This window comes from Epinephelus fuscoguttatus, linkage group LG18, assembly GCF_011397635.1.
Source record: "Epinephelus fuscoguttatus linkage group LG18, E.fuscoguttatus.final_Chr_v1".
Taxonomy (NCBI): domain Eukaryota; kingdom Metazoa; phylum Chordata; class Actinopteri; order Perciformes; family Serranidae; genus Epinephelus; species Epinephelus fuscoguttatus.
In genome coordinates, this window is record NC_064769.1 from 37,462,798 (window position 1) to 37,534,886 (window position 72,089).

The 72,089-nt window shown below is 40.7% G+C and overlaps 2 protein-coding genes across 3 annotated transcripts; one reads left to right on the forward strand and one right to left on the reverse strand.

Annotated features, from left to right (window-relative positions):
- The first annotated feature begins 243 nt into the window (after positions 1–243).
- clip1b (CAP-GLY domain containing linker protein 1b) lies at positions 244–52,737 on the forward strand. 2 transcript variants are annotated; one of them, XM_049604453.1, is made up of 23 exons: positions 244–371; positions 8,181–8,390; positions 9,627–10,007; positions 10,089–10,213; positions 10,982–11,106; positions 11,211–11,412; positions 11,633–11,830; positions 13,431–13,534; positions 15,212–15,272; positions 16,116–16,220; positions 20,224–20,385; positions 20,616–20,711; positions 22,521–22,578; positions 22,692–22,777; positions 25,671–25,745; positions 34,359–34,465; positions 43,312–43,357; positions 43,581–43,624; positions 46,344–46,449; positions 46,545–46,710; positions 46,795–46,847; positions 46,937–47,049; positions 47,162–52,737. In XM_049604453.1, exons 2-23 carry the CDS (start codon positions 8,282–8,284, stop codon positions 47,394–47,396), a joined length of 2,757 nt encoding a protein of 918 aa, XP_049460410.1. In that variant the 5' UTR covers positions 244–371; positions 8,181–8,281; the 3' UTR covers positions 47,397–52,737. The 2 variants fall into 2 exon arrangements, with proteins under 2 accessions (XP_049460410.1, XP_049460411.1); XM_049604454.1 differs by lacking the exon at positions 16,116–16,220.
- A 2,937-nt stretch (positions 52,738–55,674) lies between these two features.
- Positions 55,675–71,324, reverse strand: bcl7a (BAF chromatin remodeling complex subunit BCL7A). Its single transcript, XM_049604499.1, has 6 exons — positions 71,174–71,324; positions 67,216–67,297; positions 66,944–67,040; positions 65,452–65,601; positions 62,616–62,719; positions 55,675–59,503 (listed from the first exon to the last, which is right to left on the reverse strand). The coding sequence occupies exons 1-6, from the start codon at positions 71,263–71,265 to the stop codon at positions 59,429–59,431; spliced, it is 600 nt and encodes a 199-aa protein (XP_049460456.1). The 5' UTR covers positions 71,266–71,324; the 3' UTR covers positions 55,675–59,428.
- Positions 71,325–72,089: the final 765 nt, after the last annotated feature.

Here is a 72,089-nt window from a genome sequence, read left to right on the forward strand (position 1 = left end):
CTCAGTTATTACTGTTCAATATAGTTTAAGATAAAGAAAGGAAAAAGAGCATACTACAATCAAACTGCATGAGTGTGTATTTAGATACAGTAATTGCTCATATATGTGGTTATATGTCGACGTACTCAAATAAGACACATTTGACATACATTCTCCACTAACAGCCAAAGAGAACATGGGTTGAAAAAAGGAGTTCGGATGTCCGAGCTTAGGAGCAGTCCATGAAAGCATCAATAGTTGCCACGATGACGTCATGCTGGGGCTGGGCTGAGAAAAGATGAGCGGCTGGAAAAACATGTAACGGTGCAAAGACACGGCTGCACCCACCCACACCATCCTTTACTGAGCCTCAGTTCACCAGCGGAGACCAAGTAAGCTTCCACGACAACTTTCTACACACCTGTCTGCCTTTATTTATATTTAAACACCTTCTCCGTAGGGCGTTGTTTGATGCTAACGTGAAGCTAGCTAGCTTTGGCAGTTGGAGCGCATTCCAACAGGGACCAAAGCTCCAGACACCAGATATGACACCAAGAGATAAGTTTAAGCACTCTGTTAAATAACGTGTGTGATCAAAATAACCTGACACTTCGATATTTAACACGTAGGGTGTTTAATAAGAAGTGTTACTAAGTTAGTGGCTCCAGAGATGCAGCAAGTAGAGCCCAGCCCAGACACAAACAACACGGCGTCTCATCATCTGTTGGTCGGCCAACAAAGCATCAGCAGTGATTTATTTAGCATGTAACGGGTCATGTGTGATGGTGTAAGGCTGGAGATACAGGAGGCTGAGGTGTTAGCAGATACAGGGGGACACAGGAGGGGTTTGACAGCTGTAGGTGTGCTTGTTGTTTTGGTCCTGCAGCACCGGCTGGGCGGGGGGAGCAGCACTGTTGAGGTAATGTTACAGCAGGTTGCTCAGGTTATCTGCTCACTGGATGGACTGAAACACACCTGTTTTCCTCCTGTGCTTTAAGTGCAAAAATATGCTACAAAACAGATATAAATTTAAAATAAAACAAGCTTTTATTGAATGGATATCTGTGGAAAATGTCAGCTACATATTTCACCTGCAACACAGTCAGTTGTAGAAGAAGTATTCCTGTACTTAAGCAAAAGTACTTATACCACACTGTGGAAATACTCCACCACAGGTAAAGTCCTGCAATCAATAGGAAAAGTACTACTACCACTAATAAATATAATAATACATTGGATTTATTTAGCTCTTTTTCTGGATACCCAAAGATGCTTTACAAAGAAGAACAGCACCAGAACAAAGATGAAATAATCCATAAGATGGGAGACATTGCTAGAGAGGAAGAAGAAGAACGCAGTTTTGAAGAGGTGTTTTAAGGGATTTCTTGAAGCTGGAGCGTGAGGGGGAGATTCTGATGACTTTAGTGAGTGAGCTCCAGAGGGAGGGAGCAGCAGTGGAGAAGGCCCTGTCCCCTCCAGGTGCTGTGTTTAGTCCTGGTGAGGAGGGAGCAGGACATTGGAGGAGCTCAGACAGGTGGGAGGAGCCAGGTTGTTGAGGTGATGATGAGGAGTTTGAAGTGGATACGCTGGGGGAGAGGGAGCCAGTGGAGGTTAAGAAGGACGGGTGATACAGTCAGAGGTTTGGATGATGAACCGTAGAGGAGACTGTTGCAGTCGTCCAGTCTGGAAGTGATGAATGTGTGAATGAGTCTCTGCGGCTGAAGAGGAGAGGGATGGACGGACGCAGGTGATATTTCGGAGATGGAAGAAGGCTGTTTGAAGTCATGCAATCAAAACCTTACTTCCGTAAGAGTTTGCTTCTTCAAAACATACTTAAAGTAAAAGTATTCATTGTGCAGTACGCTGTTCCCTGTTGGTGTTTTCTGAATCAATATTCCTGCTGCATTAATGTGTACATGGCATTTTCCTGCTGTAGATGTTTAAGGTTGTGCTCATTTTAACTCCTTTATACACTGTTGGGTAGTTTAATGCGAAGCAACGCATCGTATTCTTGAAGATCATCATGTTTGTAGCGTGGCTGTCCTGTGAGTGGAGTTGCAGCGGTACACGATATACCGTGCCATAGGCTAAATATTGACGGTACATCTGTTTATCTACGTTATTGAAAAAGAACACTATTGGACAGAGTATCTCACCTTTGTTAATTTTCAAAAGAGAGATTTTTTATCCATATGTGTATGAAAAAAAAAAAAGTTATTAGTTTCAGTTATTATAAAATGTTTGTTCAACCAAAAAAACATTCCTTTAAAAGTCATTGTTACTGATAATAATAATAGTTTTATTCCATATATCGTGGAATATAGAGGCTCATGCACACCTTCAGAAACTTGTGGTGGAAAATGTCCATAGGTGGAGAAAAAGGGAATTCCTTTATTTGATAAACCACGGTTCAGTCACCAGGCCTTCACCAGGTGAAGTACCCTATTGTGTACAGTATTTGTGACAAAGCATTTTCCAGCTCATAAAAGAGGTTTTTTTTTTTAAAGGGTTAATTTTGCTTAAGAGGGAGGAGAATTTCCTCAGCACATGAGGGAACTCTTCATCCTTCAGTTTATCACAAACATTTAACAAAAATCTGGAGATACATCACCGGACAGGAAGGGGATGAAAGCTGTCAGACAGATGTAGTGGAGTAAAAAGTGCAATATTAGTCTAACCTCTGAGATGTGGTGGAGTAGAAGTATAAAGTTGCATTAAATGGAAATGCTCAAGTAAAGTACTACTGCGTCAAACATGTACTTAAATACAGTACTTGAGTGAGTGTAATCTCTGGTTCTGCTGATTTTATAATTCTTATAATTTTATAAACGGTCCCAGTGTGAGTCCAACAGTGTTACTGGCTGCTGAATCAGTGGAGTGCTCTTAAATGTAGCGTGTGATATGTAAAAACACAGCCTCTACTGTACTGTATGAAACATATTATCTGTGTTGACCTAGTTGCACTCGGAGTGAATCATCTGCTTTATGAATAAAATGGCCGCGTGGTCACGCTGCTGCTCGACACCTACGGTACAAGACCTGCGGAGAAATGAAGGTTTTACAGTGGATATAAAAAGGCTTCACATGCTTATGAAATTGCAGGGTTTGACAGAAAGATCAACAACATAAGTGTCAGACTTGTTCCATCTTTAATGTGAGCTTACAACAAACACAAAGAGACAGAGACAAATATTTTTTTACTAGGAATATTTAAAGGTCCAGTGTGCAGGATTTAGGGGGGTATATTAGAAAAAATTATATAATCACTGTGTTTTCTTTAGTGTATAATCACCTGAAAATAATAATTGTTGTGTTTTCGTTACCTTAGAATTCGCCTTTTATGTCTACATAGGGAGAAGGTCCTCGTCTACGGGGATCACCATGTTGCATCTCCATGTTTCTACAGTAGCCCAGATGGGCCAAACCAAACACTGGCTCTAGACAAGGCCATTTACATTTTTGCTTTTTCGCATCGGCTACTGAATTATCAGATTTTTTAACATGAAACTGCTTTATTCAGTGTTTTTAGTGGCTCAAGTCATAGGGTTTGTTTATTTCGGAGAGGAAGAGACCTCTGTGGATAATTCAGCTCCTGGTAAAAACCTCAGGAACACTGAAAACTGAAGGAATTCTAACCAGGAGAAGTTTAGGCTGGATGCAATCTGTGATCTTCACTGACAGATGCCACTAAATTCCCCGAAATCGTACACACTGGACCTTAAATTAAAGAAAACTAAAACACCCTGATCATAAGTCTGCACATCTTTTATAACAGGGGCTCTAGCTGTGTTCAAAGTTAACCCAATCACATTCAAAATCATGCTTGTAGGTACGTAGGGTACACCTGCCATCAATGAAAATGATCCTGATTAAAACCAGTGAAGTCAGCTGTCGCTGTAGGATTTGCTGGAGTGTTTGGGGTTGCATCCTACTGCTAGAGCCATGTTCCTCAAAGAGTTAACAATGACACTGCCAGATCTAATTGTTCAGGACAGGGATGTAAAAGAATATAGAAGGCATTAGATGTACCATGGAGTGCTGTCAAAACCATCATCACAACCCTCCAGAGTTGATGAGAGGATGAGGTGAAAGCTAACCAGGGAGGCTATAAGGAGACCAACAGCAGTATTAAAGGAACTACAGGAATGTCTGGCAGGTGCTGGTATAGGTGCGCCTGTGATCTCCACATCTGTGGGGAAGGGTGGCAAGACGGAAACCCTTTCTTCCAAGAGGGAACCTCCAAGCTTGTCTAAATTATGCCAAAAGACCTAATCAGTCAATGCAAACCATGTTGTGTGATAGTCTGATGAGACAAAGGTTGAACTTTTAAGCTTTAATTCTTAAAGATATGGTTGGCATAAAAGGGCTTCTTGATATACCACTATTGAGGAAAATGGTATTATTTAAAAGTAGAATGTTGATATCATGTTAATAATACACACATGATAATGTTATGTAAATAATGCAGCATCTCTTAGTGGTTCCCAACTGGTGGGTCACGGTCCAAAAGTGGGTCACGGGGCCATTCTGAATGGACCGCAAGTGTCTGGCAAAGGTGTCAAGTTTGTAAAGAATGCACTTTATTTTGAAGTACAGTGAATTTCTGGTACAGAGCTTTTATTCTGATGTGCCGTTTCTTGCTGTAGGGTGAATGACTAATGGACAACTACTTGACAGAAGCCCCTTTTACACTGCCAGATTTTTGGCGAATGTTGGGCCGTTTTGCCGGCCAGCTGCGAGCGTTTAGACACACAGAGCCAGATTGGCGAGTTGATCCGAAGTGCCCAATTTTCTGCCTCGTAGGGTAGACATATTGGCAGTTTAAACAGACCGAGGCGCCCTTCCGCAACGGGAGGGGCTGTTGATGACTTGTGGGAGGAGCTGTTGATGACGCCGCACGTGCGAGCCACTGGCGGTGGATAAACAGGAAACAGCTGATAGCAGGAATTAGCGAGCAGCTAGTAGCAAGAGGGAAACACAAACCTGACAGACACTGTAAAGATGAGCAACTGGGGAGACAAGGAATTGCGCGCCCTCCTTGTCCTCGCAAACGAAGAGGCCATTAACCGTCAGATGACGGGGACGGTGAAGGACGGGCCGACTTATGAGAGAATCACTGAAGGACTGACCAGCCGCGGTTTCCCTCCCACGTCACTGTTTACGTCACACGCTGAGCTACACGTTTTGTTACTTGCTCACGCCCCCCATTGCCCCGAAAAAGGAGCATTCTGTATAAACAAAAGTAGGTAGGCGGCATTTTGCTGCACTCCCTGATTTTGTTTTTATACTGCCAATGCTGAAAAAACAGTGACTGGGCTTTCCTGCAAATCTGCACAACTCCTATCTAAAAAGGGCTAGAGACAGCAAACTAGCTCGATGACATGGCCAAACACAAGTATGACGCTGTATGTATTGAACTGTGTGGACCTTGAACTGATGACTAAGGAGAAATCTGGACCCTGTGGCTGGACCAGTTGGGAAACACTGTCTTAAATCATTTACATTTCTTTCTGTTGTCACTTTGTCTCCCTCCCCCAGTGCCATCTGGCTGACTTTCACTAACCATTAACTGTAATTGCTCTTTTGTACAGTTATGGTTGTAAACTCTCCACCAGCCTACACTTGTATTTTGAGTGTAATTCATTCACCACAGAAAGAGACAAAACTCACAATAAGATGATTTGGACTGGTGGCAGTTCCCCCCTCTACTATCTGTATATACCGGGATAATATTGTTATCATGAACACTTTTCGCCACAGTAATCTTGTATTTAAAATCTAATATTGTGCCAGCTCTCACTCAAAGCCAATACAGAGGAATACCCTACCCACTGTGAAGCATGCATTCATCATGCTTTGAGGCCAGCTTCTCTTTGGCTCGACCAGGGGCTCTTTTCAAGATAGACGGGATAATGATATCTCCAAATATCAAGATATTGTAGTGCAAAACTTGCCGGCCTCTGTCAGAAAGCTGAAGATGAAGCAGAGTTTCACATTCCAACATGACAAAGACCCAAAGCACACGTCCAAGTTGACCGCGGCATGGCTTCAAAAAATGAAAATCATGGTCCAGTCAGAGCTGAGACCTCAGTCCCATCCGAAATGTGTAATGACCTAAAGAGAGCTGTGCACAGGAGATCCCCTGGCAATCTGAAGGAATTTTAATCTGCAAACAAGGGTGGGGCAACATTCTTAAGTCTAGACGTGTAAACTTAACGGAGACTCAACACTAACAAATGCAAAAAGATGCTTCCACAAAATATTAACGGGGCAGGGTGCATGCACTCAGGGTGTTGTAGTTTTTTTAATTTAAAATGTTCCTAATAACTATTTTTCTGTCTGGATTTCCTAAATGGATTCTTGTCTTTACATTTAAAGAACATGCAGTTTCATAAGGGTGTGTAGACTTTTTATATCCACTGACTTTGCTTCAGTGTCTGAGGTGGAAAATCAGCTTCACTACATTTCATTAGTTCCATAAATTCTAAGGTATTTGTTTTTTTATGGCTGTTATAGTAGAAACATTACAGAGTACACTGTACACAACGTGACATGAGGTCAGCTGGGCTTCACATTTATTACATGGGTGATGATAAATAGCTTGCTAATACACAGTGGGTTGTGACTAACAGTAGGAGGTGTTCAGAGAGTGTCATTATAACAGGGCAGGGTTTGATATGTGGAGCAGCTCTCACAGATACTGATGTAGTTATGGGTGGAGTACAGTGGCTATAAAAAGTATTTCCCTCTCTTTTACTGACTCAGTGGATTTTTATTATTGGTTAGTTGGTCAACAGAAGAATGATCTCAGTTTTTTACGTAGTTTAGTAAAAGTGCCTCAAATTCACTGGAAATAGCTTCTCAGAATCAGTTTTACTGCTATTTTTTATTTTCACATTCAAGGAATTATTATCCTTGGTATCTTGTTGTGTAACAATAAACATTAGAGAAAAGAGAGAGTATTAAAAAAGTCAAAAATCTTAATTATGAAATAGAAACTGTCACAGTAAATTTGTTTTTTTTTTTTTTTTTAAAAAAAAGGTTTAAAATGAAAACAGGTGTACAGTCGTTAAAACAATAGATACAAAATTGTGATCTGTATCGTTGATTTTATGTGATTATGAATGTAATGTTTCTGAGTTTTGGACAGCATTTGGACAAAACACAGAAATTGTGATAGCAATGGGCAAATTTTCAGTATTTTTTAAAATTTTACCGGCCAAACAATTAATGAATTAATCATGGAAATAACCAGCAGATTTTATCGACAATAAAAAATAGCATTAGTTGAAGCCCTGATGAAGATCAACTTGACAACTTGAACCATCACATTTGAGACTGAGAGTGAACTTTGTAATGACAGGAACAGCCACATCCATGTTTGCTTATAGAAAGTTTAATTAATTGAGTTTCTGCTTATATTACCAAGCATGATGAAGGTATCTGTGACAAAGTTAGCTGAGAAAATATGGACTGTAATGAGGTTTAAGTCTCTGAAAGTGGTCGGCAGCAATATATGACTTACAGTTAACAGAATATAACATGAAATGGACCTTTTTTGTTTGTCAAACCATCTCCGTTAACTGATATTTAATAACAGTAATAATAATCTCACATAACATCCTTCTAGAGAGACTAGCTACCACTGGTATCACTGGTACCGCTCTCGACTGGGTTAAATCATATCTTTCTGGCCGTACTCACTTTGTTCAAATTAGAAATTTCAGATCCAACTCTTTTCCAGTTCCTAGTGGTGTTCCTCAGGGCTCTGTCTTAGGTCCCCTTGTATTTATTATCTGTCTTGTACCTCTTGGCCATATCTTCAGAAAATTGGGCATTCAATTCAATTGCTATGTTGATGACGCTGGTCGGGGATTATTATTATTATTACAATTATAAAAATGAGGTATAAAATCATCATCACTGAGTCATCATCCGTGCAAGTCTCCATGTGTGTCACCGTTAAATCAGACCGAATATGTTGGCTTGAGAAGGTGTTTTCAGACAGGATACAGAACGGCTGATGGTAGTCAAGCGGGCAGATGGTGATGTGAGCTGGATTGCAAAACAAGATCTAAGAGTCGGGGAGGGTGTGTAGATCTGAAGGAGGTCAGAAAGATACAGAGGCGCTTTTGTGTGACATTCCACAAAAATGTTGTTTTCTGTTTCAGCTGATTGATGGAACTTTTTCTGTTTTCCAGTTCCTTTCACATCACATTGGGACTTTGTGGGGTGGTGGGGAAGGCCTAGTCCCCCACCTTGATCAGGCCCGGACACCCCACAGATCCCCCCGACACTATCCATGGAAAAACAAGGAGCCATGAGTACACCAGGCAAAGTCAGCGGGCTCAAACCCCCGAGCAAAATAGTCCGACCGTCTGGGGTGCCATCAAAGACGTCTCCATCTTCTGGTATGAAATTATTCAAATACTTTTTTACTTAATATCTGAGGAAATATTAGTGGATGATGCGATGAGTGTGCGTACATACAACACAACAGGGAGAGACAAGAGAATGTGTTTGAAATACTTCGTAAACAAAGGGAATATCAGGCGGCTTTGAAGACGATGTGAGATGTTGTGTTGTTTGTTCTGATGAACCATTTATCAGGGTTCATACGGGTACTGGAAATCCTTGAAAACACTTGAAGCCTTTTACCGACCGACACCCCCCCATTGGATATCAGATATTGATTTGACAGCACAGTGCTGCAACTTCAGCTGATTTGACTGATCTGATAAATCCCAGCATCACTGGTGTATCATAGCACAGTGAAGACAGAGAACACAAAATAGTTTTCTTAACAGAAATTAGTGAAATGCTGAGATACAGGGCTACTGATTATTTTTAAGGACAGTTTTCGTACATCCCATAAAATCAAGAAGGTTTCAGGACTCCTGTGAAGTTTTAGGGAGTTCTAGTATGGGTTGGGAAGCAGTGATGTATATAGTATGTACTGTATATAAATATGCAATTTACCACAGCTGTAAGGTGATGGAAAAGCTTGGAAATGCACCTTGAAAATGCTTGAAAAGTGCTTAGATTTGACTTAAGAATAAGTGTAAGAACCCTGATTTAAGGCCCGATCAGACAGAGCACTTTTTGCAGGTTGCAACAGATAAGGCATACCGCACTGCAGCCACCCAATCACCTGTCTTCTCATTTTATAAAATTAGACAATGAAATAACCCCCACAAATGATGTTGGGTGCTTCTCTGCTCTGACTTAAAGTCATCACAACTTGTTTTGATGAGGGCGCTCCTGCAAAAACACGAGGTGCATAGAGTGGAAAAACAGGAGGCGCACAGGAATGCAGAGTCAGAGAGCAAAAAGCTTCACTCTCATTGAAAACAAGGACGACAATCCGTCTGCTTGCCTGCTAAAAAGCACACTGTCTGATCGGGGCCTTAGGCCGCTCTAAACCACAGCAGGGTGTCAATCAGATTACAAAGTCCATCCTGTAATCAGCCAGCAACTGTTGGAGAGTACACCAAAGAGATGTGGACGTGATCCTCTGACCTCCATGTGATGGGAGAGAAAACAGTGCTTATCTTTTAAGTGATTAAGCACCCTATAAACTTATTCACACTGAACAAAAATGTGAACGCAGCACTTGTTTTTGCTGTCTACTGCACTTCTGACTGCAGGTGCTTCAAAGCCAGTTCCTCCAGAGAAGTCCCCTGGCACTGTGACCTCCCCAACCCAGGATGGAGCGGCAGACTTCCAGGTCGGGGACAGGGTCTGGGTCAACGGCAACAAGCCCGGCTACGTGCAGTTCATCGGCGGCACGCAGTTTGCTCCCGGGCAGTGGGCTGGGATTGTGCTGGACGAGGCCATCGGGAAGAACGACGGGTCTGTGGCAGGGGTCCGGTACTTCCAGTGTGAGGACGGGAGGGGGATATTCACACGGCCGTCAAAGCTATCCAAGACTGCACTGCCAGAGAAAGAGGCCAACGGGAGGCAGGCCAGTCCGGCGCCAGCAGCCTCTGCACCGAGCGAGCCTGCACCTGCTGGCAATACCTCGACTGGTAACATCCTAATACGTCAGTGAAACCAGGAGTATGAACTGTGTGTTTATCAGAGGAGTGAAGGTGTTTTTCTTTGTTCAGCTCAAGGGACCGGCATAAAGACTGCACTTAACCGAATGCTCACGTCCAGCGAGTCAGTGTCTAACATCTCAGACACAGAGTCAATGAAGAAGAGGAGGGAGCTGAGGCTCGGAGACCGTGTGCTGGTAAGAAGCACGATGAGAAATCACCTAATGTACTCTGAATGAATGATTATGTTAAAGTCATTTTTGGGGCCTGTGTTCCATGTCACATTTTATAAGACTAAATATCATCAACAAAATAAGTCATAGTGACAGGCCTAATTCCAAACTGCCCCAAGTGTTCGTGGAGGTCAACAAGAATTTATTTTACTGGTACACTTAGTTACAATATCATTCCATATACATTCCATGTGGTATTATTGTTGGCGCCGCTGTTGCAAAGACAACCACATCACTTTTTTTTTCTCAGAGCCTGGCAACCCCCAACGACACAGAGTGCACTTTGTCCTCCACAATTACTTTGGTTGTTCCACTGTCTGCCATTTCTGCTACTGGGGACAGTAACTGCAAAGAACTTACTGTGATGCTCTTTGGTAGCTGGGGACAACTACCGTCAGCTACCGGGGAGAAAAACAAAGGCGCTATTCTCTTTGCAATGGTTAATGCACTTCCTTTGTGCTGGATATTAAGTGTTTAATTTCCCAGGAGATTTTACCAGGTGGCAGAGAGAGTTGCATAGTGAAAATGAGGCTTACAGGGAACCAATCTAAACACAGATGGGGTCTTTATTCTATAGCCATTACGTTGTGTAGTCAGCATTTACTTAATTATGATAAGTTAAAGCAAAAAACTGTTGGAGTGGAGCGTGAGACACCGTATCCACAGAGTGACGACTTTAACGTTAAATAGAGGACTGAAGAACATGATTAATCATTTGGTTTTTGTGTGTAGGTTGGTGGTAACAAGGCAGGAGTGGTGCGGTTTCTGGGAGAGACAGACTTTGCCAAGGGGGAGTGGTGTGGAGTGGAGCTGGATGAACCGCTTGGCAAGAATGATGGAGCTGTCGCAGGCACCAGGTAAAGACCACTGACAGAGGACACATGTTTAACATTTGTTTTAACACAATCATGCAATAACCTGCGAAGAAAATGTTCCTAAAGCTCCAGTTTCTTCCTCTCAGATACTTTCAGTGCATGCCCAGGTATGGTCTGTTTGCTCCAACGCACAAGGTGACACGTATCGGCTTTCCCTGCACCACGCCGACCAAGTCAAAGAGCTCACGGAGGAAGTCCACGCTCAAGAGGAGCCCGAGCGCTTCCTCTGTCAGCACACTTAGCTCTGCCACCTCCTCCATCAGCGGCAAACCCAGCCGGGCAGGACTGGTGAGACTCACACTGCTGTTATCCAACTCTTTTTGACTTTTTCTCTTGACTTGAAAGAAGTCATTGCAGTTAGTAAATTCTCCATGGTGGGACTGAGTATCGAAAATTTCAAGGAGCCTCCGACGCAGTTTAAACACCAGGTTGCACTTTGGTCTGGAAGACAGTGTCAGATAACATGTAAATGTTTAAATCCGTCACTGTATCCTTCTCCTCCTTCCAGCTGACGGAGACATCTGCTCGGTACGCTCGTAAGATCTCTGGCACCACAGCGCTGCAGGAGGCTCTGAAGGAGAAGCAGCAGCACATCGAGCAGCTGCTCGCGGAGAGAGACCTGGAGAGATGTGAGGTGGCGAAGGCAACCAGCCACGCAGGGGAGGTGCAGCAGGAGATGGTTCTGCTGAGGAAAGGACGGGATCAGGTCAGATACATGCACATGTAAAATGAGACAACAGATAAATGAATATGAAGTAATTTCGCATTTTCATCCAGGCCTTTTTATGTTTGTCTAACACAACTCAATCAGGAGTGACGTATATTTTTTGCCCTCTCTTTTAAGTTTCATGTTTCTCTAGAGAATTTGAAAAAAAGAAAAACCCTAGTAGTGGAGATGAATGTGACAGTCACCTAGCTGTTGTTTCAGAACCATGGACAGCACTGTTATTTGTGTGTGGGTGTGGTGCTGTCCACAACACTGAAACCGAGCAGAGGAAAGACAGATAAGCCCTGTTTCCACCAAACACTTTCAGTACAGTACCTTCAGACATGGTACCTAGACCCTCGGTGTGTTCAGACAGTCCTCTTAAATGTGGGCGGGGTTGTTGTCACTCTCGCTGTATTTCCTCATCAGCGGTGACACAGATGGAAGTCTGCACCTGGTTTATCGTCCACAGAACGAGGCTGCACGCCCACATTTTCACAACAAAATAGAACAGGCTGCAGTGAGAGTCTCTCTCCATGGGATATTTAAAAATAGCAGCTTTGTGCATTTAGTCCTTCTCAGGCAAGCTCAGGGGTTTAGTGTTGCTGTAGCCCACAGGAAGTGAGGATTAGAATATATGACCTTCACATAATCCGCTCCAAATGAATCTATATTTTTAAAGTCATTACTAAAAGTGTGTGTCATATAAAAACTAAAGTGATGGTCAAAGTTGTCACAGTGAAATTTAAGGTGTGCTGATGGATTCACGTCATCAACTCATGCATTGAGCAACATTACAAGTTAACGTTCCACCTTAAAAGTTGCCGGCAGTCGGCCCAGTGAATGAAATTATTTTTTTCTCTTTGATTTTATAGTTGTAGTTTACTGATGTATGAACAGAGGTTACATAAAACCAGAGTGAGCGTCCTCTACTGACCAATCAGACTGCAGGGTTCACAGCTCCACCTTTTAGTACCAGATCTGTGTGCTAGGTACCCCAACAGAGGGGGGACCAAACATGGGGATGCTAAGGAACGCTTCTGTTGGTACCATCCACAACTTTTCACTGTGGAGACAGAAAAAAATGTACCGAACAGAACTGTACCATACTGCTTGGTGGAAACGGGGCTATAGACAGACAGAACATATCACTTTGTTCAGTTTCTTAGCCTGCTTGTTTTTTGTTGTTCGAAATACAACTTTCGTCCCTTGTTCCATTTACCCCCCTCAGTTATAGCAATCCACAGAGAGTAAGCTGCAAGCAGCTGTTTCTATGCGCCTCCCCCTGCTGATTTTGATTCTGAGAATTGTTAGTAAATTCAGAATATATTTAATGCTCTACTAGACTGCTCTGATTAATAAATGTATTTGAAACAGTAGTCGTGTGCTGCTGTTATTCAGCCTTGCTGAGGCTATAGCCTGGTGAAATCAATGAGTTTTATGTTCTGAAAATAATTACCCCCTCACAAGTTTTAACAGCCCCCTCAGTCACCTCACACTGGTGCCTGGTCTAAATCAGGAGAACTGCTTAAACCAATTTGTTTGTGTGCAGTCACTGAGTCAGCTCATGCTGAGTGTTCTTCATTCTGTGTGTTTATAGTATGCAATGGAAATGGAGGCAAAGTTGGACCAGCTGCGTTCACTGGTGGAAGCAGCAGATCGAGAGAAAGTGGAGCTGCTCAACCAGCTGGAGGAGGAGAAGAGGTAAGTCTGACTCCACCTATAAACTGGACAGGGCAGCAGACAACAGGTATTTGCACACCAAGTCCATATTTCTATGTATGCGTGATTTTAATCCATCAACTGACCTTGCACGCTGAGTACTAAGTATTTTGTTATTCTATCTGTTGTGAATATTTGCAACACTAGACAAATGGAAAGACACATTTCTTATTTTGCTTCTCCACTGGAGGTTCCTCCCTGGCTGTCACCACTCTCTGCCAGCACTTTACATTTGGCACTGCAGCTAATTGAAAAGGCTGAGCTGTCCTCTTGCGCTGTCTCGATGAGGGTTGCAAATTGTCAGCACTTTCCTTAACTGATTATAGGTAACAATAAACTATCAGTAATGTGATTTTTTTGTGATTTAAAAAGAACATTAAAACTTTGCTCAGACCAAACAATAACAAACAAGTTCTGTTTTCTCAATCAAAGCTCACAGAGACATATTGAATATTCTCTGACAGCATTGCAGCTATGAAACATAAAAAGACATACAGGCCAAGACATGTGAAACACTTTGAACATAACTGAAAAATGCTTCGCCTCGCCTGCGTCATTTTCTGGTGTTGCCGCCACACTTTTCTTTGAGACCCTGAAATGGCCGCCTTGTCATATCATAGTTACACTGTGCCCTTTGTTTGCTAATGCTAGTCATTGAAACACGCTTTCAAAATGCACAATTCTACTGATATGTAGAATTAAATCGGAGACTTAACATTGTTTATATTTCGCATTTGTTCAATTGAGATTCACATGTCCGATCAAATTCTTAACGACCAGTTGACCCTTTGTAAGGTCCCTACCTTCGAACGCAGACCAGCCAATCATAGCATAGCATCGAATAGCTCAGACAAGAGTCCGACAGCAACACAGCTGTGCTCCATTGACTCTAATGCAGTCGTTTCAGATTTCCTTCATTTTCAGGCTGGTTCTGTGGATTTGGAGCTAAATGTTGTGCCTGGGGCACGTCGTGTATTAATGATACTCGTTACCTGGAGAGGTTGGAAAAAGATATACGTTTCTTCCCTGTTCCAAAACCAAAATCAAACCCTGAAAAGTGTAGGGTTAGCTAGCTAGCTACTGAAGATATAGCCTACTGAATGTATACACATGCTGCTTTTGCTTTGTAATGATTATAACAGTGAAACAAAGACCGACCCTGCTGTACAGGAACCAGTGAAGGGAAGCAGGGAAACTGATATTGAACTGATACATCACAGTGTGTGCAGATGAATGTTGTTAAGGGGCGTGGCTTAGTGAAAGGTCAATCGATCATGGATTTATCGTTAGCATCCCTCGTCTCGACACTGCTGTCCTCTCTCAGTCTGTCTCTGTCTGTGTACGGTCTTCATCCTTTATTACATCCTCCTCCTTGTCATCATCATCCACCTGTATATCACGGTCTGAGCCGTTGAAATCAGAGTTATGAAATGATTCTGCGCACCCTGTTCCCCTCTTTTGTTGCGATATTTGTGTCCTGCAGGTTGCACCACGTTTTTGTTAACAACTCTTTATTAGAGTCTTATAAAGGCTCTTTACGGGTGTGAAGAGACACAGAAAATCAAACCTGTTCCCTGTGCAACAGTTTTAGACAAAAAGTACGCAAAGGTCTTCATGTGTCTAGTTGGAGAATATTTTATATTTGTCCTTGTTTGACAGAAAAGTGGAAGATCTGCAGTTCAGTGTGGAGGAGGCCTGCATCACCAGAGGAGACCTGGAGGTAACTTTTGGTTATATAATCTGCTTCTTAATTAAACATTTCTCTCACTCACTCCACATATCTTCAGTATCTTTCACTTGTCAGACTGAATTTATTTTTCTCAAATTCATGTGTGAATTATTGACAAACTTGGTGTATAGTTGATTAACTTATTTCACATTCTCACTCTCACTCAGTTCTTTATTCTGTTAAGTGACTTTAAAGTGTGAAACTACTGCTTTGCATTTTCCTCCAAAGAATAAATACGAGCTGATGATTCAGTCAGTCATCCTGTCTCAGGTTTTTCCTTTTCCTTCGCTCTTTGAATCATTCATTTGCTTCCTTGTTCCGACGCGTCTTTCTTCCCGCTCCTTTTATTTATTCATTCGCGCTTAATTCACTCAACCTTTTCTCTCAGATTTTTTCACCCCTCCGCAGCACTTACACGGCCATCCTCTCCTCATCGTTTCATCCACATGCCTGTTCTTGAAAGCTGTTTTTGTCCTCGCCTTCAGTGCTTTCATCTTCCTCTCTTGTCTGCATCTTCTTTACCCGTCAGAGAAAATTAGAGTTCAAGTGCTGGAATACGAGCAAACAAGTGTGACGAGAAGAGAAATAAAAGTGAGGAATCTGAGAGTCAGAATGAGATGATTGAAATAATTAACTCCTGATATTCAGAGCAGAAAGAGTGAATAACAATATCTACTTTTGTTTGCAACCAACTGATGTGACTGATCAGTGCTTTTCTTTCTGACTGGCCTTCTCTTTAAAGTCTTGTCTTCTCTCTGTTCGTGGCCTACAAAGCCGGCATGTCAGTGCATTGGTGTTTGTTCTCCTCTTCTTCCTGCTCTCTCTTACTAACAGACGCAGACCAGACTGGAGCATGCCCACATAAAGGAGCTTGAGCAGAGCCTGCTCTTTGAAAAGACCAAAGCTGAAAAACTCCAGAGGGATTTAGAGGACACTAGGGTAATGCTGGCAGTCCCAGTCCTCCAGCAGGACTGAGTGATGTGCTTTTCCCTCCACTGGGTTTAATAATGATGCACAGACACAGAATATACTGAAGGAAGCACAGCGTGCAAACATTGTGCAAATCACCAGATTTATCACAAGTTGCTTCCCTCATGGCCTCGGTCACGGTTAGCCCTGACACAGGGACATTAACATCTCATCGGCCTTGAGCTTTTCTAATAACCAGGTCTATCATACTCAAAGTTATGCATGTGTGCATGGACGTTTTTTTAAATGATAGAGTGCCTGTGCTTTTGACGATGCCGGCCATCATTTTTCTTTTTCAGCACATCCCATGAAAAGACCAAAACGAACAATGTGTTTGTGTTTTTTACTCTTTCAAACTTCTCTTCTCTGTCGCACCCATACACAAACACACTGGTTTACTAGGGCTGGTCGGGACCTGATAACTTAAGGTATTGAGTGAAACAACCCAGTACCAAATAGTAGTGTAATTACAGTTGTCAAAGCTCCAGAAAAATTTACAACCTGAACTGGACCGACCTGTTTGAGTTTAAAGCCCAGACCTGGCCTGTCAGACATCATCACATAAAATACTAGGACCAAGCCCGACCCCACCCCTAGTTGGCTCCTCAGCCGGCTGTGTGACGACACAAGACACACATGTCTCCAACAGAAAATGGACCTGATCACCGACTCTCCACACTGTCCTGCCAGAGAAGCTTCCTGCTCCAGCCAGGAGGAAGGACAGAGAGCCTGGCGTGGAGCTTTTTTTAAATATATATTTTTTCCACAGCTCGAGCCGTACCTGACCCGGCCAATCAGTGCACATTTTTGGCCCAACCTTGTTCAAACCTGTCATGCTTTCTGGGGCCCGTCGAGCCTGGGTTGAGATTGAGAGCTCAGTCAAATCAGAGCTGTATTTCCTTACTCGAAGTGTGTTTCATTTTCCTGCAACACTTAGATCCCTCGTCCGTTCGGATATTTTTCAAAAAATCCTGAGTAAAAACTTCAAATCTTTCATATGATTATTTGACATGTACACGTACTATAACGTCTCTTGTTTACGTTAAACACAGTTTAAACACAAGTAGGGCTGCCACGATTAGTCGACTAATCGATGACTACTCGACTATTAAAATAATCGGTGACTATTTTAGTAGTTGACTAATTGGTTTGAGTCATTTTTCATAGAAAAGTACTATAAAAGTGCCCCAGATACTCTTACTGCAGCTTTTTATGTTCAGATATTGGCAGCTTTACACACTCTACCGAGACGGTGAACTAAAACCCTTTGGCGTGAGTATGAAACAAGACATTAGATGACGTAATTTTGGGGTTTGGGTGAGACAGACCGACATTTTTCAACATTTTAACACATTTTTCGATGAAATGATTAGTCGACTAATCGAAGAAATAATCGACAGATTAGTCGACAATGAAAATAATCGTTAGTGGCAGCCCTAAACACAAGTGATCACCTCACGGTTGTTAAAAAAGGGGCCGTGGCTTTACTGCAGTCCACTTTAGAAGATGTGGAACACTGTGATTGGCTTATTGACATCCCATTAAATAAGTCTGTGTACCTGGGTGCAGTCTGATGACAGTAATCATAGATCTGGTGGTCCGTGCTTGGTTTTTGGGGAAAATAATATCTTTAATAACAGAATAATAAAAATTCATGATCTGTCAGTTTGCTACTACCGTTTACTTCCGTTGTGCATTGTGCAACACCTTCTGTTGATGACACATCCTTGATTACATCCTGATGGAAATAGGGACTCGATCACGAGACCAAAGTTCCAAGAGGCATGAATGAAACCGGTTTAAGAGCCAGAGTGGAAAAGAGAAACCACTGCAACAGTGTGGCTCACTGATAAGATTTCAACAGCTTTTTGACAACGATGGAGCTCGATGACACAGAGGAACAAGATATGTCAGGCCGTAGACACACACACAATACATTTATTGTTGGTTTTGGTCTCTTCATGGGATTTTTGTTGACAGTAAGAAAAATGCAGAACACTGCTTTCCTTTATCCTTTAACCAGAAGGTTCAAACTTTGACCAGTCTTTCTCTTGGAGCAAGACTGAATTTCGATTCTCTGTCGGTGGTTAAAACTTTCCTCAGGTCGTCCTGTGGAGAGGATTTTTCTCTCTGATGAATTAATTATTTTCAATCTGAATGAATGTGGTTTATTTTAGCCTGTTTTTGTATTAGATCAATGACACAAGGTTTAAAGACTGAAATTCTTGTTTTAGAAAATCTTCTTGCATAGTGATGGGAATTGATACCAGTGCCATTATCAGTTCTGCTTATCGGTCCGATTCTTTACCAATTCTCTTATTTATTCCTGATCAATTTACAGTGTGGGGAAAAAAGACTATGCCTACACAGATTTTCAGCGTCAGCGCGACCGCTTTATGACCTCCGAGTCTGAACACAGTGTGGAAACAGAGTAAAGAAAAGGCGTGTGTGTGACTCAGGTGTGCAGAAGCTTCGCTGTCAAACCACCACCAAGAAAAAATCTGCAAAACCTCCCTGTGTGGTGCTAATATTGTTACAACAAGATATTTCCCCTCTGTAACAGACGTGCTGCCTGGTTGGGAAGCGGTGACACTCATGTGTAGAGTGACAAATTCATGGTATTCCTGGAATTTACACCCACGTTGAGTAGAAACCCTTGAAATGATCATTTTAGAGACATTACATGCAGCACTGCTGTCATCTTTCTCAGTGAAATGAAGCCACATTTGGACCGTTTCTTCCTCTCCACCATGACTCCTTGTTGTTGCAAGTTTCCAGCAGCGTAGACGCATGAGTTTGACATTACTGTTTGTGCAACTGTTAAAAAAACATGCCTGCATGGATAAGAGGAATTGATAAGCTTGGAGGTATGTGATTCCCATGGATCGGACAACTCTTTTTCAACTGGAGCTGGTTCTCACTTCCCATCCCTATTCTTGCAGGTGTTTACAGTCCACAAGAAATATTTGAATATCAAAGTTTTGAAAATATACCCTCTCAGACTGGGGTCCCTCCACAGGTATCAATAAAATGTTTGGTAAGAAACGATGTTACTGAAGGTTTATTCAGCAGAACTCTGTTTTTGACATCAGTCTTTCCAAATGAGACTAAACTATCTAGATACAGCTGTGTCCCTTAGTTTGCTGCTTTTTTAATACACTGAAATGTTCAGGAGTCACAAATAAATAGGTTTATTCTGTGCTCAAAGTAGGAAACTTTATTTACCTCATTGGGTTTACATAAAGATCCAAACTTAACCAGTGATTTCCAATTATTTGACAAGTAAAAACACAAATTCTTTGTTAGGTTATGAAGGGTTTTAATGTCTTATTAAACTGGAACTGTGTAATTCTGACTATGACAGGTAATGAAAGTAAATAATTGAAGGTATTTGCATAAATACTTCAGTAAGGTAAGATAATATAAAAGAGATATGAGGCAATGAGATTAGTAAATTTAGAGCTGAAACTATTTGTCGATTCACTGATTTTGAAAATGAACTACTCGTTAAGGTATTTAACTGATATTTTTGTGAAGTTAAATTGCCAAAAAATCTGGTTCCAGCTTTATTCATTCATTTATTTATTGTAAATTAAATATCTTTTGGTTTTGGATCAAAACCAAAAATGTGAAGATGTCATTTTGGACTCTTTCACTTCCATTTTTCACTATTTTTCGATGTTATAGACAAATCTAATACCAAAAAATAATAAAAAGTGAAAATAATTATTGGTTGCAGCCCGATGATAATCACGGTGAATCAAAATACGTCACTGTGGCTGAAAACTTTACCAATTCAAAGTTATTTTGACACCGCTGAATCGCACATCTTAAATAGAATAGTGTTAAAGCTCATATTTGTTTTACACTGATCAGCCCAAGTCTACTGTTTCCACCACTGCTCTGCTCTGTCACCTCTCCTGTCTCCTTGTTCTCTGTCTTCATGTCTCCTTTCCTACACCCTCCGCTGCAGGTGGCCACAGTGTCTGAGCGCTCCAGGATCATGGAGCTGGAGAGGGAGGTTGCCGACCTCCAGCTGCGGCTGCGGGCGTCCCAGCAGAAGGAGGACGCTGCGTCTCTGTCCCAGCAGCAGATCAGCAGCCTCAAGGCCCAGGCGCAGGCTCAGGAGAAGAAGGTTTGTGGAGTCTGAGCAGCAGCTATGTGATACTCCCCACCTGTAAAATGTATTATTCATCATTATCATCATCATATAATTTACAACCTGTCCTTTAGTCCCAAATGTAAATAGTCACATGTTCCTTTTTATGTGCAGTTTGTTTGAGCTGCTGTGACGATGCATAATTTATGGCTCTGCTCAGACGTACATGTGTAGACTTTATGGTCTATACTGTGTGTCCCCAACAGATCAGCGAGCTGAGTGTCGACGTGGAGAGCAAACAGAAGGAGCTTCAGTCTGTGCAGCAAGATAAGAGCTCTCTGGAACAGGAACTGACCAGCCTGGTGAGAGAGGAGGAAACTCACACAAATCACAAATAAACAGAGGAAAGATCATGTTGAGACTCCAACTCATGATGAGAATCAAGTCAGTGGAATCTCACATGTAGAGTTAGAAACACAAAACTGCCCAAAAAACATGACTTTTTTGCTAATAAAACCGCTTGAATCATAAAGTAATTACAAATATATTAATTAAAATAGTTGAATTTTTTTATGTTGATCAGCAAATCAATGAATCCAGTAATTGTTTCAGCTCTAGAAGTGTGACAGAAATGCTACAAGGTCTGACTTTTACAGAAAAGTGACTCTGGTTTAGAGCTCTGCCCAAAAAATCAGGCCTGACCCAACATGAACCTGCGCAGTTTCTGTCCAAGCTTGACCTGAGCCCCGGACCACGGGAGCAGTTTTGGGCCTGAGCTGGGGCCTGCTGTAAAATATAAAACAATTATATCTTAGCCCACATATTTCCATCCATCCATCCATCTTCGTCCGCTCATCCGAGGCCGGGTCGCAGAGGCAGCAGGCAGAGCAAAGCACCCCAGACGTCCCTCTCCCCCGCAACGCTTCCCAGCTCCTCCTGGAGGACCCCAAGGTGTTCCCAGACCAAATGAGATATATAATCCCTCCAGTGTGTTCTGGGTCTGCCCCGGGGCCTCCTACCTCCTACTCCGAGCTCCTCCCCCTATCTCTAAGGCTGAGCCCAGACACCCCACAAAGGAAACTCATTTCGTCAGCTTGTATCTGTGATCTCATTCTTTCAGTCACTAGTAAATCGAAAGCTTTGCCTTCTGGCTCAGCTCCCTCTTCACCACAACAGACCGGTGCAGCGCCCGCATCACTGCAGAAGCTGCACCAAACCACCGATCCATCTCACACTCCATTCTACCCTCACTCATGAACAAGACCACGAGATACTTGGACTCCTTCACTCGAGGCAGTAACTCTTCCCCCAACCTGGAGGGGGCAATACATCACTTTGCCGCAGACAACCACATATTATATTTTTTTAAATTTAAAACATTTATTACAGTTTCGTCGCACCATTTCTTCCTCATTTCAATTGTCTGTCGTCTAGCGCACAATACGTTAGGCAGAGCAGATTACACCCCTCAGGTTGCACGACAGTCTATGGTGATGCAGCGCCCAGATGATGATCACCTCTCTTTGCTGTATGTTCCACACATCTCTTCTGCTGCTGGGGAGGCAGAGGCAAACACTGCCAACCAAATCGCCTTGGAGCCCCCGTCTCTTCCTCTTTCTCTTGTTTTATGTTCCTTTCTCATGCACACTCTCTCTCTCTCTCTCTCTCTCTCTCTCTCCTCTTGCTTCATCACTTTCCCTCTCAGTTGCAGTCCCTCCCTTTCTCTCACTTCCCCTCTTGATTCAGTCCATTAAAACTCCATCTATGCACGAGAACTTCCGGTTTCATTAAAAAAAAAAAATCAATTTAACATCTGGAACCTGACCTGATTTGAGCCCAGGGAACTAATGAAAAATTACAGCCCTGCAGGTCGGGTCAGGCCCATGTGGGCTCGGGCAAAGAATCAGAGCTCTCCTCTGGTTGTTTATTCAAACACGTTTTGGTTGATAAGTTCACATCTGTGAGGGTGTGATTTGTAACTGAGTTTTTACCTTATTTGTCTTATTTTCCCCTGTGAGGTGTTTTGCTCGTGGGCATTGTGAAAGTGGCCTCATTAACAGAGGCATTTTATCCACAAACCTTGCATGCTTTCTGGACCCAGTCATCCTTAGCTCAAGGTACAGGAATGTTACTATGTGAGTGATTAGCTCGCTGATGTTTCTCCATTTCAGAGACAAACGCTCGAGACAGCTGAGGAGGAGAACAGGAGGACAGCGAAGACCATGCAAGGTAAACACAGCACGTGTGTCCCAGCTGACTTTGTTAAGACAGTGTGTGATGTTTTATTTTGTCTGCATGAAGACGACTGTTCGAGTTGATGTCGTCTTTCTGTGTTCTGACAGAGTTGGAGCAGATTGTGGAGCAGTCAAAGAAAGAGGTCCAAACCCTGAAAGAGGAGAATCAGTGCAGAGAGAGAGAGCTGACAGAGGTAGGTTCACACATGCAGTCACTGCTGGGATGTAACTGAGTACATTTACTCAACAGCTGCACCTAACTACAGATTTTAGGTGCTGGAATACTCCCTGATATGCTGGTATAACAACACATTTGAAAACATCAGTGTCACATTAAATCTCAACCTCATGTCACTGCACACAGAGCGTCTCTGCTGTCTCTGAGCAGAGCTGAACGGCTCTGACTGCAGCGAACAGTCGGATAACGCCGCATGTGGACGATGAATCAGCGTGTTGGCATTTACTGATTCTCACCAGGACAGCTCAGTCTGCTTCTGGCTGTCACCAGATTTCAGCTAATTATTTCTGGTATTCTTGGTTGTGCTGAAAATGTCACAACTAAAAAAAAAAAAGTTTGGGGACTTTGAAGTAGCCTTTCCTTTAATAATCCCTCCTAAAATAATCTCCCAGCGTGCTTTCATTCAGACTTAGTGAGGCTCTCCCACTCTAAAGCTGACTGCGGCCTCGGGCTAATGTGATGTTGTTAAAACATTACTAACACACACATGCACATGTTACTCTCATTCCCATTTGGGTTTGATAAGTCGACGCAGCGGTCTCCTTTTTTTATTCAAGCGTCACAGTTTTGTGAAGTCTATCAGCTGTGGCTGCTTGTCATCGTGATGCGTTCAAATGCCCAAAACACTGCCTGAAAAGGAGTTTGTAGAATTATTAATTAGAGTAATGTAAAGGACGTATGAGGATGAAATTATGTGGAAAAAGTGATGGTGGAAGAAGGACTCAGATCTTTTACTTAAATGTGTACTATGCAAGAATTTAGTTTTTTTAGCCGATGTTTTAGCAAGATAACTAAGCTAACCACCAGCACCGACCTGTCCAACAGAAAACAGGCCATCTTTGTGTCACTCTTCATCCCATCCTCTCCTTCAGGGCTCAACCCAGATTCACTCTTGTTTCAGAACGAGCTTCCTCCACTTCGTGTTTCGCTTTGCTATATTTGCATTTCGTCTGTGTTGTGTCCATGTTTGTTGTAGCTGCCTCTTGGATGTGTGCAGCTGCTTCTGTACCCAGAAGCATCCCGAACACAGCAAAATAAGAAGAAAATAATGCACCACCACACACTTCATGTGGGTCGTAAATGATGATTGAGTTGGATTACTTTGTTATGAGTCTATACTTTTTTTAGGGAAATCCTGCTCTGTAGACATTTAAAAGTAAGTAAGTAGGAATACTAAAGTATGATGGAGGATGAGGGCCATGTAAAAGAAAAACAAGCATAGAGTTTGAGAATAAAGTCGTAAATTTAGGAGAATAAAAGTCATAATATTACGTGAATAAAGTAATAAATGTACAAGATGAAAAGCCATCATTTTACAAGAATTAAGTCGTAAATCTGCAAGAATAATGTCATAAATCTACGAGATGAAAAGCCATCATTTTACAAGAATTAAGTCATAAATCTGCAAGAATAATGTCATAAATCTACGAGATGAAAAGCCATCATTTTTACGAGAATAAAGTCGTAAATCTATGAGAATAAAGTCAGAAATCCATAAGACTAAAGTCGTAAATATATGACAATAAAGTCGTAAATTTATGAGAATAAAGTCCTAAATCTACAAGATGAAAAGCCATAATTTTACGAGAATAAAATTGTAAATCTATGAGAATAAAGTCGGAAATGTACAAGAAAAAAAAAGTCATAATATTACGAGATTAAAGTCGGAAGTCTTTGAGACGAAAGTCGAAATATTACAAGATTAAACTTTTAATTTTAGGAGAAAAAAGTCACAGATTAAGACTGTGTTACCGCCGAAAATTGTTTTGTTTAAATTTTTCATTCATTTGGGCCGGCAGTAGCTCAGTCCATAGGGACTTGGGTTGGGAACCGCAGGGTCGCCTGTTCAAGTCCCTGTCCAGACCAAATATGGAGCGTGGACTGGTGGCTGGAGAGGTGCCAGTTCACCTCCTGGGCACCTGAGCAAGGCACAGAACCCCCCAACCGCTCGGGGCGCCTGACCAAGGCTGACCACTCTGACATCTCTCCACTTTGTGCATGTATAGGTCCTGTTTGTGCATGTGTGTGTCTTTCGGACCTGTGTGTTAATGACAAAAATTGAATTTCCCCTCAGGGGGATCAATAAAGTATAGAAAATTAAAATAAATAAATAAATAAAATTTTACACTGATCCACACCGCTCCACTTCCGCCAGTGCCCCATCACCTTGAAATCAAATTTTTTTTCTTAAATGTGGCTCTAATCTTCATTCTGAATGTTTTTTTTAACAAAATATATATTGATGTTAAGACTGAAACACTTACAACATAAATACTCATCATACATAAAATTAACTTTGATTTTCATTTTAAGGTGCGTTGAATGAATGAAGTTCCATTTACATTGTGTGATTTTGGGTTATCCCAGAATACAAACACGTGCAACATCAGCACTAACATGAACAGAATGTTAAAACAGAGTCCACTCTTTCTGCTGCTCTAATATTTCTTAATCAAAAACCTCAGCAGACAAAACATTTTAACATTTTGCAGCAGCTACAAGAGAGTATTTTGTTCTCTCTCCCCAAAGTCAGAGCTTTCTGCTCTCGCTTCACGGGACTCATTACAAATGGATGTAAAAGTGAAGCAGCTGAACAAGCTGGAGGCTCTCTTTCCTTTTTTAGCCAACATTTTTAATGACCTCTGAGCACTCCGCTCTATTTATGGGAATGCTGTATTTTAAGTGCTGAAGTTGTTTGGGTGGTGTGTAATATAATGTCGGGATGAGGGAGTAATAAAACTGTTTTCTCTCAGTCACAAAACAAATATCTTGTGTTCTCAGGAAAACAAGCTTTTCCTGCACGGTCTGTTACCATACCATGTGGAGCTGAATATATTATTGTTTTCCAGGCGACTGAAAAGTCAGAGAGGACGGAGCGGTCGCTTGAGCAACTGACCAATGAGAATAAGACACTGGAGACACAGGTGAGCAGACACATAAAATATGTGTGGCAATATTCAGCTCCAGCAGAAGACTGTAAATACCTACTGTCACTGAAGTCACCATGCTGTCAAGTCGTATTTTAATTCCTTGGTCATCTTCTCTTTTACACTCTCAACTCATATTCAGTTACAGCAATAAAAGTGTCAGATTTACCACATGAAATTAAAAATAATCTTTGACAGAATTTAAGATGGACGTAAACAAAAGCAGCTTCTCGTTTCCAGCCATGACAGCTCTCGCTAGCAGATTTTATCACACGTGGCTATCCAACAAATAAAGCTAACGTTAGCTCCAAGAGTCTCAGTCTGACTTTTTAATGTTTGACTCATTTTAAAACAGGAAACTTGTTCAAAAGAGTCTTAAATATGCACTTGAGGGCTACATACATTTTGTAGTGCTAAAAGACCAAAGCTAAAGCTAACAGGTCCCAGGCAATTATCTTACATACATTACCCACTTTCCTGTCTCTCTCCAGCAGCACTATAATAAAGTCAAAAAGCCCCCCCCCCCAAAAAATCTTTTAAAAAAGTATATAGCTCCACAAAATACTGTTGTTGGCTCATGACATTCTTCTTGGCCTCTGAACGTTTGTAGCTTAGCATACAAACACACTGTTAAAGTAGTTCCTTGCACTCCTGCTCCTTTTTTTTTTTTTTGGTTTTGGAAAGGTTAAAAACTCATAAATATGTCTCTGACTGCAGCCTCGTGCACACCGCTCCAGCATTACTTTAATATGTCCACAGCCCCGTGACAGGAGGGATTCACACATGCACATACATAAGTTTAGCATTTATAGCCTGCAGGGTTTTATTACGTATTCACATCAGGATTTTCACACTGACCGCATGTGACTGGAAGTCCCGGTCATCGCATTCAATCAGCCACGCATGAAATACTGTGAACCATCTCTCTGTGTCTCATTCACTCTTCCCGTCTCGTCCCTCTCACCTCCATCTGTAACTTGATATTTTTATCATCTCATACTGGATCCAAGCTGCTCGTCTCACTGTGCTCCACCTGCAGCCGTTCACTCAGTCTGCAGCTCTCTGGTGCCCTCTTTCTCTCCCACTGTCACTCTGACTCCAGCTGTTGTTCAGCTCCAGATGTTCGGTCTCATGACAGCAAGGGAAGCGGGAGATTAGAGGCTGAACATAAACATGCTTTCTGTTGGGTCGTATCTGTTTTAATCATCCCATGACATAAACCTTTTCATGCACTACATTTCAGCGCTGCGACATGACACACAGTCCTCTGCCTGCTGTTCTTTTGATTCAAGGATTTGAGGGGATGATTCAAGGTGGAATAGATAATATAAGATGAACCTTTACTGATCCCAGCAGAACAAGGAAAGAAATGAGTACAGATAAATAGAGAATGATACAAAATAATGTATAGAAAATAATGAAAAATTATACAAGAGCAATTAATCTCAACATTACCCACAACAGGTTTTGTATTGTGTCTCATACATTTGCCTGCCTGATGTCATGGCCGCTTTTGTAAAATATTTTGATGCATGTTGTGATGTTTTACGGGCGTAGGTTTAAGGCAAGTGGAAATTGGAAAAAAATAGTTGTGATGCTGTCTTGAATTTAGAGCCTATTATTTTGGATTTCAGTGTTTTCTGTAGAATTGTGATTAGTTGGACACAGCTCTGAAAGGCGGTCTCTCTGAGTTGCTCTTCTTCTACTAACACAGCAGCAGGAGCCAACATTCACTGAGCTCCCAACATTCTCACACCAAGACCAAAACCGGTCAACTCTGTTGTTAAACCCGTTAATAACCGTTGGGTAACATTAACTTGTGATGCTAACAGTTAGCCCTGTCACTGTGTGTAACTAAGCAAGTGAAATTTATTTATACAGCGCTTTTCGCAGACATAGGTCACAAAGTGCTTCACAAGAGCAATATACAATGACCACGTGAGCCACGTCGTGAAAAGTGCACTACTAACAAAACTATTTGCACACACATAAGAAAAAAAAGAATTCACACTACACATCAACAATACACAAAATTTGAAAAAGGCCAGCTTTGGTACATAGAAGTTACCCAAACACCTGTCTAAACAGGTGCATCTTTAGCTGGCTTTAAAATAAAACCACAGAGTTAGCAGATCGTAACGGAGCAGGCCGAGCATTCCAAAATTTAAGTGCTACAGCTGCATATGCTCAATCACCACATGTCTTAAGGCGAGTGCGAGGGACAGACAAAAAAATGTAGCGTATTTGATAGAAGAGTGCGATCTGAAGAATACGGGTGAATACGGGTGTTTGACTCTGACCAAGGTACAGAGCTCGCAATCCTGAGACAGGCAACGAGGGGCTGAGCGAATCAGTACGCTGCACGTAGCTGTTCTTTGCGTTGCTGTGCGCCTCACGTGCTCTGAAATCCTCAAGTTGAAAAAACTTCAGCTCAGAGCCAAAAAGGGCCTTTTTCCCATCGTCCAATGGGATGATTTGAGAGGCGGGGCTTCTGCTGTCGTCACGACAACAAGTTTACAGTTGGTAAACAATGGAGGAGAAACTGGTGGTAGTGGTTGCTGGATACCCAGAGCTATACGGCCTGATGATTGTCAAACTGGCCCTGAGTTGTCCTAAAATATGCCTGTAAACATCCATGATGGAGGAGAAGCTCCTGGACCAACTGGTGGTACTCCCCATGATCCAGCCTCTTTTTTAGGGTCTCACGTACCCACACAGATCTCCGCCCACTTTGACTACAGCTATGGATACAGATGATGATGTACTCGGCCATCCCTACTAATGATACTGTCTGTAGATGATAAATAAGGGGGTTAAAATAAACTGTTACCTGATAGGGTGTTTATTTATTTATTTATTTATTTATTTAACAGTAGTCATTTTGCAGCCCATAGTTGTAGCTCTGAGCACAAACATAAAGAACAGAGTTGAAACAAACAACAGACTGTTCAGCGTACTTTAAATACACATGCTTTAAGGAAACTGAAGGGATCAGCATGATGTCATCAAAAATTAAAAATATTTTTGCAGCTACAGTAAAGAGAGAGTGGCGTCTCTATGGAGGAAAACAAACACACACACACACACACACACACACACACACACACACACACACACACGTAATTTATTCAGCAGGGATGCTCTTACATCTGCTTCTTCTGTCCACTCAGCCGTGTTGCTGTAAGTTGTGATGTAATAGTGCACATGTCAGAGTGTGTGTGTGTGTGTGTGTGTGAGATGCCTGGCTGGACACACAGCATTGCTTTAGTTAATGCTCGGTTGACTTGAGACTGCCCTTTTGTGTTGTGCTGTTATAAATCTGTTGGATCTACAGCTGAAACGATATGTTGGTTAACTGATCCAAGTCAGCCCGCAACAATTCTGATAACCAGTTAATTGTTTAAGTGTTAATATTATTATTATTATTATTATTGTTATTGTTATTATCGTGTAATTTTTAAGACTTTTTTTAGACAGTGCCAGTAAAGAGATGACAAGGAAAATGTCCTGGTTGCAGCTTCTCGGTTGATCTTCTGTAGGATTTAAAAGTCAGAATATAAACATGCTTTTTGTTTTGCAGTATTAATATTTAACATTACACAACATTTTTGTTTGGCTTCGTTGGCTTGATAGCTGTCAGTTGTGGTTAGGGTTGGGCAATATGAAGATATTATATTGTTATCGAAATACGAGACTATATATCGTCTTGGATTTTGGATATCGTTGTATCATGATGTGGCAAAAATTGCGTTTTTCCCTGGTTTTAAAGGCTGCACTACAGACAAGTGATTTAAATTCATGAACTTATCAGACCTATCTATTGTTTTAATGCTTGTCTTAAACCCATTTAGTCATTATATCCACATCATTGATGATTATTGATCAAAACCCCCATTGTGATAACATTTTCTGATAGTCATCCCTACAACTTTTTGGCATCAGAGAGGGTGTTTCAGGATCAGAAATACTTTATCGATCCCCGAGGGGAAATTACGATTCATTACAGTTGCTCTAATGTACAGAACAGAGAATTATAAGATGTAAGAATAAGAGTATGAAATAACAGTGTGTAAATATAAAGCAATGAATAAGATAAAGTAGAAATGAAATGTGTATTATGCTACAGTGTTTAACGCTAGTACTTAAAATATAAAATTAAAATATTAAAATAAAAAAAAAAATATATATATATATATATATATATATATATATATCGTCACTGTGCTGAGGCTGTAAGTGTGAAAATTTAACTATAATATATACATCAGAAGAATAAAACAACAATAGACTGAGAGTAAACATAAGAAATATAAGAAGTCTGAGCATTAATGAAGTCCTTATAAAATCAATATACATATCGTGTATCGAGATGTAGCTGAAAAATATCGTCCAGCCCTAATTGTGGTTATTTGCTGGTTTTCTGATTTATTCAGATTTATTTTTATGATAAATAGAATGCTATTGGGTTTTGGAGTAATGGTCAGCCAAAGTAGGCTGATTAAATATGTCGAAAACAACATGGTTAAGGCAGCACAGTGGTGCAGTGGTTAGCATTGTCACCTCACAGCAAGAGGGTTCCTGGTTTGAACCCAGGGTGGGGGAGCCCTTCAGTGTGGAGTTGACATGTACTCCCTGTGTCAGCGTGGGTTTCCTCCAGGTGCTCCAGCTTCCTCCCACAGTCCAAAGACATGCAGGTTAACTGGTGACTCTAAATTGTCCGTAGGTGTGAATGTGAGTGTGAATGGTTGTCTGTCTCTATGTGTCAGCCCTGTGATAGTCTGGTGACCTGTCCAGGGTGTACCCTGCCTCTCACCCAGTGTCAGCTGGGATTGGCGACCAACATTGGTTGTGCATATAAAGCTGTGTGTCCTTATCTTGTTCATGTCTGATGAAGTGTTGTCGCCTCAAACGTCACACGTGGTGATCGGATTGAAATTTCCAAAAGGAGCAGTTTCTGGTGTGCGGACCTGTTTTTGTATTGTTGTTTGTTCTTCTGTCCAGCACCCAGTATTTATCAAGTCGTGGTATTAATATTTGTCATTCCACAAACCTTTTTCGGTTGTGGCTATTTGCTGGTTTCTCAGTCTGCACTGATAGTTAAACTGTGTATCAGTGGGTTTTTGAGCACAGATGCTTCTGTATGAGGGACAGTGTGAATGGCTCGTTGTTTCTATCAGACCTCCGACTGTAAAACAAAACGGTTGCAGGCACCAGCTGAATCTTGTATTTGCTGTGATTCATGTTACACACTGTGAATGAAAGGTGAATCTTTTAGAGGAGTGCACATATGGTGTTGGAGAGCAAAGGAACAAGACTGTGAGCATCAGAGAGCTGGGGGGGTGTGTGTGAGTCTGGGAGGAGCTTATCCTGTCGCGCTTACATAATGGAAGTGCTCGGCGTCTTTAATGCAACTGAGAGAGAGAGAGAGAGAGAGAAAAAAGCGAGGCTGCTGAAGCGACACGCTCTCCATTTCCCTCTCGCAGCCGTGCATGGCGGGGGACGAGAGCTGATGGTTTATTGATGCCCAGCTTGTTTCAGTGCGTGCATGTGATGCTGTAGAGAGAGGCTGACATAGCAACAACGCTGCTGTCGTTTAGCAGGTGATCAGAGGTTGAATTCCGGCAGTGGAGAGCTGTGCAGGTATGGACATAGCTGCTCTGCATCAGGGTTACTCCAGTAACATCTACTCGCCTCGCTACCAGGTAGGTTTTGCTTTTTAGCTGGGGATTCAAACCTGATCAGTGCAGCAGATACAAGTGCATTTTGCTGTCAGTGTAATGAGGAGGAGATGGTGTTAATTTGGCTCTAATTAGATCTCATGAATGATCCTTTTTCACGGTGTAAATGCAAGATTTCATGATGTATGTTAATGTGAGATCTCGTGATGTAGCCTGCGCTTGTGACCCAGCAGATAACGTGTATATTCTGCATGTTTGTGTATGTGTATGTTTACACGCTCTGCAGACGAGATCTCACTTTGGAGGTGTAGATAAATACTGAGGTGTTTAAGAAGTCAGATACTCTCATTGAAAGGCGTCCAAAACACGGCTGATGTGCAAACAGAAACATGCTGCAGACAGTGTGCATCATGACACATGGTGTTTTACTTTATCTGAAGCCAGCTGCAGCAGAAGCATTGATCTTAAAGTCATACTTGTTAATTAAATATTGATTATTGCTATTTTAAGGCTGCGGTGCCGCACGTGTCTGAAAAACAGTTTGATGATTTATGAGATGTGGGTTTTTTTGGATTGTCAGACTTGAATGAGAGCTAAAAAGTTTGCATGAGGTGAAGTTGAAAGCACTGACGTCTCTGGGGATTTTATTTTTAGTTTCACGTGGATTGAACCCATTCTGCTCGCTGCTGACTCATCGCAGATACATCAAGGCTTTGTGTATTTTAAGAATTAACTGCAGTTTCACTCTTAATGACCCAGAAGTCCTCTTGTCTGGCGGCAGCTTTTCCTCTGATGCAGAAACTCTTAAATTGGAATATGATGTTGAATATATGTTTGTGGCATATAGTGAAGCTGAAAGAAAGATTGAATCAGCAGGTTTTTAGAAAGTATTTTGGGGAAGGGGATTGGGGGGCATTGGAGAGATGACAGGAAGGGTTTCTGACAAGTAGAGCTAGAGCTGCCACTAACTTTTAATTTCATTTTTTCCCCCAGTTTATTGTCGTTTACTTATATTAATGACAAACGATTGAAGAAACACGTAACAACAATACAACAGTTTGAAACTAAAATACCATACAATACACAGATAAACACATCATACACTCTCACACTCAAATTATTTCCTTACATTTTTTTTTTACAGTTTCTGATCAGGTAATGTCTGTATTTATTAATTTCATTAATTAATTGAGGAGTTGTTTGGTCAATAAAATATCAGAAAATGGTGGGAAAAAATTTGATCAGTGTTTTCCAAAGACAAAGACGACGTATTAGTATTTCTTGTTTTGTCCACAACACAAAGGTGTTCAGTCTATTCACACAGAGGATTAAATAAACTAGAAAATATTCACTTTTAAGAAGCTGAAATAACAGAATATTTACCTTTTCCTCAAAAAAATTACTCAAGAGTTGGAGATTAATTTAATTTTTTACAACTAATAGCTTAATCACACCACTAATCAGACTCCAACCAGGGACCTCCTGGTTCATGGTGGCCATCATAAGCTTCCATGATGTCCTACTCAGCTACTGCATCAATAATTGCTCAGTTGTTTGAGTAATTTTTCAAGCAACAATTTCAAACATTTGCTAGAGCTTGCAAAAACATTTCTGGCTTAACTTCATTTCAATTTTTTAAGGTATACTCTGCAGGATTGTCAGTTACTGTTTGTTAACGGTTCACTAGTGAAAGTAAAGCCAACCCGTTTCACACTCTTCCCCCCAAATCTGTTTATTGAGATTTTCCAAATAAAGCAGACAGAGAGCACAAAAATATTTGGTCAATCCAATAATGACACAACAAAAGAGTAAGTAGTAAGTAAAACAAGAACGATACGAAGCCAAGACAGGACTGAGACAAGACAAATACTACAAACTAAATCAGCACCCAGAACAAGACAAAGAACAAAACAACATAGTAGTAAAATTAAAATATAAAAATGTGTGAAAATATGTGCATGGTGATAAAAATCACACGAAATACTAAAACATAATATAGTGGTTGTTGGTCGGACAACTGCCTGTCACATCACATTTAATGTCTGTAAAATAGATGATCAATCATTCAGGAATGTAAAGTCTAGCTCTTCTACATACTCGAAAAAGGGATCCCACATCATGCAGAGTTTCCTCAGGGAGCCGTTCATTATGCAGTTAAGTTAAGGACTTCACTTACCCATAGAGTGTGTGGAGGAGGTGTTGGGGACTTCCACTTGGCTAATAAGGTAACAAAGGCTGTAAAGGTTTCCCAGATTCACTCTCGTTAAATGTTTCACCTCGCTGTATTTGTGTTTTTCGGCGCTGTTTCTCTTGGTTGCCTCATATTACAGTCTGGCACGTGGTCACTTCCTTTTTGTAAAGCCCTGACCTCACCTGAGCACTGTGGGAGTACACGCCCATAAACATCCTATCACTGAAAATACAGAAAAATCTCTGCAGAAAGATACGCCAACACACACTGAGGGTGGGTCATAAGTGATGATTGAGAGGGATTACTGCTGTGTGAGTATATGCATTGTTCTTTAGGAGTGTCCTGCGTAGTATGCCTTTAACACTGACCTCATTTAGAGATAAATAAAGTAGGAGGACAAGCAGCTCCTCATGTGGAAACATACTCACAAGATCCTCGTTAAAACACGAGGCCGTCGCTCTGGACGGGATTCAACAGTCAGTAATTGCAGCTGTTCTTATTATTGGAGTGAGGAGGAGAAATTAAACCACATCCACGCTCCAGATGGGATTAAAATCACTGAGCAGCACAGGTGATGTTAAAATCACCCCACCACCCCTGGAGAAATAAAGCCAGTCCAACCTATCAGCTGTAAATGTATAATTAAGATGGGAAACAAAGACACATTATACCTCCCGTGATGTCTTTTTATTGTTGTAAAGTGGAGTGCATTTATTCTTCTCTGTGTCTGTTCCTCTTCAGCTCGAGGCTTTAAAACAGCAGAACTCCAAATACCAGGAGGAGCTCAGTCTGTCGAAGGAGCGCAGCAGCTCGGAAACGCAGCGCATCGGAGTCCTCTGCAAGGAAATGTGAGTACTCGTGATAACTGATGTGTTTGTTCCTGCCGTGTGTGTCCTGTAAAGGTGACCCCCCAGCCAGCCAGTTCATTAGACTGGTGTGGTTAATGTGTCCTGAGGGTCTGAACAAATGATTAAAAATCCACTCTGCATTTCTCTGAGCTCTTGATTCAGCACAAAGAAGCGCTGTGAAAATGTGGCTCGATTTAATTGCATTTAGACGTTTAGATAAACATGTGAAAACTGTCTCAAGGCTGCAAATGTCAAATGTGGTATTAACGAGGCTCCATCTGCAGCTCTCCACAGAGATGCCTCCACTTGTAAATACGCCATAAATTGTTGTGTAAAGCCCATAATTAAGCCAGAGGGTGCTATTATGTGATTATGGATATGATGGCAGAGTGGAGTACAATGCACAACACTCATTATCACGGCAAAAAAAGAAAAACCTCTTGAGTGTTATGGCTTCCACATAAAAATATTTAAACCATGAGTCCTCAGTGTCGTCGTAAAAATGTTGTTGAAGATCCTTAACTACAGATCACATATACATTTTACATTACACTTAATACATTATTTAATGTACGTTATATAAGTACATTTCTGGTAACTTGTAGTTTGCATTCGATTTCTGAATGGATTCAAAATCAAGTAGCAGATGCTTGGAGTCTCCATCGGTTTCTGTCACACGTGTGTTTTTATTTAAGATTTGTTTTACTCCAAGATGCTCAATTTGCAGTGCAGTAGTAATATGTAAGGTTTATAAACATTTACATTCCTTCGTGAGAAAACAGATGTAAAAGAAAGGAAAAAGAAAAAATACTTCTGTGTGCACAGAAATGTTTTTGCAGAACAAAAGCTTATCTTTAAACTTAACAAAGATCGGTGTCCGGCAAGTTACTCAAAAACTGTGATCACTCATTCCACATGACTCATGGGAAAAGTTATGACATTACTTTATTAATTACTCAGCAGTAAAAGTGCTTTCCTTAGAGTGTGCGTCCACCTAGTGTTTTGTTTTTTTTAGCAGCAAAGTGGTGGCAGGGCGCTGAGGAGCACTACATGCCCGTGCTTTTATTAATGACAAGCTGCGTGTGGGTTTTGCTTCTATGACACTAATATCTTGACACTAGCATTAGCCTGGTAGCTAACATAACGCTACATTAACAGAGGGTTGACACAGGTAGCTTCAAGCAAGTGATAAAATCACAACACTCACCAGCAACAATCAGTGTCTGCCGGCCGATCTGCTCCTAAAAAAATTTTCTGAGACTTTTCTATCTTTGTTGGGACAGCGGTGGCTGTGACGTCACTGGTGCCTTTTTGAAAAGTTCGGAGATATTCAACTTAAAGTGCTCAGAGCAGCCGCACAAAAAAGCCATAGCGCTCTGAAAAAAGATGCTGAACATGGCGCTCTATGCAGCTGCGTATGCCCGCTCTTCATTGAGGACAACTGAAAAAAAGATGCTGGCGCTGAGATTAAAAAACTCCATGTGGACACGGGCTCTTACTTAGCTTAGCATAGATCTCATTGGTTATGAATGAATGAATGAAAGCAAATGGATCCACAGAGACAGAACGTCACAATCTGAAAACCATGCTTACTGGAGGGGAAAACAGTTGGAGTAACAATGTGCAACCTCGGGCTGAAAAGCTAACAAAACATTTGGAGTTAGCTAAAAACATTAGCTCTCAGCATGTTAGAGGATTATTTTAGCACCTTCCATCTACCAGAGAGGAAAAGGTACCTTTACAAACTCAGTGTTGTCCGTCTGTCTCAGTCTCCTCTTCTCCTCACCTGCCTTATCTTTGAGAAATAATTCCACTGAATGGCCAGAAGTGACATACCTTAATATTTACAACTATTTAAAGGGATAGTGCACCCAAAAATGAAAATTCAGCCATTATCTACTCACCCATATGCCGAGGGAGGCTCAGGTGAAGTTTTAGAGTCCTCACATCACTTGCAGAGATCCAAGGGGAGAGGAGGTAGCAACACAACTCCACCTAATGGAGGCTGACGGCGCCCCAGATTCAAACGTCCAAAAACACATAACTGAAACCACAAAATATCTCCATACTGCTCGTCCGTAGTGATCCAAGTGTCCTGAAGCCCCGACATAAAAAGTTGTTTGGAAAAATGTCATTTGAACTCTGTTTTTAGCCTCATTGTAGCCTGTAGCTCTGACTGCCTCTCTGTGCTCTCTTTAATGGAATCACCAGATAAGATAAGATCATTATTTAACCTAACAAAGATCAAAATCAGTCATTACATAACTTAGTTAGCTTCAACCTTTGTATAACAGTTTGTTTGGCCAAATTCACGCCTGTAACTTTTTTATATAGCTTCAGCTTCATGACAGTTAGCCACATCCTGAATATAATATCCACTTTTCTCCTTCTGAAGGCTCAGTTTTCTGTTTGGCAGCTTATAAAACTTAGGAGTTTTTACCATGTTGGTAGTGCATTGCATTAGACAGCAGCTTTAAGACACTTTTCTGTTGTTTGCTAGCAGACGTAAGTAACAAGGAGGCAACTTCATGCAATGCAAAGTCAGTGGAGAGCGATGAATTGTTTCCCCTCCTGTGTGGACGGGACCTAAATTGCGCACTGTCTCGTGGCGTGATTAGAAAATGCATTCAGACTTGTGAAACAGCACCATGTCTTTGCGAAATATACTAAATGAAAACATGAAAAAGCATTATTTTGGTCCTTTAAAACCTCTGAGGACAGAAGAGCAAAACATGACACAGCAAAATTTATTATCGACGACTCTGATGCTTCTGTGTTTTTGATACAGAGTAAAAATACTCCAGCGCTTAACGATGTGTTTTTATTTAACTTTGTTGTGTTTGTGCTGGATCTCCAGGCTGATGTTGATGTCTGTTTATAGACCGTGTGTGTGTGTGTGTGTGTGTGTGTGTGTGTGTTGAAGTATGTGGTGTTTATGAGTCTTTACATCATCCTGCCACACCTCCCCTGAGTCATCAGAGGCCCCGAGCTGTGATGTCAGAGCTCCAGATGGATCTAACTGGCTGAATTATAGTCATCAATATGTAGCGTCCTGTAGGAGGAGCAGCAGATGGAGATGTCAACAAATATCTTTAGATACAGTGAAACAAACGCAGCTTCATCCTCTTTACGGAGCGTCTGCTTCACTATATGAGCCTAATTAATGTTAAAACTCAAAGAGGCCTCATGTTTGACACGTCTGTGGCTCTGTCACAGTTTCCTTCCCTCCACCTCCGTCCTGTCTCATCTCAACAATGTGTTCCTCCATCCTTCCTCAGTCTGCTGCTGTTATGTAATCCCTCCGTCTCTCCTCCTAGGACCGCCTGGCTCCAACATGGCCGCTACTCTCACTGTGACATCAGTGTGTGTGTGTGTGTGTGTGTCACGTTGTGTGTGTGCTGGTGTGGAATCAATGTGGCTTTTGTGGCATCTGAGAGAGCAGCTGTAAGCACCACAGCTCAGATTTTTTATTGTTCTGTTTCGGTGCTACTGTAGGTCAAACTGTGATCGGTTTGTCTGTTAAATACAACAGTTAATATCAAAAATGTGTTGTTGCCGTGTAAATACAGGCTTTATTTCACCGTGAGAAAGAGTCGTCGTTTACAAATCATGATTAAATAAGACTAACGCTGCGTCCAAAATCACGTGTGCACTACATGTCCAATATGTCATCATACTTTTGTGTAAATAAACAATAATATGCATCGTTTCGGATGTACTGAGCTGTAATTACCACGTTACTTCCTGAGAGCCTCCTTGCTGGTTGGAGACGTGCAACCATGGTAACTCTTGCCAACCTCAGCTCTTATGGCAATTTAGAAATAATTTAAAAACTAGATTATGTCTAGTAAAGTGAAACTTAGAGTGTCATATTTTAAGTGCACAAGTACGTTCACACTGCATAGTACGGGAAAATGTAGTGTATTACTGCCGCACTCAAAATGGTCCAAAAGTTGAGTAAGGAATGACGGACACTTCTCACCCTCAATGGTCGCCATCTTTGTGATGTAGTGGAAGCTACTGTTAGCTTGGTAGCTAACTTGCTCCGAGCTATCGCGGTACATTTTAATCAGCATTGACGTTGTGGCGTAAGTTTGGTTTATGTGTGGGTGGAGATAGCGGTCAAATGTTGGCGATGTTGCTCCACCGTCTGTTTTGTTAATTCGCCGTTTAAAATGTATGGAGCTACATTAGGGTCAAATGTTTTGTACTTGAAAAAGTAAAATTTGGAACTGAAAATTCATGTGTTGATCTTGAATTTTGAAACACAAAAACGACCCCTTAATATTTGTCATGATTTCCTAAAACTTAGTTAACATTTCTCACCTGTGTGCTGGATGTATGGGCTCCAGCTGATTGATCCGACCGACTGGACGCCGTCATCGCAAATGAAGTGGACACTACGCTGCGTTCATAGTGCTATGTGGAAATCGGACATATCAGCACTTAAAATGTGGCTGTTGATCTGTAAAATCTGGCATAATTTATCGCTCTTATACAGCAGTTGGTGCTCAGTACTGTCTAAAACAGATTTCTAAATGGAAGTTTGTCACTGGCATCAATTTTTACATTGCCAGTCACATGAATATGGTGTATGTAAGTGTTGAATCAGAATTTTTTTAGTTCTTACGTTCCCTGAAGGCACTGTCACTCATGATTCCACACCCCTCTCAGTTGATGCCACGCCCCCCACGCCACATCAGTGTCAAAAGTCTGAAACTCAAAAAACAGATTTGAAACTGTAAAAAATAAGATCTGAATCTGAAAAGATAAAACATGCAACTGAAAAAAACAAGACCTCAAATGTTAAAATATATATGGAAGTGAAAAGTGAAAATAAATTATTTATTCAAAAGAATTACCAAAGTGAATCAAAATTATATTTAACCTGAAAAAACGTTTCATACACTTATTTTTATTTTGAATACATTGTTATATTTTTCAAAATTCAAGATCAACACATGAATTTTCAGTTTCAAATTTTATTTTTTCAAGTACAAAACATTTGACCCTAATGTAGCTCCATAAAGACGTAGTTTTTTAAAAAAAAAAATAAAAAGCTGTTGTCAGCTGTTGTTTGGGACGCTACCCTGCTGAAATTAGTGCGCCACGCAAGAAGTACATGGTGTAGATGCAGGATTTGAAATTGTGGTTGAGACCTTGACTGCGTTTTATTTCACATAAACTCTCAGTAACATCTCTGCTGCTGGCATCACATCCTCAACAAAATCCTCAACCCTGCAGGGCAAGAGAAAGTGAACTTTTTTAAAGAAATAAATCTCCTACTCAAACAGTAATTAACATTAAAAAAAATGCATCAAATAAAAATAAACAAAACTGTCAAGTTAAACTAAATATGACTGAGTCAATCTGAAAGGAATAAATGACCAACATAACGCAGGACGCTGACACAATGCTCACCTCACAGGACAAGGGAAAGTAAACTTTGAAAAACATGGCGTCCTAAGCAGAGCAAATGTGAAAGCTAAGGTGTCCTGCCAGGGACAAACAGTGTGAGCTGCCATGTTTGTTGCGAAATAGACAGCACAACAGCACCTCCTAGTGGCTAAAACAGGTAGCTGCCCTACATTTACACAGTAGACTACTTTGAAGTGTGCTTATGGAAATATGCAGTTTAAGACACACTCTAACACTTCTCACATATTTACGCTTAAAGTGAAGCGTTATTGACGTTACAGAGTCTTGTCCTGCTCGCTGGTCATTATGAACGTTTTCCTCGACAGCGTTGCACTGTGACATATTTATGTCGCTGCAGTGTCCAGTGTTTGCGTGCTGTAATATTTCATGGGAAATAGTTTGCATAAGGTTACGGATATGCTAAAAAATTCACACACTGTTTAAGGGCACTGAATAGCATGTTAGCATGGAATGTCGGACACAGCTTTAGAGTCTACAGCCAATGCTAGCAGCTCTGTGAGCCTGCATATTCACACGACGGTGCTTTGAGCTACATGCTAACAGCAACATGCTAACATGCTCACAGTGACAATAGTGACATCGTGATGTTTTGCAGGAATGTCCACCATCTTAATTTAGCCTGTTAGCATGCTAACATTCGCTAATCAGTGCTAAACACAAAGCACAGTTTAGGATGATGGGATTAGGATCAGTTTTGCAGGTTTTTCGTCAAAACTAAGTGTTGAAAAAATAGTATTTTGTCTTCATGTTAAGCTAAGGAATTAAATAAAGCTGTTTAAGGGCATGAATGTTAAAGCCGAATTTCAAGGCTATTTATCTGATAGTTTTTGAGATATATCTCTAAAACACAAATATTAACCTCTTGGTGGCGCTAGAGGAAATATCGGGATCAGACAGTCATCAGGATTCATCTTCTTGAGAACAAGAATGTCTGCACATAACTTAATTGCAATCCATCCAAAAACTGATATTTTGTTCTGGACTTAAGTGTTCAAACACACAGAAACTTATTAATGCAGCTTTACGATTTCATGTAGTTTTCTTCCATGTGTTTTGGTAGAAATTTTATTTATCTGTTTTTCCTTTTCAGTTCTCTTTGGTGAAACATGAAGCATAAAACTACAGTAGTAAACTATTAAATCATTGATGACGCAGGAAACAATTTCCCCAAGTTAGATTGCAGAAGCTGAGCCTCAGCTGCTTCACTCTCTGTCAAATCTGTTTCTGTTTACACCCTGATGGAGAAAACAAGTGACAGAGACAGCAGTGATGTTTTATTTACAAAGTCTGTGTAATAAACCATATTTATTTTAAAGTGTAGTTTCCCTTCAACTCCTCCCTTGGCCGATGTGATTATACAGCAGGCAGCTAAACATTTCCCCAGCTGGTGCTCGGACCGAGCCATTCGTCACACATAGCTTCTTCCTTTGACACAAATCCTAAGAATGACCCACATGGAGCTAATTTCAATTTCTTCAGCAAATCGTTCGGCTCCAGCATCGACAAATATCCAGACTGATCAATTCCCAGGCAGCACAGTCTGTGCAGCTGTCTCTGGGTCTAAATCTGATCTCATGCTCAGATTACAGCATCACTTTTATAATATTCTGATGGTATTTCTCCATCGTGCATGTATGCATACTGTATCACTGCTGAATCTCAGCACTGCAGAGCGTATAAACCACTGAAACTGTGGGTTTTAAAGCTGTCAAATCCTTTAAGATGTTTAAAGTAGGAGGGTGTAGTAGGAGCAGATGTGGACTAACAGATGGCTTTTGAGTCTGTAGATTATATCAGTGTAAGTCAGGTCCATACGGTACTTTTACTATCAAATGTTCAGAGTGTTTTAAGTTCAAACTGATTTCTTTTTTGACATTTTGCTGCTTTTAAAATGCTAAGAGAGAACATAAGTGACTGAAATAGATCCTAGATTTATTTTTCAGTAACCTTGGTTTGCTTTAAAGCTGCAACAGTCAATATTTTGTTGCAGATTTCCCGCTATGGGACAAATAAAGGATTATCGTATTTTATTTTTATACTGACAATGAATGAAGTTACTTTTGTGCGATGTAAAAAGGGCTTGATCGTAGTGATGAACCTACAGAGAATTGTCACCTGACTCTGCAGGCTGCTGTTTTCAGCAAACAAACCCCTCAAAAACCAGCTGTACATCGTGGAACATTTAGCAGCGAGAGCCAGATATTTTCCTGAGGAGTTGGTGGAGACCAAAGACAGAGATAAAAGAAAGAATGACTGATGGACCTCATCTTCAGACTCCAAATGATGCTAATGTTGCTCTGTATCTGCTGGATGTTTAAACAAGACTTTACAGCAGGGGTGTTCAAAGTTTTGATTGAGGGCCGCACAAGGAAAGTGCAGTTGGAAATTTTCCACCAAAATAGCAAACTTAAGCTGACAGCACTAGCGTTGATGACAGAACGTAATTCCTGCAACACTCGTGAGGTGTCATACCTAACCAGCCAAACTCTTGTTAGGGGCGCCCCAATAGTCGACTAAACGTTAGATGACCAGAAAGGTCATTAGTCGGCAAGATTTCACTGGTTGCTTCGTTGCAGAAAAAACAAAAACAAAAGTGAAACTCTGCTAAGAGCTGCACCTTGTCAAAATGAATCCAAACCTATATGACTGGAGCATGTGTGACTTTACTTTGAAAGGACAGCCACAGGAAGTGTCCTCGTCAGGTTAATCTCCAGGGCTGGTACCTGCGGTTATTCCACAGGCTAGTTAATAACATGTCGGGCAGGAAATCCAAAGTGTGGGATCATTTTGAGAAGGTGAAGGACGAACCCAAGGTGATATGTAAACTCATCTTCATTGGTCGACTACAAACATGACGTATCATCTGAAACATGGAAGTAGCTACATGCCCATTAGCCCACAGCGTCATTAACAGGCGGCTCGCTCAGTGTGTGACGTGCACTTGGAGATAAAATATAGGCCTATATAAATGAAGGTTCATTAGTACGGTTTTGTATTACGTATGTATCATTTAATCATTAAATTAACATCAGAAACATGAGGGCGACTCGTCGACTAATGGCCCTAAATGACGACTGTAGGTTGACTAGGAAAATTCTTAGTTGGGGGCAGCTGTAGTCTTCAAGTCACACATTTCATAGAGCAATGTTTATCACTCACTCACTTAACAGCTCATAATCAAGTCTGTAATAACTAAATTTTTGCACCCAAAATCAAACCAGGTGAAACACTGGATTCTCTTGTGGTCTGTGTGTGTGTGTGTTTAACAGATGTGAACACATCTGGCTCCACACCAGATTTAAGCAGAGAGCAGTGATGGTGACACAGATATACCATCACACACTCTGCTCCTTCACTGCAGCACTTTAAAGTGTGTCACCTCTCCTTTCTGTCTCCTCCCCCCTCAGTGAGGAGCTGAAGCTGGCCTCCCAGAAGTCTCAGCATCTTGAGGAGGTACTGACCTTTCTAAAACTGTATATTATTTTATTAAACATATGAACGATTTTCTTCATCCTGTTATATAGATCAGGGTTTTGTTAAGTCAGAAACGGCGATTTGATTAATAGGTTTTGGCATCGTGAGGATTTACTTCCTGCTGTGACCGAACTCTTAAAGCTCAGACGGGTTTAGCTTCTATTTAAATGCCTCTATATTTGTGTGTGTGTTTGCTTCTCAGCACAATGAGGAGCGTAACAGTCAACAGCCAGACATGAAGACCAGGTAAGAAACCAGGAAATGTGTTCGTTATACGTGTACGCTTTCTCTCTGTCAAGTTCTGATGTTTTAACACAATCTGATGAACTCTGGCTTCGATGTAATCAGAAAAAATACTCTATTTTTTTTAATTTGTGTGATTTAATTAATAATTACAGCTCTCTATTAACTGAGAGACAGTTAAGTTAATGGTTATTAAGTATTCCTCCACCTCTGGCAAGTTTATTCACTGGCTCATAATAGCCAGCACCTTATAAAGGGATAGTTTGGATTTTTTTAAGTGGGTTGTATGAGGTACTTCTCCATAGCCACTGTGTTACTTACTGTAGATGTCAGTCAGCATGCCCCTAGTTCGGTGAAACAGGCAGGAGTCCAACACAGAAGCTAAGCAGTGTACTGCTGTGGAGGGGTCAGCAAAATAATATATTTGGCCACCTAAATACATCGATATCCATTTAAGTGTACGCTATATTTAGAATATTTTCACTGCTTTATCTTGCTGTCAGACAGCAGTTTCTAAAGGGGAACTGAAGCCATTATCTTTGCTCTCTTCAAAGCCAGACTCCATTCAGAAAAACTGTAATTTAACATCGCTGAACACAGGAGCTGCTGGTCTACTGCCGCCTCGATCAGTTATATTTTGTTTGTTTTTGTGTGAGTTCGGCGTTTAAAAGGGTTAGTTCAGATTCACCAAAGTCACACAATAACACAAACTAACTTAAGCCTAGTTCACATCACACGATTTTCACCGCGATTTTGACGTTGCAGAGGATCTAGAGAGCCACCTTGGGTCGGAGGTGAGTCGGCAGATAGTCTGCCACGACGAGTCCTCATGTGTGAACAAGCCTACGAGCAAGTCGCCCCCTCATCTGTGACTGGGACTGGATATCTGGCATGCTAGAAAACTGGAGAAGTCTGACACAACCGACAAAGAGCATCAGCCAACGAGAGGCGGGATACGTCCCACGACAGCACGCAGGAGGACGGAAGAAATGTGAGGAGGACAAGCCGCAGGGTTGCCAGGTCCGCTTATTAGCCGCGACTTTGGGCTTGTTTTTTTGTAAAGTCGCTTACAAATATTGGTAGTCGCAGGCTGCGTTTTTTTTTTTTTTTTTTGGGCTTGTTTCTAAAGTGGAGTTGCTTATTTGGGTTTGCTCTCTAAACGTCGCCTTTCTTTATATATATCCGTCACTTCTTCTGGGCTTGTTTCCATAGCCCTGGTTACTTGTTTCTCTCCCAAGATCTGGCAACACTGACAAGCCGGCAAGCAACAACAACAATGGCGGCGTCCACAGGATCACGGGGAGCGTGTTGTGTTTGGACCCAGGATAATAAAGAATATCCATGCCTTTACGATGTGTCGTCTCCAAGTTTGGTGACGTCACCGCGTTATCTGGGGCTCTGTCAGCGAGGGCTCTGTCGGCGAAATCTTGTGGTGTGCACACAGGTCGTAACACAGTTGGCGAGACTCCCACTGACAGAAACACACGTCGCCAGGTATGAACACTCAGAAGATTAGGATAGTCTCTGCGATGCAAAATCAAGATGAAAATCTTGTAACGTGAACTAGGCTTAACTGATCGTAGCAGTCGTAGACCAGCAGCTCCTGTGTTCTGCGAGGTAAAATTACTGTTTTAATTTTGTTTGTGTCACATACTGTAGGGAACTGATTTTATAACCAGTTTATTTTTGGAGTCAAATCTTAGTCTACGAAGCTGTTAAATACATGTAGTGGAGTAAAGAAGTACAATATTAGCCTCTAAAATCATAGGAGTACAACAGTAAGTTACCCTAAAATAGAAGTACAGTACTGAACAGAAACAGAGTTTATTCCTGACTTTTTAAATGTTTTACATCTGTTCGTCATGTCTGGTCTTACTTTAATCCCTCTCTGAGTCTGTAAACAGAAGAAAGTTTGTGTTCAGTCTGGAGTTCAGTAATCAGAGGATAAAAACATCCAAACCTTCAGAGCAGCCATGACTCTCAAGATGAGAGTGAATGTTTCTTATGAAGTGGTGATGATAGATGTGCTGAGGCATCAAAGTCGTGTATTTGACATAAGATCAGAGCGACAAAGTGAAGCAGAGGGGAGGCGGAGAGCAGCTGACGGCTCGGTGGAGTCGGCCGGAGGGGAGTGAAGAGGTGATGCTCAATAATTAGAGCAGAAATAATAGATTTGGAGGAAGAGGGAGCTCTCAGGTAAACGTGGAGGAAAGACAGGAGACGTGATTCAGTGAAACGACCTGCTTCATATCCAGTTTGATTTATCATGACAGCTGTTAACAGAGATGTTCTCGGGGTGTCAGCTGGGTGTCACTGATCTGTCACGATTGGTTTTGGAGGCAGGTGGTTAAAATCTGAAGCTCTATTAATCCACTGAGCTGCAGAGAAGATGATTTTTGGTGATGAATTGATATTGAATTCTTGGTTTCTCACTGTTTTATTAGTGTTGATAAAAAAATCCAGCATCATCTATGTGTTAGATTTGTACTGATGTTGGAACCTGAATACAATTTTCCAGTGAAGTCAGGCTCAACAAAATGTAAAAAGCTTTATATTTACATGCATTTATTAGAGGCACCCTGTGGAGGTAGAGTGCTTGCTTTGGATGAGGGGAAGTAGGGAGAGAAGATGGACCCGCCGTCTTCTTGTGCTGGTTCAAGAAGAAGATATACTATCATAATGCCCACACCTTGTGACTGTAACTCTCTCCATGTTTCTACAGAGAAACGATCTCTAATCAGGAGACGGAGGGCGAAATAAACTTCCAGAAGTCCACTGGAGCCTTAATCTCAGACAAAGACCGGGAGCTGGAGACGCTGAGGAATGAGGTACTCACACGTGACTGTCACGTCATGTCTGTAAAACTTCACTCTGTGTTCTCTGAGCTGTGTGAGGGATTCATGTGTGTGCTCCATCGCTGCAGATCGCGGTGCTACGAGGAGAAAACGCCATGGCCAAGACACTGCAGACGGCCGTGGAGACGTTGGAGAGAGACAAAGCTCAGCTGCAGAGCCGTGTTCACAGTCTAGAGCAAAGGCTCATGGGAACGCAGGCCTCGGAGGAGGAAGACAGGGAAGCTCCACCGTCAGGTGAGGAGACGACAGTTAGAGCGCCCACTGTTTGGGTGAGGTGATATTTCTTTTTGTCAACCTGTTTCCTGGGTTCTTCTGCAGGCGACGCGGCCCTGGAGCAGCTGAGGGAGGAGAAGGAGTTCGCTGAGGGGCAGGTGAGACTGTCAGGATGTTATCAACCCAGTTCTCACCTCTGATCTGTGCCCACATGAAGGTGATCTGTGTCTCGATTTGTGTCCCTCAGATCAACTTCCTGAACAGTGTGATCGTGGACCTGCAGAGGAAGAACGAGGAGCTGAAGATCAAACTGAAGAAGCTCGCTCTGGCTGAGTTCAACGGCAACGACGGCACGGATGGGTAAGACATAGTTTTTGAAATCCATTAACCGAGAAAATAGGAGGATAAATGAGGATTAAGTGTGCTAGTGGAAGAAGGAGATAAGTCACACACTGTTGTCTCCGTCACACAGGTTTGTTGAAGGTGTGTCAAAGCGGGAAAAGAAGGTGACGCCGCGTCTGTTCTGCGACATCTGCGACTGCTTCGACCTCCACGACACAGAGGACTGTCCCACTCAGGCCCAGAGCCCCGACTCGGTACCTCACACCACCTATCACGGCAACCCGGCGGACGAGAGGCCCTACTGCGACATCTGCGAGGCCTTCGGACACGCCACGGAGTCCTGCAACGATGATCAGACCTTCTAGTAGCTCCAAAAAACTCTTTACCTGCATTTCCTTCCCTTTCCACTTAAACACAGCTCACCTCTTACTCTCCCACGACGCAGCCCGACTAAATCCCCTTCAGATTTTTCCATATTGTATTTTTATACTGTATTTATGCATATCACTGGTAGCCACCGTCCTGATCTAAATCCTTTCTCTAAAGGTAAACTGTAATGCAGAATGCTCGTCCAAATATGCTGCTTTGGTGCAATATTGATGTTTATAACAAAAAGGAATCCGTCCTCTGCACTTCGTCGTTTTTATCGTGTTGTTTTGCATTTAAGTTTGTTTCTAAAATAAGAATAAGTGTTGTTTTTATGGGCTTTTTTGTTATTTAGCGAAAAACGATGCAACTTAATGAAGCACAGTTCAAACTGAAGGGAAAATGAAGAAGCACCTCTCCGACTCTACATTCCTCAAGTCTGTAAGGCTGCACACCAATCAGAGAGTGATACTGCCATGTCAAACCTTTTACTAATTTTTTAATGTTTAGTGATATTTTACAAACGCTTCCTCCAGCATATCAACCTACGACGGAGCGACGGAGTATCGGGGTCACACAGGGAAACAAATTCATGTCAGATTTGAGGAAATAAAATGTAATATTGTTAGAAAAAGGTGGAATTTTTTGAGAAAAAGTCTTAATATTTTAAGAGGAAATGCAACATTTAGAAGGGAAAAAAAGGTGTAATATTTTAAGAAATAAAAGTTGTAAAATTTTGAGGGAAAACACAATACAGAGGAAAAAAGTTTTAATATTTTAAGAAATAAAAGTCATAATATTTCAAGACAAAGCTTACAGTTAAGAGGTGAAAGGTTGTAATACTTTAAGAAATAAAAATGATAAGAATTTTAGAGAAAATGTACAGTTTAGAGGACAAAAGTTGGAATATTTTAAGAACTTAAAGTCATAATGTTTTAAGACAAAATGTACCGTTTAGAGGAAAAAAAAGTTGTAGTATTATCAGAAATAAAATTAATAAAATGTCAAGAGAAACATACAGTTTACAGGCAAAAGGTTAAAATATTTGAAGAAATTAAAGGCATAATATTTCAAGACAAAACCCACAGTTTAAACGCAAAAACTTGTGATATTATAAGAAATACAATTTTTAGTATTTCAAGAGAAAACGTACGTTAAGAGCAAAAAGTGAAGAGAAAAAAATGTAATGATTTTTAAAAATTACAAAATAGTTAAACGACTTTCACAGTGAAATCTTCAGACTTTTATTACCTACAACAAAATGAATGACTGATGGAAACATTTAGTATCAAGTAGACGTAGAAATTGATGTCAGTGCTAAATACTTCATCTTGCTTTCTTTTCCGGGCTTTTGAGACCGCGTTGGCAAACTTAAGTGATAGAATAAAAATATTTCAGTATTAAGTCAAGTCACTTCATGGGAATTAAATGTTTTAGCATTTCCTGACAGTTCATATAAACTGTACTGTTACTGTCTTTACTTACTGTTCATGCTATGACTGTGCTCTTTAATCATATTATAATTATAACTTTTCTCCAAATGTCACAACATTGTTTTCTGAATATTAAAACTTAATTCTCCAATATTATTACTCATATTCAAAATATTTTGACTTACAACTTTATTTTTTCAGAATAGTGCAACATTTTCTCAAAATAAAAATTCTTGAAATATTTCCAAAAAATAATTCTCAAAATAGTAAGACTTTATTCTTTAAGTATTTTACATCATTCTGGGCTAATAATAATATGAATGTTCTTGATAACAGTTTTATTCTCTAAACATTAAGACTCTTTTTCTGACATTTTTTACAATTTTTTCTTGAAAAATTATTTACAGTTATTCTCATAATATCAGGATCAGGAATTCTCACAAGAGAATATACTGACTTTTCTTGAAATATTACATCTTCATTGATGATTGTATTTGATAAAGGAAAAAAATATGACTTTTTATTAATTATTTGACTATTGTCGTGGCCCTTATATTCCATCGTAACCAACTTATATGTTAATCTATGGAAAACTAATAACACTTTGTAACATGAGTGAAGTTCAGTCTTGACGTTGGTAAAAGTGGCTTCAAAGGTTGCTCTCACTGTGCTCCTCAGTGGATGCAGTTGAAAGAGTTAACTCCTGTGTCACTCCATCATGAAAACCACTGGGTGCAAGTGAAGACTGGAGATAAAATTCATTAGGTGGACTTTGACTTAAAGGGGCAGTTTAATTGTTTACTTTTATTTTTTATATTAAGTGGCTTTACAACATTTCTTTTTGTCGAACAAAATAATTTCACGACTTAAGGTCCATTTAACAGTCAAGGAGCTTTCATCCTAATTCTGTTTTTTTCAGTTGTCGTAATCTTCTAAAAACCTAAACCTGAAATCTGAGCACTTTAAGGACTTGAGATTTTAAGTTAAACTACATTTACATGACAGCGTGGCACCTTGACCAAAAGCTCCGGAGTTGCTGTCAAATGGACCTCGTGATCAGATTCTTTCGTTTCGTCTGAACTCTTGTGTATAAACAACTTTTTTCCCATAGATCAGCATACAGGTTGGTGTCCTCGTGTAACGCCGCTGAGAGTCACAGAGGATTTGTTGTAGTTGACGATGAAGTCGTTGCATTTTGTTATTTATTGTCTGATCTTAAACTAACCAGTGATATTCCTACAGGGACATAAGCTAGCACTGATGTAAAAGTGTATAGTCTGAACTAGGACTACTGTAGTATAGGTGGGCTTTTGAAATGCATCTGCCTCATGTTACAGAATGAAAACTACCCAGATTGAAACTTTGGAAGCCTCTACGAACTACGGGCCTGTCTACATGTATACAGATAATTTATTGTCAGCACAAGCTTTTAAAAAATATCCCCGTCCACACTAGAACACAAAGGTCGCCAGCTCAGAAGGAGTCGAGTCGAGTCAAGCCGAGCCGTAGCACGCTGTGGAAATTCGGCATAAAAGATGTAAACCAGTCATTAGACCTAGCAGTGCTAGTGCTAACAATACGGAACAAACAGATAGTCTGCCATTGTTGTTTCTGACGCATGCTCACTGCAAAAAGCAACGACAGACATGCACAAATTGACGAGATATTTTTCTCCTTCCTTGTTAAAATTAATGTCCACATGACCTCCGTTTTTTAAAATATCTCTGTCCTCACTAGAACACAGAAACGACTCCAAACACTTGCTGTGGCCAGTAGGTGGCGATACTTAAACGATTAAATACCAGAGAAGAAGACATGAGCATGCAGAGTGAGCTTGGCGGTACTAACAAATCAAACAATAGTAAAACGGTAGTAACTAAATGTTTCTTTATTTCAACATATTTCACACCTAATTTATTAACATATCTCTGGTAGACGGCCTGCAGGTGCTATGGAAATTGAAACGTGACTACAAACTGGCAGTCCGTTGCTGTTTTGGGAGCTCATTCCACAAAGACACAAAAGTCATGCACAATTTGATGGGATGATGTTTCCAGTCGGATACAAAGCGACTGGAGTTTTGAAAAAGCTGCACCTTAGAAGGCGTTTAAAGAAATCTATGTTGAGTGATCTAAAACTTTGCGCTTGTGGACGAGAGCTCAAAACGCAGAGGAAAACATCCGTTTTTAAATATCTGTATCCGTGTAGACATGGTTGTATAGTTTTGCACTGTCCACTTTAAAGATTCATCAGAAACAAACAGCGCTTTAACTTTATGATTCTAAACAAAAGTGATTTTATCATGAAGGTCAGTGCAGATTATTTTGTGTGCTGTCCCATTTCATACTGGCCCATTTAAAGATGATGTTTGACACTTTGGGAAACATGCTTATTTGCTGTCTGCAGAGAGTTAAATGAGAAGATTGACACCTCTCAAATGTCTGTAGGCTAATATGAAGCTAGTCAGGCAGGTTAGCTTAGCGTAGCACAAAGTCTGTAAACGTGGGGGAAACAGCGAGTTCTTGTTTTAACACTTTGTTTTTGTACGGATTAAACAAACGAGATTTAGACGTGGTGATTAAGGCTGATTTTGTTTTTGGACAAAGCTAGACTAACAGTTTCCCCCCGTTTACAATTTAAGCTAAGCTAACTAGCTGCTAGCTTTAGCCTTACACTCTATTTAAAGGGGAACTAGTTTTACAAATCAAATTCTGTTTACAGGTGTTGGGAGTTAAAAAAAAGTAGTACAAAGTCTTTAGCGTCGCCTGAAGGAGCTGTGAATAGTCTGATAATTTGCCTCGAGTGATGTCACTTGAGTCAGCCGTAGCTGAAGCCTGCAAGTTTGAAAGTGAAAAGAAATTTGGAAGGTATGGATTTAGAAAGAAGTGAGACTACTGTAGCTCGCTTCTCATCTCTGCTGTAGACAAGAGGTTCCAGGGTACATTAGCCGTGACTAGCATAACACACCCATAGACTGTATTTAAAGATGAGCGACGTGTCTCCACTTATCCCCACTTTATAGAAGTGAAGCTAAAATATTTGGGAACTGGTGACGTCATTTGGAGCCAGAGTCTGTGCAGTCACAGTCTCCACAGTATCAATCATCTTTAAGACCTATACTGCAGCCAGCCACCAGGGGGCGATTGTGATGTTTCAGCTTCACTTTTGGGGAGCTGTCATGTCATCCATCTTTACATACAGTATATGAACATACCTGAATCCGATAGAAGTTCAGCTGTATTATGGGTAATGTAGGTGACAGTTTTCTGACAAGGAAGAGGAATGTGTTGAATTTTAAAAAGGCAATATTTCTGGTTCTGCTGCATTGATTTTGCCATCGTGACATCACCCATTTGTTTGTCAACTCCCATTTTGAAGCCTTGAGTTCGACATTTTTGCCATTGCCGTCTTGGATGTTTGGAGCCAGAAACAACCCTATTTGGACGAGAGGGTGGAGCTAACACCAACGCTAGCTGCTTGCTTAGTTAGCATGATGCATTTACAGCTATGGTTATCTAGGCTAATGCTAATTTTTGCGAGTGAAAAACAGGCTTAAAACCATGACAACAAAATGTACTTATTGGTAAACCTGAAAATCTGATGCCTTAGATGGTCTTTTAGTACAACCAAACACTGAAAAAGAATGTTTTTGCAACTAAAACGTTTGTGTCAATCATCTTATCTCACTCTGCCAGAAATCAAACAAGCGTGTTTCCCGAACTGTGGAACTATTCCTTTAAATTGACCCTGTACAGCGACATGTATTTGACTTATCTTGTTCTTGAGCACAATTTTGGATCATATTGAATCTTCCAGTGTAACAGTGTATTATAATACATGATGTGACTAACCGTCGACACAAGTCTTTGTAAATACTAATCAGAGGCGTCCTTCTGATAAATGTGTACACAGTGCCATGAGACAAGAGATAGCTTTTATGTGTACTACATTTTATTTTTCTGCCCTGTTGATAAGATTGAAAAAAGGCCCATTTGTATAGACTTTAAAAACATGGTGTACTTTATAAGTGATGCGTCTAATTATTAGTGTAATGTTTTATATCTGTAACTACTTCAGGCACCATCTAGAAGTGGTTACCAAACTATTTTACAGATGTTGACGTGGTGTAAAATGTCACTGTTTTCTATGTACTGTATACTCCTCAACAGTCCAATAGAAATACTAAGAAAAAAAGCTGGTGTTCATGTGTTTTTGTTTTCGCTTTATTTGATAAGACAGATGGTATGAAAGGTGGAGAAAGAGGAGAGGGGAGGACAAAGAGCCAGAGCTGCAGCTAAGGACTCATCCTAGCTGCTAAGGACTCAGTCTAGCTGCTAAGGACTCATCCTAGCTGCTAAGGACTCAGTCTAGCTGTTAAGGACTCAGTCTAGCTGATAAGGACTCAGTCTAGCTGCTAAGGACTCAGTCTAGCTGATAAGGACTCAGTCTAGCTGCTAAGGACTCATCCTAGCTGCTAAGGACTCAGTCTAGCTGCTAAGGACTCAGTCTAGCTGCTAAGGACTCATCCTAGCTGCTAAGGACTCATCCTAGCTGCTAAAGACTCAGTCTAGCTGCTAAGGACTCATCCTAGCTGCTAAAGACTCAGTCTAGCTGCTAAGGACTCAGTCTAGCTGCTAAGGACTCATCCTAGCTGCTAAGGACTCATCCTAGCTGCTAAAGACTCAGTCTAGCTGCTAAGGACTCATCCTAGCTGCTAAAGACTCAGTCTAGCTGCTAAGGACTCAGTCTAGCTGCTAAGGACTCATCCTAGCTGCTAAAGACTCAGTCTAGCTGCTAAGGACTCAGTCTAGCTGCTAAGGACTCATCCTAGCTGCTAAGGACTCATCCTAGATGATAAGAACTCATCCTAGCTGCTAAGGACTCATCCTAGCTGCTAAGGACTCAGTCTATCTGCTAAGGACTCATCCTAGCTGCTAAGGACTCATCCTAGCTGCTAAGGACTCAGTCTATCTGCTAAGGACTCAGTGTAGCTGCTAAGGACTCATCCTAGCTGCTAAGGACTCAGTCTAGCTGTTAAGGACTCATCCTAGCTGCTAAGGACTACTCATAAATTTGTTAAGATCCATGTTAGCTAGCACTTCTCCTTTTCAAAGATCATCAGTCCACCTGACAGGTGTGTCCTATCAAGATCCTGATTAAACAGTGTGATTACGACACAGGTGTGTCTTGGGATGGTCACGGTAACAGGACACTCTTAAATGTGCAGTTTTAATCTGAGAAAGGACTGTTGGATTTTATATAACTAGTGCTACAGAAAAAAACATTCTTGGTCCCAGATACCATAAAGAATCAGTCAGTATGTGGTGTGACACCACTTTGCCTCCTGCAGTGCGAAAAATCGCCTTCACATAGAGTGGATCAGGTTGTTGATTGTCGGCCCACTCCTCTTCAATGGCTGCGTAAAGCTGCTGGATAACAGCAGGAAGTGGAACACACTGATCCAGAGCGTCCCAAACATACTGAGTGGGGAACATGTCTGGTGAGTATGCAGGCCATGCAAGAACTGGGATGTTTTCAGGTTCCAGGAATTGTGTACAGATCCTTGCAACATGGAAATATAAATTATGCTGCAACATGAGTTCATGGCAGTGGGTCTCAGGATCTCATCACAGTTTCTCTCTGCATTCAAACTGCCATCAGTAAAATGCACCTGTGTGTTGTTTGTAGCTAATGCCAACCTGTACCATAACCCCAACTCCACCATGGGGCACTCTGTTCACAGTGTTGGCAATGGCAAACTGCTCACCTGTGTGATGCCCTCTACAGTGTAAACTCGGATTCATCTGTCAAGAGAAGACTTTGCCACAGTGCTAGACACCATCAAGGGCGAGCATTTGCCCATTCATGTTGGATATGATGACGAACTACTGTCAGGTCCAGACCCTGGTGAGGGCGATAAGTACGCAGAGGAGCCTCCCTAGCAGTTCGTGCATAAATTCTTAGGTAGTGCAAACCATTTGCTGCATCAGCTGTCCAGGTGGCTGGTCTCAGATGATCTTGCAGGTGAAGAACCTGGATGTGGAGGGTCTAGTTTGGTGTGGTTAATGTGGTCTTGTTTATGGGCAACAGCTCTGGTGGACACGCTCCCTCAAAACTTATGACATCTGAGGCGTTGTGTTGTGTGAACTGCAGATTTTAGTGTCCTTCTATTATGACCATCCCCAAGACACACCTGTGTAGTGATTTCATCAGCATGTTGATAGGACACACCTGTCAGGTGGATGGATTATCCTGTTAAAGGACAAGTGTTTACTAATATGGTTTTAACAAATTTGCGTCCAAAATTTGAGACATGTCTCTTGAGTGCCGAAGAAAGTCTTGAAATTTTAACTTGTGAAAAAAGGGAGCAAAAAAAGTATTGCATTTAAATGTTTGTTCAGTGTAGTTAAACCTCCTTTATGAGACGTCTTTTGCAAGTATTTAAACCTTTGAACCCTGAGTATATTGGTGCAATTTCTTTCAGGAACATAGGAAAAAGGGCAATAAGCAACTTGGTAAGAATGTTACACAAATTGCAAAAAAAAAAAAATAATAGATTGAGAACACAATTTAAAAACAAAACTGTTTTCTTTTGATTTTAAACGTCATCTTTTTTTTAAAGTTTCTTTTTTTCTACAAACTTTTTGGGTCATTTCTTCTCTCATTGCTCGTTGCCTTCTTCTCGTATTTTTGAAAGAAATCAAGCCACTTTGCTCAGGTTTCAAAGGGTTAAAACCACCAATGGTACTTCAACCAGTAATAAGATAAAGAAAAAGAGATATCCCGTATTAGAAACTGTCTAACTCTGTTCTTTTCCCTGTAAACACTGAAGACAAACACCAAAAACTTTTGTGAATTTTATTAAGAAAACAAAACCATTGGACATGATAAAAACCAAGCACTACTGATGGAATAAATAAGTCAAACCAAACCATAAATCTGTACAAGATCTAAACTGAAACAAAATGGTCCCAAGAAAAAAAAACAACATACAAGATTTTATATCTCACAGCTCTTTTTTGTTTTAAACACACAGTTATGAGCAAACTATAAGCAATCGGCTCAATCAGGTGAAAGCTACAACATAAGTGAGATTTTTTTTTAAACCAAGTGTACATAATGCTGTTTATAACTGTTAATGTCAATACAATAGCATTTTAAGTTCCAGCGCTGCTGGACTGGGAATGAGGTATATGCTAATCCATCCTCTAAACTGAGACAATTTTAAAAATTTCTTTTCTCTCCATCCATGTGAATGCTGATTTGCTGAAATCTGATCAAGTAATTCTGCGTATTAAAGTACTTCTTATAGCCCCTGTTACGTCATGACGTCATTGGTTTGCAGTGATTCAATTGATTTCAATCCATATCCGCGAGTAAATGTTAATGAAACTGAATCTTCCATGTGTGAGGTTGTACATTAGAGGTCACAGGTCTGAATCCGCACTATATATATATATGTGTGTGTGTATATATAAAGTTCAAGTAAATTGCACAAATCTGCACAAAAACCGAGAGCGTGCTTGATGCCACACGTGTATGGATTCAGCCAATAGACAGCACCTTGAAGGAGGATTAGAACCAATGCTTGAGCTAAAAGACTGGACCCTTCTGTCAGAGATAAGTAGTGACACACAGAACATGTACAGAGGTGGGAGGTGATTAAATACAAGTCATGATGGTGGACCAGACGGGAAAACCAGTCCCAGTAACTGTAACTGGTCGGTTTCTACTTCAGGGGAGGGGGGGGGGGACACCACATGAAGTACAAACAGATCAGCATCCGGGAACTCTGAATTATGAGGTTTGCAGATGTTAAAATATCCAGAATATAAAGTTCTTCTGGGTAGTGTTCAAATTCCAGTTTTTAACTGTTTAAAAGAAACAGTTCCACATTTTGGGAAAAACAATTTCAGGTCGGTGCAGTAAAGATGAAGCTACAGCTGCCAGGAGACGGTTAGCTTAGCTTAGCTTAAAGACTGGAAACGGGGAAACAGCTAGCCTTCGCATAACATGTGAAAAAACAAAAGGCCTTTTGATGCTACGCTGACTCAGAGAGCTTTAGCGCCCCATTTCGAAGAACTATCCATTCAAAGGTGGTGAAATTTTAGTTTTATGATGTAAATATCTGCTTTTATTTTATTTTCTGTTGGTTTTGCTAACAGACAGCCGGCTAGCCATGTTAACATGCGGAAACATTGCACCCACTTGCCCACCCATCAATGGTTAGCTAACGTTAGCCTTGACTGCTCTGCAGTGCACAACACATTGATCGGGTAGGAGCTAGCTAGCGGCTGTGAGATTGTACCCACCCTCTGATCCTCCCACAGGTAGCTCTGGTGAATACGCAGCTTCATTTTGAGCCGCAAAACCCCTTTAGCATTATTTACTATGTTAGCACTACTACCAGCTGTGCTGACACTGCTAACAGTAGTTAAAAATGCTAAAGGGGATGTGCATCTCAAAATTAAGCCACTACTCCAAGGAGTGCCCTGGGGTAGACTTGAGGAGGGTGGGCACAATGTTTCCACAGCAATGCTGTTCGGTTGGGATGGTGTTACAAGCGGTAATCGCCAAATGAGCTGCACAGCTAGCTAGTTCCCACCAGACCCGGGTGGTACACAGTGCAGAAAAGTGAGAAGCAGCAGAATGAACCTATGGTCAGACACGTGTACCTGGTCAAAAATATTCATGGTGTGTAATCGATTAATCGTTGACGTCCCTAATACAAATTAAACAAAGATACGTGTTAATTAGTGAGCTAATTCCGCCTACCAGCACCTCTAATGCTCACTAATTAAAACATTAAGTCTACAAGATTAATTTGTATAGAAACAGAAGCTTGAAAACAAATTTTATGTCGGGTATTCTTTGGACAGAAACTGGCTAGCTGTTATTTCAAGTCTTATGCTACGCTAACCTGTTATAGAGAGCAGCAGGAATGCGTTAGCATTTTAGCTGTCTGAGTTCCCTCATCTTGAGGTCAACAGGTTTTTGGTTAGAGGCCTGAAATAAGATCTGTGGTTAACACAAGCTGGAGAGACTTTAATGTTCTGTTCTATGACATAAAATAAGTCAGTAAACTTTAAGCATCTTAAAAGAGGTGGTTGCTAACAAGTGGCTAAAGGAGACTACAGAATGTCATCATGATCAACATGGCTTTGCCGCCTCGTTATGGTGGTAACGTTAAGTCATGCAACCGTGGTGTAGTTCATTATATCTTAACGCTTCAAATCTTGCTGAACAAAACATCTAAGTGTCAAAAATATTTGTTTGCCAGAGCTTGTTTTCTGCAATAATCCAAAATCCAATAAAAAAAAACCTGTTGCTTTTTGACGAGGGAACCAGGGCAATGCTAACATCTGGGTCGACCTACAGAAAAACGTCGCCCCTGCAGCACTCTCAGCGGCTGTTTTATGGGGGTTACTTTGCGCAAAGCCAGGCTAGCAGTTTCCCTTTGTTTCCAGGCTTTATGCTAAGCTAAGGTAAGCTAACGTAACTGGCTTCACATGTAACACGCAGACATGAGTGGTATCAACCCTCTCTTTTAACTCTAAATATTTCCCAAAATGTTGAATTATTCCTTTGAATAAAAACAAGTGTTGCAATTGAACATAAATCTTGGATAATGCTAATTAGTGATGATTATAAGGCAAAACAACAAAACAAAAACATGGCACCAAAATTGTATTTCGAAAACCTGCTTGACCTAAAACGTGTATTTAATCGTAGCAACTCAAGGCACACCTTCAGGATCTACGCTACCTGCCTTCACTACTTATCCAATCTTGACCAGTACCTTCTTCTTCTTCTACAAACCACAAACTAACTCACTTAAAAAAAACATGAATGGAGAACTTTTCATGGATAGAGAAAAAAGACTTCCACTACAGCAGCAAATCTATCTGTGATCGATTGTGACATACCATAACAGTGCATTGACCCTCCTGAGAAAAAAACCCTAAACGTTTCCTAAACAAATATAGAACATTAGTCTAACAGGAGGCGAATCGGGAGGATTGAAGTGACGTGGTCTTAGGGCGGAGGTTCCCCCCGCAGCCGCTGATCTGAGACCAGGTTAGCCTCGTGGGTATCCTGAGCTAAACCAGTAGCACTAAAACGTTTTGAAAAGCGGTCTCAGAGCAGCGCCCGGGATCAACCTCGTCCTAATCTCAGATCCCCAGTGTTAACTCTTTCTAGTCACAGATGCAGGTCAGTGTTTGTCGTCTGGCCTGGCGGTGGCTGGGGCTCGGCTGACGGCGCCGCCCCCCTGGTCACGGAGGGGACTGTAGCCCCGGGATTCAGAGCTTCTCTTGGCATTAGTGAAAAGGTGTGGAGAAACTGGAAGGAAGCACGGAGGGGACCAGTGAATAGAGGTAATATCCATTCTCCCTCTGTGGCAGAGGAGTGTTAGGGCAAGAGGAGGAGGAGGGGAAGAGAGACGTCCATTCTCCCTTTGGTATTGAGAGGGGGAGGTGGGGTAGTGAGAGGAGAGCCGGTGCATCCATTAGCCCTAAATTATCTAGAGTTAATGGAGGGAGGTGCAGAGGGAGGGAGGAGGAAGGGAGGGAGGAGAGGAATGACTCAGCCCCAAACATTTAACTCTCCTCAAAGTCCTGAGACGAGGACTCCACTTTGCTTTTCTTGCTGGGCGGAGCCTCCTCCTCTAGGTCCTATGAGAAAAAAATAAATGCGTCATTAAGACTCAGACATTTTTCTTTTGTTAAAACTCGTACAGAGCATGTACAATAGCAACTTTAATGCCAAGAAGAACATCGACATTTCCATGACAGTTAAGCTAACAGCATCTGCTGGGGTCACACTTTTAAAAGACCTTTTTAATAACACGTAGAATGTAATTTAATATTTATCGAATATCGATCTAATATATAAGTATGATGTAAACCAGTAGGGATGGTATGACCTAGAACTATTTTTCGTTATATCACATTCTTTCAGTACTTCTCAGCAGTATATAACAATAATTCCTTGAACTATGGTGCTTACTCACTCCACAAATTGCAGCACAGTCTACTGTTGCAACAAACCCACGACTGCCTACAGCAGATGAGAAAATATTTCCGACTTCAGTTAAACAGAATTTACAGCACACAAACCCTTGGGTTCATGCAGAAAGTATGTTTTTAACATGATCAAAAGGGAACTTGAAACAGGGATGTGCTCAATTAGTCGACTAAACCTGTGGTTTCCAACTTGTGGGTCGCGGGTCCATCCTGAAAGGACCGCAAGTGACTCGCAAACGTGTCAAGTTTGTAAAACAAAGCACCTTTTATTTTGAAGTACAGTAAATTTTTGGCACAGAGCTTTTATTTTGAAGTTCTATTTCCTGCTGTAGAGTGAGTAACTAACGGAGAGCTCCTTGTCAGAGACACCAAACTAGCTCGACTACATGGCCAAATGCAAGTATGACCTTGAAGTAATGAGGAGAAAGAAGAGATTAACAGTTAAATGTTGCTCTCCTTGCTAGCTGGCACCAGGAACAGGTCTGCGAGTGGGTTTAACTTAGTCCTACACAGTTTAGTTGTAATTAAAACAAGACCTGGTGATTGAAAAATGTGATCAACGATTTCAAACAGCTCTTAAAACATACGCAATATTTTTCAGACAATGTTCAAAGCGCTAGTGCGTTGGATTTAGTGGCATCTAGTGGTGAGGTTGCAGACTGCAGCCAGCTGAAACTTGTGTATGCCACGCATGCAGGGTCCAAAACTAACACTCGCCACTCGCCAATTACGGGTAGATTTTGTCTCTGGCCGGTAAATTTTTAAGACCACTCGCAACTCTGGCGAGTTATGCATTTTTGTTACTGTAGAACGGTGCTGGTATCGGCTGGTTTCCTGGCAGAGTAATGTGTATTTCAAGCAGAGACAATCTTTGGTCATGTAACGCCAGGGCCGCCCGTGGAAGCGCTGTGAATAGCCTCGAAGCGCCTCGAAGCGAAGCCAGTTTCCTTTCGGCGCCCACGTTAACCAATTGTGTCATCCACACCGGCTGCGGAGCTGCCCTGCAGTGATCGTTTCAGCGTCTGGTCTATTTTCTGCGCGAGCCGCGAGCGAATGTGTCAAGCTGGGCAGTTACCCATGATGGAAAAACAGCCCCAAATGTGACAGAGACAACAGCTGGGAGCAGAACCGCTTGTCGACCGGCGTGGAGAAATGCGCATCTGATGTGAACGGGCTTACGCGAGAATTTCGGTGCACTGCGATCGCTGCCCAAACGTACCTGAACAGCTGAGCACACAGGTATGTGTTGTGTCAGAGGAGAAACAAGCCGTTCACATTTCTCTCTTTGTGGCAGGTAACCATCCATAAACCTCAACACACTTTAGGGACTGTTCTTTACTTGTATGTTAATCAGTTGGTGCAGTTTCACTTCAAAATGACTGAACAACTTTCACTTGTATTGGAGTAATATTTGACCAAGAGTATCTTTACTTTCACTCAAGTCATGTCGTTGAATACTTTGTCCACCACTGGTCAGACATTCATGTTTGTATAGGGCAGGCCCTGCTGTTGCAGTCTGGTCGAGCTAAAATGTTATGTCTCAACTGTCCAAAGGGGACTGAAGTCAGTGATTCATATAAAATTCCTTAATAAAAGATTCTTTTTGCACTGTAGTAAGAATACTACATAATTTATTAACCCAAATATTACACTTAACTGTTGAAACAGTCATTCATATTTTAGCATACATTATACTAATATTAGTGCACACTATTAAAATATTGATTGAGAATCGCATACAAGACCCAAATGACATGCTAAATAATACTGATAGCAAATTACAACACTTAAAAGCAATTTTTATTTGGTTGGCCTTTTTTTTTCACTTACCAGCCAGCCTGGCTGGTAAGTGAAAAAGTTAGTTTTGGACCCTGCAAGCATGTAGGAATACTACTGTGGCTGATGTGAAAACATGTATGTCCCTATACAGAGCCAGAGTTTGATTTGTCCATTCTGGGCTACTGTAGATACAACAGTGTGGAGTTTGTACATATAAACAGCTCTGTCTACAAGGTACTGAAAACGCAACAGTTCTTATTTTTAGGTTATTATAAACTAATGGAAACATAGTTATGAATTATGTTTTATTTCTGCCCATAGCTGCCCTTAAATCCTACACACTGGACCTTTAAGGTTAGCATACTTTGTGTGGAAGCTAACAGGGGATTAAAAAAAGCATAATGCATTCAGGCCTGGTGTTTGTTGTGTTGAGATATTTACAACTTTTATTAAACAGGCACACTGTCGCACACATGCTCCAAGGACATGTTGTTATTCAAGGTCCTGCTGTATCTGTGCGACTATAAATATCTACTTAACATTCACTGAGTGCCCGGGGCCAACGTATAATATGGTGTGGCTGTTAAAGCAGCAGCTACAGAGGAAAGGGATAAATGTTGATAAATCAGACACGGATTTTGTTTGTTTTCTGGATTTTCTTAAGTTTTGTTTGTCCTGGTTTTCAGAGTTCTGCCTCCAAACCAAAAATGTTTGTTTGCAGTGTTCACGGAATTTAAAATTTAAGCAACATCGTGGTTACATCTCTTCCTCACACTTCACTGTCAACAGTTTGAAGTGTTGGGGAATTTGTCAGGAAGACATGGAGCTTTACATGATGATAATTTCTGGGACAAGTTTAGAAATCGCAGCTATGATTCGTCAAAACCTGAACACATACGATTGCAAGTACCTGCACGGCCAGATACCATTACAGGAAGTGAGAAAATGCGTCTTGAGTGTAGTTTATAAGCCGTGTTCGTACCTGAGTGGCTTTGTTGTCTGAAGAGTCCCTCTCCCCTGAGGACAGACTGTCTCTCTTGGCACTTTGTGCTCTCTCTGAGGTCTCTGATGACGGGGTGGTCTTACCTGAGGAGTTTTTAACACATCAACAAATCAGAACAGGAGCATGTTTATTCATCTGGCAGTAAACACAGCGGAGGACTGAGATATGTATCTGAGAGAAGACATGTTGTAGCTGCAGACACCTGTTTTCTGACCCTTTAATGACACACTGTGGTGAAGAGAAGTAACTGCACACTAACATGGAGTCAGCGGAGACACAAACTAAAGGTCAGTTGAGTTTAACTTTCTTTTTATTCTGTGGACTTTTACTCGTCTTTTGTTAGTTTGTTTTGTTTTTAATATTTTACTGTCTTATTGTTGTAATATTCTAGTCTTGCAAAACTTTCCGTTTAGTTGTTTGTGTTGTCCTTTAAATTGTGTCTGCGTCATTCCAATTTTGCCATGTCACGCACTTTAGGCTGCGTGTTTGTATGAGAGGTGCCACATAAATAAAGTTGAGTTAACGAACAGATCCTGAATCAATCAGATCGATCAACAGGAAATTATCAGTAAACATTTTGATTATTTACACTTTCTGAAATAAGAATATTTGCTGTTTTCAGTCTTCAGTCATGGTTGATTTTTTAAAAATTATTAATTTATCTTTTACATTTTCTCAATCCAACAGTTGTCGTACAGTCATGAGCTGCAGCCCTACTCTTCATTACTGGCTTCATCCATCTGTTAAGCGAAGGCTTTTTGTTATTCACACAGAGGCGTCTTTGAAGATTTAATGAATGACAGTCGTGTGTGATGGACACATTTTCTTTTTAAATTTCATCATTTAAAGATATCAGATAGCAAATTCTGCTGCCTGTCTTATAATGTTCGACAGTGCACGAGCGTTGAATGACAATCAGTCCCTCTGGGATTCTGCGTGCTGATTTTGGGATTGTTGCAACTTGATTTCAAGTCATTTATGTTGCCATGTTTTTCAAGCATTTTTTTGCAATTAAACTGTGAGGGCACGAGGAAACTGCAGAAATACTGGCGATGCTGACTTGTATTTCGAGCTTATTATTATGAGCATTCAGTATTTCACTGTTTTCCGAAAGAATCAGAATCTATTCATGATCACCAACTGTTTGACGCAGCGCTTGAGGACCATCTCCTTGAGCTGCTCTCCCTCCTGCTCTCATTTCGCGCTGACACGATTAGGAGGAACATTTTTGTAAACTATTTTGAGAACAGATTCATTGTAAAGTCATTTTTCAAGCAAAGACGCACAGCTTCCAGCTTCTTAATTGTGACGTCCTGCTGCTTTTCTCTGTCTTACATGATAAAATTATTTGCTTATTTCGTCTGACCAAAAGTCCGAAACATCATGTGAAGACATCACGTTGGGCTTGATGAAGCTTTACTGGGCATTTTTCACCATTTTCTGATATGTCATAGATTAAACAATTACCCAAGAGAATAATCCAAAGATTGTGATTGAGCGATATGACAGTATATACCGTGTAATGTGTCCCTCGATAGAGACTTGGCAAAACCGTTTGTACCGCAGGAGCTACTCAGGACAGGCTGAGCAGCAAGTCAGGGCTGGATCTTACGCGATCTTGTAATTCTTGCAAAACCAGCTGCCTCGCAGTGTTAACGTGACTTGGGCAGTTGAAAATACAGAAACCCGTAACACTTGAAAGAACCGACCTCAGGAACCTTAAAGCTTCTACTCTGAACAAAGTTTAGTTTTACCAATTTGAGTTTTTTTATTTTTTAAATCAATCATTCTCTGATGTGAGGCAGCTGTTTTTTGTTTGTCCATAAGTTCCAAATAAAAGAAGAAAATAACCATACTGCACTACATCACATTTGATTATTTTAAACCAGTTCTTAATTGACTTTACAAAACAATTACTGTATCATGATATATACTTTTACATTGATATAAAGACAATGACGGAGCATGTACGAAGATTTTGGTCATATCTCCCACCGCTACAAAAGATTAACCAATGGAGAAAATACTCGTTAGCTGCAGCCCTACTTTTATTTTAGTCATATTTCCTCACAGGCTGTATGTGAAGTGTTTTTTACAGCATATTTATTTATTCATCCACGCAGCTGGCATGAGTAAATAAATGCCAAAGATCCAGAAAATAAGAGGCCTCGCAAGTGGTTGCACAAGGGTTTGTTTTGTTTGTAGAAAAGGGAAAAAAAATATCACGGATGTGAGAAGAATCTACTCAGAAACTTAAAACGGTCATATTCAAAGTGTTTCATGATTTATCTATTATACTGTTTTAATTTATTAGGAGCACAAGAGATGCTAAATGAGTAATTAATGTGTGTGATTAAGTGTTTAACATGTTCACTCTCTCCTGCTTTTCTCTTTAACTGACAGCATTCAGTTGAGACTGTGCTGTGTTTTAAGTGTTACAGAAATGTTCATAGCTCTTCACTAGTACGACTGTCAGTTATTCAGACATGAGACCAACATGTTGAGTCGCCATCAGGTCCATGTCTGAGAGTGTTGGAGGAGGAAGAAGGTTGGCGGTTAAAGTTGTATTTAACTATGAGGTGGAAGTAGTCTTTTAAATTGTCTCTCAGTGCGATGTCGTTGGTCCTGTCGTTACAAGACAGAGACAAAATTAGAGCGGCAAAACAAAAACAGGAAGTGGTTAATCATCCATCCAATGAGGCGTACAGCTACACTGACACCTGCTAGCCGTCCTCTCTGAGTTGGAAATAACAGTGAAGAGACCGTTGGTAATGTCAGATGTGTGTGTGTGTGAGAGTGTGTGTGAGTGTCTGACCCCTCTTGCTGTCCGGGCTCTGGTCAGTCTTGCCCTCGCTGTTCTCGCGGTGAGACGTTGCGGTGGGCTCCGGGGCGGGGCTGGTGCTACAACTGTTTTCCTGTTTGACTGGAGATGAGTCGGCGATGGAGCTCTGGTTGCTGTTGTCATCTGGAAAAGACAGAGATGGAGTCATTTTAGGTGGTTTATGTTATTAGGAGATTGTCAAACACTGATCTTGAGACACAAAACATAATATTTTTTTGTCGTTTTGTGTTGGATTTTTTTCATCAGTGTGTCATTTTTCATGTAAGACGCATAAAAACCGTCAGGAGCAGTGGGTACAAATGTCTCAAAGCACAGGTACTTCAAGTATCTGCAGGTTTTAACACTTTAAAATGCTACAGTTCATTTCTAAACTCATTTTAAACTGTCAATGCCTGAGACAAGAAAGGGTGTGGCTGTCTTAAGAAGAAGCAACCACTTCCTCCAGGATTTCACAGACTCTTTTTGGGGTTGCTGCAGCTTAAAATTTGTGATTTCATGACAGCTTTTCTTAAACAAATTGCAATGCTATGTTTTTTAGCATTGGGAAAATTGCAATTGTTTTTGTATTATTTAGTAAAATCAAAGAATAAAACGGCCCTGTACTGAGTTTGTGACATCACCCAATGTTACCACTTCACCAGCATGTTTAAGCTAACACTTGATTCTTCGAGCAATATGTAGATCTGGAGGCAGCAGCCTCGGTCAGGTTGATTTGTCTAATCTGTTGTCGACGTGCTTCAGTCGTTCTCTGGGTACGTTTTGCGGTAGTTAAGTATTTAATGTCAATCGATGAATTTCATTTGTGTTCCACCACGATGTTGCACATGCTGCTGAACAGTTTAGTGCTGCTTTTGTGCAGAATATCAGGGAACGCCTTGCTCAGTCTTCGGCAGTAATTTTCTTGGGGAATGTGAGATGTTCATGTCGCGAATGTCTGCGTCGACACGACCAGAAACTGAAGTTTGGTGATATTGCAGTGATCGGACAAAAGTGCAAGGTTGCGCAGAATTCGTGGGGGCTATGACTTTGATTTGTGATCGCAACATCGTGGAGCGGCTGAGCAACAGATTAAAAAAAAAAAGTTTTGTGAATGTCTCTTTGTAGGATTTTAAAGATCTTCCTTATAGTCAACAAATCCTGTGACAAGATCAAAACCATCTGTTAATGCATCTACTAACAAGCAGAGCCTGATCTGTGCCATAGAGCTCCATTGTTGTCCAAAAACTATTTAAAACACATCATTGAGCCACACTGTTGCACAAACATTATATATATATATTTTTTTAAAGATATACATCTACAGTAGGAGCCAATGGGCTTGGAGCTGAGAGCCACAGGCAGACGTCAGAACGTATTTAGAGATGGGCTAACAGGATGCTGATTTTCGGCTTTTCATTGGATTTGTTGGCAGTAAGAAAAGCACAGAATATCACCGGCCGTGTCCGTAAAGATTTTCAGTACGTACCGTGCATGTCCATCATTCCCGGAGAGGAACTGTTCTCTGGAGTCGTCAACTCTGAGCCGTATTTCTCATCTTTACCCTTCTTCTTATTTTTGTTTTTCTACAATGAGAGAAAAAGTCACTATTAAAACACACAATAGAGAAAATAAAGATACATTTAGCTCTTGACATTAAGGGAGAAAATATTCTTTTGTATATAAAAGGACCTGTTACACAGTGTGTTTAAGGCTTTACTGTAACTGACTATTAATATCACTTAGAGAGGCAGAACTCACATCATCTGATTTGGGCTCCGTCACTGGCACCCACTTGTAGATGCGAAGGGACGTGTCTCCAACAGTCACCCATTTCTTCTCCCTGTGTAGGAGCGAACACAAGCTCACTCAAAGGCACCATACATTACATTATTGCCCCCGGCATTTCTAAATTAAGACACTGTGACTTGACGTAAAGCAAAGACAAGAACGCAGCTCGCTGTCACAAAGAACACAGTCATTCTATAAATAATATAATACATATAAAGGGTTCCTGGTGGGCTATCATGGTGACATTAGTTTAAGAGTACAGGCTGCAAATTATTATTTTTACTCTTCATCATTTTTTCAACCATTTAGTCCACAAATTGTCAGACAACATTTATAAATGGCCATCTCAATTTTCCCGCAGCCAATTATTACATTGTCAGATTGCCTCCAACCAACAGCCCAAACTTGAATAAATTAAATATAAAATGATATAAAGCCAAGAAGAGCAAATTATCATATTTTAGAGGCTGGAGTCGGTGAGTGTTTGGCATTTTTGTTTAATAAATGACTTAATATCTGTCTGTGAATGGAAAATATTGTGATTAGCGCAGCAGGAGACATATGATGTTAATAATAAATAGACACTAAAATCACTACTGAATCCCAAAGGCTCATTATGTCTCTGAGTACAATTACACTACAGCAGATAAAATACTTTTAAAGACATCACATCAGGCTTTAGGAACATTTTCTGGCATTTTGTGAACTGAAATGAATAATTAAGAAAATAACTGGCACATTAGCTGATGATGAAAATACTTGTTAGATGCAGCCAGAAAATAATTTGGCTATAAAATGTTAGAAAATTGTAAAAAAATCTCCCAAAGCTTTGGTTGATAAATTTAAATGTTGTATTTTGTTCAGGTATTTATGCATAATTTTTACAACAGTGGTCAGTTACTTTATTCCAATCTAATAATCATTTAATCAAATAATAATTTTAGCTTAAATTAAAATTCAGAAACATTGACTCATTGAAAATAACAATGGGAATGAGTTATGACAACAAACTATGAATTAAAATCAAAAGGAATATTGTTTAGGGCTGCAACTAATGAATCCTTATTGATCTATCTACAGATTATTTGCTCCCTTGATTGATTGTTTGGTCAAAGAAATGTAAGACTATACTAAAAATCTTCATCACAACTTGACACTGACCATTCAAACGTCTCGTTTTGTCTGATCAACAATCCAAAACCCAAAGATCACCAAGAAAACCATCAAATTCTCACATTAAAAGAGCTGAAACCAGAAGTTTTATAGACTGTCTTTTCTTAAAAACAACTTAAATGATTAATCAGTTGGCAACATGGCTGCCGATTTAATTTTCTTACCAAGCTGACTAATTGTTTCAGCTCCAAAATTATGATTAAAATAACAAAACCACACTAAAATTTACAACAGGATACTGTTAAAGTCATAACATATGATACAATAAACACAAATATTCGAATTAGAGCTGCAACCAACATATTTATCAATTAATCTGTGGATTATTTTCTTGATTAATCGGTTAAACATTTGGTCTATAAAATGTCATAAAGTTGAGAAAGTGCCTATCATGTGTCCAAATGTCTTATTTTGTACAATCAACACTCAAAAACTGGGAATTTTGGGCATTTTGGATTCTAGAAAATTGACTTAAACAATTTAATAAATCATCTAAACTGTCACTAAATCATTTTCTGCTCAGTGACTAATGGGTCAGCAATTGATTGTCCGGCAGTGGTGGACCAAGTATTCAGTTCATTTAAGTATGTCTCAGTAAAATGTACTTAACGTGTCAAAGTAGGCCTCCCCATTATTCAGCTGGTGGTATAGTACTGGATATAATAGTATTGTAATAATATCAGTGCTAAGTTAATGTGCAGGTAGCATTTAGTTAGTTAAAGTGGAGCAAACAGCACTTAACATTCTATAATCAACTGTATATATTTACATATCATTTATTGTGTGTTAAAACTTGATGTGACAAATAAAATATTTACCATTAAAGTGAAGTTAAGTTTGATTATAAAGTTGTATAAAATGGAAATACTCAAGTAAAGTACAATTTTGTTATAGACGTTCTTCAGTACAGAGCTTGAGATGACATACATGTCAGTAAGTATTGTGTTTAGACAGCTTAGCAGCACACAGTGTTAGCTTACATTACAGCAACACAAAACAAAAATCATACATTTATATATTTGTACCTGAAAGCTTAACATCCAGTTTGACAATGCGTTTTATTTTTAATTTTAAAAGTTGACCATTAAATTAACATTATTTCCAAAACACTAACTTCTCCTGACTTTGGCCTGGTTTGATTAAACCACCTGATAACTTAAAATTGTTGCTGATTAATCGACTAATTGTTTCATTGTGAAACAGTGGAGGAAGTGTATTCAGTTCATTTACTTACAGTAAAAGGCCTTCATTTACAATACCACTTAAGTATGTATCAGTTAAAGTTTAAAATTACTCATAATTCCCTGAGAGTTATGCTGTTGGATATATTATTGTTTTATTATCAGTACTAGATTAATGTGAAAGTAGCATTTAGTTGCTTAATACGCAAGGAGCACTTTATATTTCATATATATTCATAATTTGTATGTATTTACACACGTGGCAATATAAAGAAACTTTTTTTAGCTAGTTGAGTAGCATTCATAGTGTTAGCTTACATTACAGCAACAAAAAACAAAAAATAAACAACCCAAATTAAATAATTAACATTTTTAAAATGTTATATTTGTACCCAAAAGCTTAAAACCCAGTTTGACAATGTGTTTTATTTTTAATTTCAAAAAAGACTTATTAACTATTATTTTAAACGACCTGACTTTGATCTGGGGATGTCTGATTAAACCACCAATGAATGAATTTGTTGCTGATTAATTTTACGCAGATCAACTAATTGCTTAGATTACTGACTAATAGTTTCAGCCGGAAGTGGTGGAGGAAGTATTCAGTTAATTAACTTAAAGTAAAAGTCCTGCATTAAAGGGAGAAACTTTTGTTGCTAGTTTAGTAGCACAGTGTTAGCTTACATTACAGCAAGTAAACAGAAAATAAACAACCTAAATTAAAAAATTAAAATTTTATTAAATTATATATTTGTACCCGAAAGCTTAAAATCCAGTTTGACGATGTGTTTTATTTTCAATCTTAAAAAAAGGACGGTTAAATTAACAATATTTTAAAACCACTAACTTCTCCTGACTTTGACCTGGGGACGTTTGATTAAACCACCTGATAAAAAACAACGCCGTGTTAATGCTGCCGCCGGGCGGAGTTACCCGCCTAAACGAGCCTAAATATGTCGCCGACTCTAACATGTGAAGATGAGGAGGGTTAAATGTGTTTAAAGTGTGTTCTTGTTGTGTTAAACGTGAAGACTGAGTGAGTACGTGTTGAGCCATGCACTCCTGTTAGCCTACTTCCCTCTCCCAACCCCCACCGAGCCTCCTCCGTCTCTCTCGGACCTAAAGGGCGACTCAAAGCGCTTAATTTAAAACTCCACACGGACTAAACTCCTCCGACTCCGGAGCGCCGTCGTCAAAATGTTTCGCCGTCAACACTTTGAGAGGTTTCGGCCCTCAAACAGCCGCTACGGGCTCAAACAGCGGGCAGCAATGGCTTCATGTGACTGCATCGAAATGGCTTCTGGGTTCAACCCTTTCGCCGTTTAGAGAAAAAAACCCGGGTACATGATGTTATATGTCGGATCCTCAGCCGCCAGACGACGGGCTGAGGCGGTGCACCGCGCTAGTGCGCCCCGGTGCAACCTGAGCTGCAAGTACATCTGCCGTGAATCCTCCGTTCACAAATCATCCTTTTCTTTCAATTCCATCCCGTCTCCTTCCCTCTCCTCCCCCAACAAGCCCGAGCCTTTCTCGTGTTAGATAACCGAGCCCGCTTCTTTCCCTCTTCCTCTTACCATTTTCGTACTTTCTCAATAGCGGCCATAACCCTCTTGATGTCATCTTTCGCCCTGCTCCGGGTCTCAGCTCGGACCGACCTGCCCGACATTGCCGCGGTGGGTATAATATTTTTAAAGCTCAGCCGGCAGTTCAGACACAATGCAAACAGTAGAGCGCACAGAGGAGCCACTGCGCATGCGCCGACTGATAGAGCAGAGAGGGGGGTGGGTGGGGGGGTGGCTGCAGCTGCACTGTGAAGACAGATGTGTCTCCCTGCTGTGTGTGTGTGTGTGTGTGTGTGTGTGTGTGTGTGTGGAGGAGAACAAAGAGGCTGCTGCTGCTCCCTCATCCAACTCAAACACCCCCAAAACTAACACAAGTTCAGGCCGAAACTTTCAGGTCTGTCTGCTGAGGCCTGAGAGTAACGGCGGGGGAAGTAATCACGTCATTTACACCAGTAAAAGTACTCAAACACTACTGTAACATTACTCTGTTACAAGTAAAATAATGTCCTTGTCCTGCATTGAAAATAGAGTAAAAGTAAAATACTTAAGTAAAAGTCCAGCATGGAAAATGTAGTTTGAGTACTGGTACCACACTGTGGAAAATACTCTGTTACAAATAAATATCCTGCGTTGAAAATGTAGTTAAAGTACTCATACCACAATGTGAAAATACTCTGTTACAAGTAAAAGTTAAAAATGTTGTTGAAGTACTATCACAACAGTAAAAATACTCCATTACAAGTAAAATTCAACAAGGCAAATGTAATAAAAGTACTAACACCCCACTGTGAAAATACTCTGTTACAAATAAAAGTCCAGCACTGTAAATAGAGTAAAACTAAAAAAAAACAACAGCTTCGTAATAAGTAAAAGCCCAGCATGGAAAATGTAGTTTAAGTACTAATACCATGCTGTAAAAATACTCGGT

Bases quoted from the DNA above. Each gene is read 5' to 3' on its own strand.
- clip1b (XM_049604453.1), top strand. From the start codon at position 8,282: ATGGAAAAACAAGGAGCCATGAGTACACCAGGCAAAGTCAGCGGGCTC. The intron at 46,450-46,544 runs GTACTCACACGT...CCATCGCTGCAG, and splicing joins TGGAGACGCTGAGGAATGAG to ATCGCGGTGCTACGAGGAGA. The intron at 46,711-46,794 runs GTGAGGAGACGA...GTTCTTCTGCAG, and splicing joins CAGGGAAGCTCCACCGTCAG to GCGACGCGGCCCTGGAGCAG.
- bcl7a (XM_049604499.1), bottom strand. From the start codon at position 71,265: ATGTCGGGCAGGTCGGTCCGAGCTGAGACCCGGAGCAGGGCGAAAGAT. The intron at 67,041-67,215 runs GTGAGTTCTGCC...CTCTCATTGTAG, and splicing joins CGGAGCCCAAATCAGATGAT to AAAAACAAAAATAAGAAGAA. The intron at 65,602-66,943 runs GTACGTACTGAA...TGTCTTTTCCAG, and splicing joins GGGAATGATGGACATGCACG to ATGACAACAGCAACCAGAGC.